A 54,602-nucleotide genomic window follows, 5' to 3' on the forward strand; every position below is an offset into this window, starting at 1 on the left:
TTACTCAAGGATAAAAGGAGACACTTCAAGAAAGGTGGAAAGTCCAAGGGCAATGCTAAAACAAAGCAGGACAAGTCCACATCAAGCTGTCTTTATTGTGATGGAATAGGCCATTACAAAAGAGAATGTCCAAAGCTAAAGGAAGATCAGAAGAACGGAACAGTCGTTCCATGACTGTTCCATCTTCAGGTATTTTCGTTATAGACTGTATACTTGCTAATTCAACTTCTTGGGTATTAGATACAGGTTGTGGCTCACACTTATGTTCCAATCCACAGGGACTAAGAAAAAGTAGAAGGTTAAGCAAGGGTGAAGTCGACCTACGTGTGGGAAATGGAGCAAGGATTGCTGCATTAGCTGTAGGAACTTATTATTTGTCGTTGCCCTCTGGGCTAGTTTTTGAACTGGAAGAGTGTTTCCATGTTCCAAGTCTTACTAAAAACATCATTTCTGTTTCTTGCTTAGATGCTAAGGGATTTTCCTTTTTAGTAAAAGACAATAGTTGTTCGTTTTATTTTAAAGAGATGTTTTATGGATCTGCTAGATTAGTCAATGGACTTTATTTATTAGATCACGACAAACAAGTTTATAACATAAATACCAAAAAGGCCAAAAAGGATGATTCAGATTTCACCTATCTGTGGCATTGTCGATTAGGCCATATTAACTTAAAACGCATAGAAAGACTTCAAAAGGAAGGAATTCTAGAACCATTTGACTTAGAGGATTATGGTAAGTGCGAATCATGTTTACTTGGCAAAATGACAAAGCAACCTTTCTCTAAATTTGGAGAAAGAGCAACTGGACGATTGGGTTTAATCCATACAGATGTATGTGGACCAATGAGTACAAATGCTAGAGGTGGTTTAAGCTACTTTATCACTTTTACTGATGACTTCAGTAGATATGGTTATGTCTACCTAATGAAGCATTAGTCTGAATCCTTTGACAAGGAATTTCAGAGTCAAGTAGAGAATCAATTAGGCAAGAAGATTAAGGCACTGCGGTCTGATAGAGGCGGTGAATATCTGAGCTATGAGTTTGATGACCATCTGAAAGAATGTGGAATTCTATCAGAATTGACTCCTCTTGGAACACCACAATGGAACGGTGTGTCGGAACGGAGGAACAGAACCTTGCTAGACATGGTTAGATCAATGATGGGTCAGGCCGAACTTCCAATAGAATTTAAGGGACATGCACTAAATACAGCTGTACTCACTATAAATAGAACTCCGTCTAAAGTTGTTGAAAAGACTCCATATGAGTTATGGTTTGGAAAGCCACCAAATGTGTCTTTTCTTAAGATTTGGGGATGTGAAGTATACGTCAAACGATTAATTTCAGACAAACTTCATCCAAAATCTGACAAATGTATCCTTGTGGGCTATCCAAAGGAAACAAAGGGGTATTACTTCTACAATACATTTGAGAACAAGGTGTTTGTTGCTCGAGATGGTATCTTTTTGGAAAAGAATCACATTTCCAAAATGACAAGTGGGAGAAAAGTAGACCTCGAAGAAATTCGAGTCGAACAACAAACTCTAGAGAATGCTCAAGATGACATTCAAGATGAAACTCATAGATCTTTAGAAGTATCTGGTGAGAATCGTGGACAATCTAGAGATGCGACCCCGCGTAGATCGCAAAGATATAGATCTCAACCGGAAAGGTACTTGGGTATTTTGACGAACCAGAGCTATGACGTTCTATTACTTGAAAGTGATGAACCTGCGACTTACAAACAAGCTATGACGAGCCCTAGCTCCAAGCAATGGCATGAAGCCATGCAATCTGAATTAGACTCCATGTCTGAAAACCAAGTATGGGATTTGGTCAATTTGCCAGATGGCTACCAAACCATAGGAAGAAAATGGGTTTTCAAACTGAAAAAGGACAAGGATGGGAAACTTGAAGTTTTCAAAGCTAGATTGGTTACAAAAGGTTACAGGCAAGTCCACGGTGTGGATTACGATGAAACCTTTTCACCAGTTGCAATGCTAAAGTCTATTCGGATAATGTTAGCAATCGCTGCATATTACGAATACGAAATATGGCAGATGGATGTCAAAACCGCTTTCTTAAACGACGTTTTAACAGAAACTGTGTTTATGACACAACCTGAGGGTTTTGAGGATCCAAAGAATGCTAAAAAGGTATGCAAGCTAAAGAAATCAATCTACGGATTAAAGTAGGCATCAAGGAGCTGGAATATACATTTTGATGAAGCAGTCAGTGACTTTGGTTTCATCAAGAACGCAGACGAATCTTGTGTATACAAGAAGGTCAGTGGGAGCAAAATTTATTTTCTAGTATTATATGTCGACGACATATTACTTATCGGAAATGACATTCCTATGTTAAACTCTGTCAAGATTTGGCTTGGGAAATGTTTTTCGATGAAGGATCTAGGAGAAGCACAGTACATACTAGGCATCAAGATTTACAGAGATAGATCTAAAAAGATGATTGGACTTAGTCAAAGCACTTATATCAATAAGGTGCTTGATAGGTTCAAGATGGCAGACTCCAAGCGAGGCTACCTACCCATGTCTCAAGGAATGACTCTAAGCAAGACCCAGTGCCCAAAAACACTTGATGAGTGTAGACGAATGATGGGATTCCATATGCATCATTGATTGGTTCAATAATGTATTCTGTGATATGTACATGCCCGAATGTTGCGTATGCACTCAGTGCTACGAGCAGATACCAGTCAGACCCAGGAGAGGCACATTGGACTGCTGCCAAGAACATTCTGAAGTACCTGAAAAGGCACAAAGATGACTTCCTGGTCTATGGTGGAGATGATGAATTAATTGTTAAAGGCTATACGGACGCAAGTTTCCAAACCGACAAAAATGATTTCAGATCACAGTCTGGGTTTGTCTTCTGCCTCAACGGAGGTGCAGTAAGCTGGAAAAGTGCTAAGCAAAGCACCATTGCGGATTCTACAACTGAAGCGGAGTACATTGCTGCACATGAAGCAGCAAAGGAAGCTATATGGCTAAGGAAGTTCATAGGAGAACTTGGTGTAGTCCCCTCCATTAAAGGACCAATAGCCCTATATTGTGATAATAACGGAACTATTGCACAGGCAAAGGAGCCTAGACACCACCAAAGAGTCAAGCATGTACTTTGTAGATTTCATCTTCTACGAGAGTTCGTTGAAAGAAAAGAAGTCGAGATAAGCAAGATTGGAACTGATGACAACATCTCAGATCCATTGACTAAACCTCTGCCGCAGGTGAAGCACAACTCGCACACTGCAGCTATGGGAATCAAGCATATTGGAGAATGGCTTTGATGTCCTTGTTTAATGTTTTAAAGTTTTAGAGTTTAATACTTTGTAAAACATTATTGGTTAATCATTCACAATAAATGAATAGAATTCATTTTTCCATTTAATTTGTGGTTTATTAAATGATGAGTCCCTTCAATTTGACGAAATATTCAAGATAGACTGTCAGGACCAGTCCTGTGACTAAGAAATGTCTATCAAGTGAACTTGAATTTCAAAAGCTGAAAATGGTCCCTGGTCGGAGTTTTCTATAAAAATGGACGCATAGAAAACGTTAGACGACCAGAATGCAAGATGACTAGTAGTTTTGTTTCTTGAACTATGTGGACATGGCAATGTCATAATCATTTGCATAGATACTTTTTTGGGAATACTAGTATCGGACAGACCTATGAAACTTTACTGTAAGAGATGAAAATCTGTCATAAGTAAATTTCATTAAAATTATTAGACACTAATCTTCAATACCTGAGTGATTTGAGATTACTTGTTTGATAACTGCTTACTTTGACGTTGTCAACCGTCGCACCGTAAAAGGAGGCTATGAAGGCAACGCTCAGGTAATCACCTATCAAACGAAGTCTAATCTGAAGATTGCAAGATTGGGATTGTCCTCCCATAAATCGGGATGAGATGCTAAAAGTTGTACAAGGCCACTCGGAGAGCTAGAAACTGTAAAATGCATGGTCGTGCTCAGATGAATCATAGGCTATGATTATCTGTTTATTTGATCAGTTGAACTCTGAAACCGAGAAACACCTCTGGACATAATAAGGATGACAACTCTTACCTTATGTTCAAGAGCAAGCATCGAGCGACAAAGGAATTAGGAAATGCACACTTGTCCCTAAGGACAAGTAGGAGACTGAAGGAAATAATGCCCTTGGTCCAAGTATGCATTTAATGATAAGTCTAATAAATGTGGTTCAGTATTAATTAGGAAATTTTGTGAAACACTACCTTAATGTTTGGACGTTTTGTGAATTACTACCTTATAAAAACTTTTTTATATTTTACTACCTTATAAGTTTGATATGTTTTAGTAACACTACCTTGTAACATAAAACGTTAAATCTCTCCGCTTGTGGGCCTCACCCCCACGATTTTATTCTATTTCTCTTTCCTCTTTCTCAATCTCTGTTCTCCACTTCTCTTTCTCAATCTTTATCCTCTAATTTCTCAATCCCTATTCTCATTCTCATCTGAATTCAATTCTTCTTCCTTCTCCTTCTTCTTCTTCCTTCTCCTTCTTCTTCTTCCTCTTCTTCTTCTTCTTTCCTCTTTTCCATTGCTTTTCAGTATCTTCATAGTTGTGTCAATTCTGTCCGACTTTAGTCGCGACATTATTAATTAATTCTTATTGCAGTATCAACACAAGTATTATTACCGGATGGAGCGTTCTGTTCCAACATTGTTATATTATATGTCAAGATTGACTTGATTTGCATGTCGGAGATCCAACGTTGTTGTAATAAGCATAATTCCAACCTTTTAATATGACCCATGTTGATGGGTTTGCATTATTTAAGATTAGTTGCATTAATTAAAACAAAAAGATGTTGTCAAAATTTGAGTCATAACCTTTTTCGTAAGACAAATTTGATCTCTATTCTGTTTTGGCTCTTCGCATCCTGTTTAAGTGCTTAACTTTTACTACCAAAATACAGTATTATTTTTGATGAATTTTGTTTATCTACTTTTTAATCATTACTTACAATTGTAATACTAGCATAATTTGAAGTCCATTACAGTACAAAACTTAGTTTAATGAAAGACGGTTTTTCATGTCTTTTGTAGGAGATTGGGGAATGTCATTTCTCTGTTCATTTTGGTATAATATAAATCGAAACAAGAGCAAATGCTGCCTCATATATACTTCGCATGTAATTAATCATAACAAATTCGATCAATGTAAGTTTCTCAGAACGTGGCTGCAGAAGAGAAGCACCCAGTATACAGCAGGTTAAAAGCTAGAACAATTACTTGTCAAGGGGAAGAAGAAAGAAGAAGAATTGAATTCGGATGAGAAAGAGAACATAGATTGAGAAATTAGATGACAAAGATTGAGAAAGATAATTAGAGAACAGAGATTGAGAAAGAGGAAAGAGAAATGGAATAAAGTCGTTGGGAGTGGGGACCACAAATGGAGACATTTAACGTTTTCTGTTACAAGGTAGTGTTACTAAACCATATCGAACTTATAAGGTAGGAAAATATAAAAAAGTTTTTATAAGGTAGTAATTCACAAAACGTCCAAACATTAAGGTAGTGTTTCACAAAATTTCCTATTAATTAACAAGTTAATAATTCAGTGAGATCAAGGGAGCTGAATGCCTAGCTAGAGGCCGCTTCAGTTCAAGTGGAATTAATGATATTAATCCACAGCTTACTCTTGACTGAACCCGTAGGGTCACACAAATAGTACGTAAACGGATCAAGTATTTAATGGCATTAAATACTCCATCTATGGATATTCGGAATCGACGGATCTTGGTTTCAGTGGGAGCTGAGATCGTCAAAAGCAAGTAAATGAATACTCCGGAAATGATGATGTTGCCGGAAACGGAAATAGGGATCTTATCGGAAATATAAATATTATCCAAGTCGTAGATGTTGCCGGAAATGGAAACATGGTACGTATCGGAAAATATTATTGGAAACGGAAATATTGCCGGAATCGGAAATATTGCCGGAAACGGAAATATTGTCAGAATCGGAAATATTATCGGAATCGGAAAATAATTCCGGAAACGGAAATATTAAATATTTGTTCGAAATGGAAATTAATTCCGGAATCGGAAATGTTAAATATTGTTCGTGTCGGAAATGAATTCCGGAATCGGGAATTTAATCGGAAAGCGTATCGTACGAATTAGCGTCGGACGAGGCTTGCTAGACGAAGGCCCAGCACGAAGCCAGGCCGTCGCCCAGCAAGCCACACGCATCCAACAACACGCCAAGGCCTCGACCAGCCCCAGCGCAAGGCCAGGCCCAGCCAAGGCTGGCGCGCGCGCTCAGCGATGGGCTGCGAGCAATGGGCCTCAGCGTTGTGCGCTCAGCGTGGGCCGCAAGGCTTGCGCATGGGCGTGCGGTGCTCGTGCGCTACGTGTGTGTGTGCTATACGAATCCTAAAGCTATCGGAATTCGTGCATAGATTAAATCCTAATCCTAAAAGATTAAATTAATTATTTAGAGTTCTAATAGGATTCTAATTAATTAATTAGTATTCTAACAGGATTCGAAATCCTTTCCAAGGTTCTATAAATATATTCCTAGGGTCATAAATTTATATACGAGTTTTTCAACAAGTATTCATACAATAAAACAGTGATTTTTGAGCAGAAAAATCAGTCACATTCTTGCCCTTATTAGCCGAAAATTATAGTACCTTAAGGGCGATTCTAGTTGGTCAATCTTAAGGCGGATCCGGACGTGCTGTGGACTATCTACGGAGGGACGACACATGGAGTCCTAAAGACTTGTTCTTGTTCGGTTCGGGCGCAGCTAGGGAGGGCACGCTACAAAGTGTATACACCTAAATTATGCTAACTGATTATGTGTAAATAATATGTTTCCTGGCATTAAGGTTTTCCGCATGATTTATGTTTTGTCATATGTATCATAACCTAACAAAATTTACCTACTCTAACGGGGACGTCCTCTAAAACACCTAAGGGGTATTTAACAGAACGGTCGGCCATTTGTAGAGTGATATTAGTAACCTTAAACTCACCCATGTTCAATTTAGTACAGATAGACAAAGGCATAACAGACACACTAGCACCTAAATCACATAAAGTCTTATCAATAAAAACGGTGCCAATGTTACGTGGGATGGAAAAACTCCCGGGGTCTTTAAGTTTAGGTGGAGACTTGTTTTGTAAATAAGCACTACATTCCTCAGTAAAAGCTACCGTTTCTACCTCACAAAAAGCACATTTCCTGGTCAAAATATCTTTCATAAATTTAGCATATGCAGGAACCTGTAAAATTAATTCAGTAAAAGGAACCGTTACCTGTAAGTTTTTTACCACTTCCAAGAATTTACCAAACTGTTTGTCTAGCTTATTCTTGAGTTGCCGGTTTGGGAAGGGGAGTACAATAGGTGGTACTTGAATTTCTGTCCCCTTCTTAACCTCAGTTGTATCCTCTTTTTCACATACTACTTTCTCAACTTCCTCATCATCCATGACTACCTTTGGGGTTTCCTCACTAACCAGACCACTAGCAGACACCTCTGAATCAACCTCGACGGTCATAGAAGGACCGTCATAACCTCCACCACTCCTCAATGTAATAGCATTTGCAGTTTCTCTATTCTCATGCTGTGAAGGGAGTTGACCTGGGGGTCTCCCTGCAAGAGTAGTAGCCATCTGTGCCAACTGTATATCAATGATCTTATTATGGGCGGTAAGAGCATCAATTTTAGCATCCTTTTCACTCAGAGACTTCTGCATCTGCAACATCATATTCCTCATCTCTACTAGCATAGGGTCAGACTGTGTGGGTTGAGGTTGTGGTGGTGAAGGTGATGGGTGTTGTCTAGGGAACCCAGGTGGTCCACTAGACTGTTGGTTGTAGTTACCCCGTGGTTGGTATGATTGTTGTGGTGGTGGATGTTGGACTTGATGGGGGTTCTCAATATTAGTACTCATGTATGATAGTAGGGGATTGTTTTTATACCCCTCATTGTAAGAGTTGGAGTACGGGTTATTCTGTTTGTAGGCCTGGAATGCATTACATTGTTCAATAGATCTCCTACATTCTTGTGCATAATGACTAGACATCCCACAACTATCACAGACATTGACAGTTTGAGAATTCATTGCAGCTACACTAACAGGTTGAGCAGATTGAGTATTTGGTGCTTGCATATTATCAAACTTATAATGTAAAGCAGTCAATTGGGCAGTTAATTGTTCTATGGAATTCAAATCATGCTTACCACCCCTATTAGATAGACCTCTAGGATTCCCATACTGGGCATTGTGAATAGCCATCTCCTCAATCACCTCCATAGCTCTAGTCACAGCAAGTTGCATGAATCTCCCACTAGCAGCTGAATCTAGAATAAGTCTAGACTCATTACCCAGGCCATTGTAGAATTGTTGAATCAAGAACCAGTCACCCAAACCATGGTGTGGGCACTCTCTCTGTAGATTCTTGAACCTTTCCCATACCTCGAACAAACTCTCATCTGCTTGTTGACTAATAGAAATGATTTAGCTCCTCAGACGAGCTGTCTTCTCAGGCGGGAAATACTTCACATAGAATGCAAGGGCTAAAGACTCCCTGTTATCAATTTTCATGGCTGCTCGATTCAACCCATTAACCCACAACTTTGCCTTCCCACTCAGAGAGAACGGGAAAAGCATCTCCATAGTCTGCTTTGGAGTCAATCCCTTTTGCTTGATGGTAGAGCAATATTGGATGAAGGATTGAAGGTGAAGATTTGGGTCTTCACCTTCTTCCCCGCCGAACTGGCGTCTCTCAATCATGTTGATCAATGCAGGCTCAATCTTGAAGGTCTCAGCTGCAATAGAAGGCATGATTGCCTTCGGTAGCACAGACAGACTTGGCTTAGAATAGTCTGTAAGCCTTGGCTCAACTGGTGGTGGTGTTTCGTCACCCATCTCTATCTCTGAAACTGAATCTGTATCTGAAGGAAAAAAGACCGCCAATATTATGATCAGAATCAGAGTAATTCCCACACTGTACAATGAAATTTCTTCGTCTATGAAAGGTTCTTTCGGGCTCAGGATCGAATGGAGTAAGATTACTAGTACCTACGGTCCTAGGCATAGACAAAGAAACTACAAACAGGTGTGAGATCCGGTCTCAAGGAACCGGGGTTCCTTGAGAAGTAACAAACAATAATCTAGAATAAACAATTAATAACAGAAAATAAAACCGTTTCCCCGGCAACGGCGCCAAAATTTGACAGGCTAAAGTCGTATCACCTTATCAAAGATAAACCTAAGTCCACTAACAAAATAGTAAGGGAAGTAGGGATCGTATCCATAGGTAAACAAGCGTTCTTTGTACTATTAATCAACTAGTCTAGACTATTGGGAAACAAGAGTTTGGTTGATTTGCGTACTAAAACTACGACAATAATTAAACAAATAAGAATTCAGATATTAAAAGATCTAGGGCATAGGTTCACCAACGAATAACAATCCAGGATGATAAACAATCGACAATAATCAATAAAGCAATTAATTAGACTAGCAAGCTCTCTCGAATCGATACTAATCATAGACTTAGAATTAACGGGCTCTCGCTACGTATTAATCCCAATTCTACCAATTGACACAAGCCTAAACATCAAATTTCATCTCTCGAATCTTAACTTGATATTGCTTGACTAATACAATTAAACCTGCGCAAATCTAATTGCACAGTAAATGAAACCAATCAATAGGAATTAATCACAATACCAACAATCAACAACATTCAATCATCCCTTCATATTAATTCATGGATCCCCGAACCCTAGAAAATGGACTACTCGCACATATTATCAATGAACAAAGTAATTAATATTATTGAGAACATGATTAAAGCAAGATAATGAATCAAAGTAAGAAATAATACCTAAATGAAGAACAATGAAAATTGAAAGCTTGAATTTTGATTGAATTTAAAACTAAGTATTTGGAACAAATTTAGAGAGAAAACTCAATTAAGGGAAATAAACTAAGGGTTTAATACTAGAATAAGAGATGTCACTAAAAATAATAAGGGCTAGTATATATAGTTTTCCCAAAATAAAGCCCAAAATCGGAAACAAGATAAGCGCATAACCGCCCAAGGTTGTCGTCACCCGGTCGGGAAGACATCCGCCCGCCGGGCGAGGAGCTCGAAACCCGCCCGTCGGGCGCAGGTCTGCCCGCTGGACCAAAATAAGACGTCCCACAATCTTCGACTTTCGCCCGTCAGGACGACGTTCGCCCGTCAGGCAGATGAAATTCCTTGATCTCTTTACTTTCGCTGTCTGCCCGCCAGTCACCGGGCAAAGGCCGCCCGCCGGGAGCCCATTGAAAACACAGCAGCTCCTTCTCTCGCCCGGTGGGCGAAAGGAGACCAACCGGGCGATTGTATAAAAGTACCAACCTTCGCCCATAACACCGAGTCTAACTTACGGGGCTCGACCATAAGCATCTAAGGCTCCCGCAAGTCGACGATAGTCGTCCCGAACTCCCTAGGGATCGCGTAGTGGCCTAAATCGCCATGAAACAAGCCTAAAAAGGCCAATTTCTCACCAAGTAATCCTGAAACTCAAGGCACACTTAATAACACATATTAGTACTAAAAACAGCTACTAAGAGCTCATTTGATGCATAAAAGTACTAAGGGACGGGGGTAAAACTCTATATAAAATGAACATATCACTACTCTCCTTATGCGCGCACTCGTTGGGCTGGCTTGCTTCGCTGCGCTGCGAGCTCCCTGGCTCGTTGGGCCTTGCGCGCTTGGCTCGACGAGCCGGCAGCTCCGTTGCGGCTCGTATTCGCGATGAACGCCTTACGGCTATTATTTATCGTATCGTACACGACGAATCACCGTCGTACGAAACGACTATTCGTTTCGCCCAACTTACGAATATTCGCCATACGATATACGATTCCGATGCATGGCCGTATGGTATATTACGTTTTTCAGAACTAATTCCCAAAAAGGTATTAAATGAATTTTCGATTCATTTAATCCGGTGATCTGTTACATGCCATTGGTGTGACCTTATAGGTTCAGTCAAGAGTAAGCTGTGAGCCTAATATAGATTAGAACTCACTGATCGGAAGCATTGCTCCAGCTAGCTGTTCCGTTCACATAATCTCACTGAATTAATTGTTTGTAATTAATCTGAACCTTGGTATTAGACTTAATGCACCTTGGGTGAAGGACACATTTCCTTCACTACCATCTACATCCGTATTAATTAAATTAGGGACAAATTAACCCGTTATGGCACCTAACGAATCTCTTTTTTTTCGCCTGGTGGACCCCGCATATATAAGAGACCTCTTATCTATGTCAGCGGGTCTCTTGTTTATATTTTATTGTCTAGTAAGTGGGCCCATGTTAATATAAGAGACCCATTATTTGTAATATGAGATATTTTTAACTAAAGAGACCCGTTAACTAATTTAATGAGTATGTTTCTAGAGGTCTCTTTGGACATTTTTGTAGTAGTGCCAATAAATATATACTATTATTGTATTGTTATAATCTTGTAGAATTAGATAGTTGTAAACCGGTCTATAATCTCATATAGTTATATACTCTTATATAGTTATATAATTACCATATATACATTGTTATATAGTTGTAAACTTATACATACTCTTATAAAGTTAAATAAATCTAGATAGTTGTAAACTAATAATCTCACAAAGTTATATACGAAGTATTTAAATAATTATGCAATTATATTGTTATAGATTTATATCTTTACACAGTTATAGTTTTATAGTGTTTTAGTTTAAACTAGTTATGATCATCAACTCACAAGTTATAGGCTTATCAAAGTAATCAGTTGTAGATTTTATAGTACTTTATTCTTTACAGTGTTATAAAACTTATGTCATCGTATTATTTTCTTATTCTTGAACTCTTTTATTGACTTGTATTCAACCGATTAGTCAATTATTAAACTAAGTTGGTCTAATTGAATACATTATAAGCTTAATTATAACAAAGAAACTAATCGGAACTACGTTGTTTTAACTAAGTCTACTTAATTCATTAACTGCTGAACTAATTGTTCCGTTGTTAAACTTGTTTGTTTCGTTGTTGTTTAAACGTACCAATGAATATATGGTAGACATTACAAACTCGCAGAGTTATTAGATTGGTTCATCATTATCGATATTTAATTATTACGTTATTAGTTATTAATTCATCAATAAAATGTTTCATTAACTAATACAAATTGATAAATTTTATTAGTTTTTAGTTCATCATTATTGATTATTAAACTAAACTATATATAATATATTCACTAACTTTGTTAATATTTTTTTAATATTTTTAAAGTTAGTCGTTACCCTTATCGATCCGCTAAGAAAGACATCGATATTATAATTTATAAACATATTGAAAATTGTGATGTTAGTAATAATCTTGCGTCGAGTATAATTTTGAACTGGATAATTGACTTAACACGAAGTACAACACACTACGCATTTATCCCGTTACTGATTTATCCACAAGATATGAACTCAAACCGATAAGAACCTGAACCTAATGTAACTCGGCTAATTAATTAACATGTTCAATCCGACCCATTTTAGACCATTAGCATATGAACCACCCGACCCGGTGTGATCCAAGCCTATTACAACCCGTTTACAACCCGACCTAACTTGACCCGATTATAACCCGACCCAATATGTGTTAGAAACTGTTGCAACACAGCTAAACCTGTTTACAACCCGACACGTTCCAACCCAACTATAACCAACATGATATGAATCCGACCCAATATGAACTCGTGCTTACCATCCCGAACTGACCCGATCGGTTAAAATTTTGAACCCGACTCGATAACCAAATAAAGTCGTTTCAACTCGAACCAATTAACCCAACCCAAACCCAAACCCAATCATTTGTCCGAATTAACACCCCTAGTTTCAGATCCATTGACAGAGCCTAAGTGTTTATAGCAAACAGAAATGCATCGTAATAATAATTTGACGTACATTTGGTTATTTTTATAATCTTGACATCGGATATATAATCATGGATCGGGCACTATTAAATAACAGGAAAACGCCATTTTGATTCCACGTATCTATAAAAGGACTGAATAATTAAATATATATATTTAAAAAAAAAGGGCGATATCGAATTATGCATAGTTGGATACGCACACCCAACCATTAATCGCCGTGCATCATTTCCCCAACTGTAAAAAAACCGAACAATGAAGACATATAACCAGCCGAAGTTATTGCACGGCTGCCCCAACCCTCTGCATGCTTGCCAATTCAAAACTCTTTCTTCCAATATAAATTCTCAACCCAATTCTTTAATTTGTTCATTCATCCAATTATATTTCATAAACCATTTTCCCAAATCCCAAATAATAAAATATGAAGATTTCCTTAAAAATATTCCTACAAGCAACATTCTTATGTCTACTCCTATTATCCCAAATTCCTCCTTCCTCAATTATCTCCCTCTCCTTACCTCTTCTTCTCATTTACTTAGTCTACTACTTTTTCTTTAAGCCGTACCCCGTCCTCCTCCTGGACTACTCTTGCTATAAACCTCCCAACAATAGAAAATGTAATTTCGAACTTTGTGAGTATTTCGTCAAGAAAACCGGGTCTTTTACGCATAAGAGTGTAGAGTTTATGCGTTCCATCTATAACAAATCGGGTTTAGGAGAGGAGACTTACGCGCCTCCGTTTATTTTTCAAGGTTATAATAAAGGCTCCTTAGACTTTGCATTGTTAGAAGCTAAGGAAGGTATGTTCACGGCTGTTGATAATTTATTATCGACAGCCAATATGGACCCTAAAGATATTCATATTGTTATTGTCACATGTGGTAGCTTTTCTCCAGAACCTTGTTTTTCCTCCTTATTAATTAATCATTATAAAATGGGTCCCACTGTTAAAGCTTATAATCTCAGTGGAATGGGTTGTGGCAGTGGGATCCTCTCCATTGATATGGCAGCTCATATTTTACGAGGCGCGGGAAGAAATGTCCAAAACGCCCTTATTGTTGTTACGGAGAATATTAGCCTTAATTGGTATTTTGGTGAGGACAGGTCCATGTTGGTGACTAATTGCATTTTCCGAGTTGGTTGTGCGGCAGCGATCGTCACCAACGACCCCAGTCGCCGCCGGGATGCCAAGTTTCAACTCGTTCACTCGTTACGGACTCACCATGGGGCCGATGATAGTTCTTACAAGGCTGCATTTCAAGAAGAGGACAATAAGGGCAATTCCGGTGTTTCACTCACCAAGGACTTAATTAGAGTGGCGGGTCAAAACTTAAAGTCTCATTTAACTACTCTAGCACCAAGAGTCCTCCCACTGAGTCAACTCGTTCAGTACGTAAAATCGGTGGCGCTCACCGTGTTGACTCGGGGCGAGTCTAAAGTAATGGTACCCGATTTTACGACTGCGTTCGAGCATATTTGCATCCACACAGGCGGAAAGGCAGTGATTGAACAAGTAGGGAAGGTGTTGAAGTTAGAGGACACGGTCACGGAGCCGGCTCGAATGACACTCCACCGGTTCGGGAATACGTCGAGTAGCCTAGTGTTCTACGAGTTGGCTTATTTTGAGGCCAAGAAAAGGATTAAAAGAGGGGATAGAGTATGGATGTTGGCATTTGGGACAGGTTTTAAGGTTGGAAGTTTGGTTTGGAAGGCGTTACAAGATTCAAATGATGATCGCAATAATCCATGGAGTGATTGTATTCATAGGTACCCACTCAAGTGTTGGTAATTGGTAAATGATAAATGGTAATTTACATTAAGTAAAAATATGTCAATTAATTTGTTCGTTCAATCTGACAATTAAAAATTTATTGTCAGAGGGTTTTAATAGTGAAAGTTTTACATAGGTGGTAGGTTGTGTAACAAGCAAAATATATTGATTCAAAAAATGTACCATTAAATTATTATGTGAAAATTTCTTTTGTTTCTGTAAATCTATAAACGGTTGGAGCAAAAATCGATTTTGGAAAATGAGCAATCTTTGTGAATCGTGAATTAATCTTTTTCTGCTCTTTTTTTTGGCAGAATCTGCTTTAAAGTTTAGTTTTCACTCCCTCCGTTCATTTTTGTTTGGGTGTTTTAAAATGTTATTTAAATTTCATTTTATATTATCATATAAATGATTTAATATTTTATCAAAATTTGTATCCAGTGATTAGTTTAACCAATTAAATTTATTATTGGATCATTTAATCTCTCACACTTTTCTATTGGGACATTAAAGTTTTTTCATTCTCCCAATATCAGATTTTTGATAAAATTAAAAACATTATAAATAAACATCATTTTCCTTGTTTTAATAAAAAAAATAGAGGAATCTAAATGCACATTAATTAGCCGTTAATAATCGTGCAAAAGGTCAAACGTAAAAAACAAAAAGAAACGGAGGGAGTAGCTTTTACAAGTTTCCTACTCCGTACTTCTCTGTGATACTTCTCTCCCATCAGACCATTTTATATCATCTTTTCATAAGTACGTGAGTAAACTGATCTGAAGATCACTAAATTTTGCCAAAGGAGCAGTTTAGTCCCTCAACTTTGAAAAGGAGCAGTTTAGTCCTTCAAACTGGATGGAATCCGTTGTTTTTTACCTTCTGTTACTAACATCTGCGAAAATGAATTAAAAATATAGGCAAATTAATATAAATGAAGAAAATGACAAAATATCAGTTACTTTTACCTATAAACATTTTAAAAAAATAAAGATAAAATGCCTATTTACTCCTCCCACCATACTCTCAACACTCAAGCTTTTCTCCTCACTTTAATGGCGTCTTCTAAGGAAGTTTCCAGCATGATTAAACAAGACTTTATTTGACCCATCAATTTCTCTCTCCCCTATTAACAACTAGTCTTATATGCACGCGATGCGTGCGGGATTATATAAAAACTTAACATTGTATTACTACCACTAAATATAAATAAAATATTAGATAAAAAATTATTCACAAAGTAAATAGTGAAACAAAGTAATCATGCATGTAATCATAGTGAAACAGAGTAATGAACCCTCTTCTATGAATCTATGCTGAACATAATCATACAAACATTCAATAGAAATTATATAGTTAGGAACGGGGTAGGCCATGACAGATCACAACAAAATTAAAAGAGATTTTGTGTCACTAGATGCATTTGACAAAAAGATTGTAGTTAAAATTCTTCAACAACCTATACTTCGAGAAAGAAGCAAAGATGAAAAAATACATCATCTAGCAATAAAGCTCTCTAGTTCTCAGGTTTCTTGTTATAACGTCTTAAAAGTTGAAGGGTTGTCCCAGTGATCAACTTGGTCGTCATGTATGTCTCCCATGGAATGTCCCTTTTGAGAACCTTGAAAAAAGACTGAGGAAGGAAGAATAAAAATTACAAAATACAACCTTGCTCTTCTCTGTTTTGTAATATTTAAAGCCAGATATGCACGCAATGTGTTTCTGCTGAGTTCAAAGATGAGCTAGATAGAATTTTTGAATCACTACCTATCAGTTTGCTTAATGATACCCTTAATTGAAGTTTAGATTACCAACATAAAGAGATAGGATTGAAACATATTGTCACAAAACCAAGTACTGATATATTCCGTTTTAGTTACCTGTTTAGCCTACTGTTTAGCCTAAATTAAGGATGATCATCAGGTCCAACATTGATGTACAATATTCTCAATGTAAGAAAATGATAGTAAAATTAAGGCTAAACAGTTTACATTATTCAATTTTATTTTTAGGTAGATTGGATTTTATATTAGGCTAAAATCCAAAATTATCATCAGCAAATGATTGAAACAAATATGCAGTAAAAAATTAAATTGAACAGTAAACATCAGAAACAACAGCCTAAGTATTAAGAGTAGGCTTTAAGCAACATATAAATTAAGAATGATCATGTTTGAATTCAACAGCCCAAGTGTTCTGTGACAATATGTTTCAATCCTTAAACATATTGGTTAAGTAAATGAAAACACCAAGAATTTAATTTTGGTAAGAAATGAAAATTAAACCAACCAAAAGTCTTATGTGCACGCGAATATGTATTCCTAATAGTAAGTTTAGTTTGCCTACTGAAAAATCATATATTCAATCATTCATATAAATAGGTTAGCCTTTGGTTTCATCTTAGTATGTTTCAAATGCCTGTTGTTATATCTCCGTATGGTTTTGTGGTTAAAGTTATATCTCCTTACTTTTTTTGGGTTAAAGTTGTATCTCCATATGTTACTGAAGGACCATTGTCTTATTTATGAGGTTCAGAATTTAGACCCTTAGCCTTGCAATTCTAGTCTTTCAGGACTTAATTTCTAAAACTGCATGTATGATGTACGGTTCTTGATGTAACAACTAAACCCCCAGTCTTGTCATCAAACAATGGCTAGCTGATATTTCCATCAAAAGTAGTTGCTTGTGTACCATTATATCCCCACTGCTTAAAGAAACCCAATCAGCTTTGGAATTAAGAAGAAAAGAAAGAGAATATAAACATGAAAAGAAAAGCTGAATACATTGTTTTTTTTGACATGCTTCCTTCACAATGCATATGACATGATAAGATTTGGTGGTGTTTCTGTTAACATTGAGCTTTTTTTGTCTTTGTTTTCCGTTCCACCGTTTATTGTACCAAGCGTGGTGGGTTTTTTTTTTATGTACCACGAAGTTTGATCAGCATTATCTTTGAAAGCACCAAGTCTTTATTGTGAGGCTCGCTTAGATTCGGTTACATTTTAGGGTTAAAATCTATTAGCTTTTTGTTTTGCTTCTACTGGCTAGTAGAGACTGTATGATCTGCTAATTCATATTCGTTTTGTGATCTAAATAAGATGGATTATAATGTAGAAACATATCTATTATATAAGGATTCTAATGTGAAGTAGTAAACCCTTTTCTTTCTATATTTAATCACTCATATAAATAAATTAAACCAATTGAGTTATTATTATTTACTTAACCACATATATTCATAACTATTAATCACCCATTAAAAATTGAAATTGGGAAATTGAACGGCGAAATACAGTCAATAATACTAACCCAACCCTTCTTTCTAATCCAGACTCCACCTTGCCGTCACTTAGTCCTTGAACCCTGCACCGTCGAATCGCCACCATGATTCTGATCTCTATAAGCTTTTGGTCTAGGCTCTTTCACACCCTCTCTTGTTTCCTATTTTAGTAAAACAAATTCAAAAACTTAAAATACTTTCACTAAATCAAGCTCAACTCCAATCAGTTTCTGATGCAGGCTCAAGTCTCAAGTTAAATCATAAATAACAGTAATAACAAAATTAAACAATATAATTAATTGCGCTTAAATACTTGTCCAACTGCACTTAGTAGTATTATATCTGACTTTTATTGCTGCATCTATAACAAAAACAAAAAGAACAAATCATCAATTATATTTCTCAACACAAATGGAAATAAATTCAATTAATTGGAATAATTGGAGAGAGAAAGAAGAGATACATACAATACTCGGTAAATCTTCGACGAATTTTTTTTTCCCTATAAACAAACATTCAATCAGAAACATAAAATTATCAACAATATTGAACATCAGAAGACTAAAACCCTTTTGAATTTCCAGGTCAATTAAACTTCCGCACATCAAAAGCAACCATTTCAAGAGAAACCCAAATCAAGTCGTTTCCAGAAATTTCGTTCACAAACCAATTCAATTAAATTCCATACACAAACCCAAATCGAGGACTTTCCACAAACATAATTAACGTGATACAATGGCATCAAAAATCGTAATTAGTCATCAAAATGAAGTAAATATTGAAGGAAAAACAACTTACGCAAGATTAAACCCCCCAAATCTTACAGATTTGAAATCGATCTTAAATCAATGGAGCTGAAACAAATTAAACCCCCAAATCTTACAAATTTGAAATCGAAAAATTTAAGAAATGAAAGAAATTGAGTGATTTACCTGAGAGAGAGAAAGAGCGTGATTTGGAACTCGATTTCGTCCCCAAATCTTTAAAAATTAAAATCGAAAGAATTGAGAATTGAAAAAACAATTGGAAAAAACACATCAAATCAGCAAAATCTCCAGAATCAATTGAAAAAAAATGAAAATTCGAACAATTTGTTGAAATCTCACCCGGATCTCCAGAAGATCAGACGCTGATGGTGATGGTGATGGCGATGGAGAAGGCGAGAGGCGGAGGAGAGAGAGTTTGCGTGTGCGGTGAAAGAGACACGAAATATTTAGGGTCTAGAATGGAGGATGGGGTTTGGTGGAAGAGGATTAGAGGAAGAAGATCGAAGAAGATGAAGAGGAAGGAGAGAGAAAACGGAAGGGAGCAGGAAGGGTTAGGGACGCCGAAGACCTAGGAGAGAGAAAGAGAGATATGTGTGATGTGTGAGACAGTGAGAGTGAAGCGGCGGAGGCGGAGTTAAGTAAAAGGTTTGAGGGTATTTTGGTATTTTACATGGTGGACACGAAAAGTGATGTTACGAAAAAACCCCTCAGCTCTTAGCATATATAATAGAGATAAATCCACAAATTCCCATTCTTCTCGATCCCCTTCTAAACACAGCTCTCTCTCTCCTACCCCTGTATTTTCCCGACCCACCCTCTTCAATATTATATCGGAAGAACAAATTCGGGAGTCGAAACGATCAAGCAATAAAAATCAAGCAATATGTAAGGACGAAGTTTATGAGGAGGAAGTGGTAAAGCAGCTAAGCAACTTCCTTGCTCGCATTACTACCATGGGGAATGTATAGTTCCAAGTTCCAACTTCCATGGGAATTGAGAATTCGAAATACTTGTCCTTTTTGTGCATGAGTTGGGTCATTGTGGTACAAATTCAAGCAACCATAATTTATAAATCAATATTGTACAGTATAAATCAAATGATACTTTTTATTAACAACAACTAGTGTACGGGGTGTCCTACCGGCACCACCTGGTACCGGCAGAACTCCCCGTATGTAAACTTAACCTGCAGGTAATCTGGTCATCTTAGGTAAATATCCTCTACCAGCACTATTTGCAAGACAACCTACCGGCATTATCATGAAGACAACCAACCAAGGGTCACTATCAACAGGTCGCTATCTAACCACAAGGGACCTACCAGATCGTACCCTTGGATTGGTCTATATAAGGAGCACCTCATTTATTGCTATGAGGTACACAAACACTTAAACACACTTCTTTCTTACTCCCTAATCATCTCTTAATCTCTCAGTAATCTTACTTAAGCATCGGAGGGGGGATCCTCGAACCACCCCCGAGGCTAGTTAATCCATTCTGTTGTGCAGATATCAACCGGCAATCTCGACAGGAATCCAGTATCCCACAGTCAGCTGTTCTCATTCCACACCCGGAACAATTGGCGCTAGAAGGAGGGGACCTTATCCCTTGAAACGGTAGAACAGTCAGCATGGATTTCTCACAGAAAGACGGTAAAAAATCAAAGAAAAGTCAAGAAAAAGCAACAACCCCACAACCGGCGACAACCTCCAAGTTTCAACCCTCACTTCTAAACCCCGTCCATCCGTCACAAGCACAATCAGTTATCAGCCCAATAACAAAAAACACCTCGATACCGGCACAAAGGGAATTCACAGTGGAGGATGATGATGAGTTAGAAATAGAAAGCCCTGCCAGAGAGCAACCGAAAACTCCGCTGGAGCATACGCTGCAGGAGCGCCTGTCTCCCCTGTCGGAAGTATTCACGGGAGAGCAATTGAAAACACTGTCAGCGGTGATGGCCGCTTTGTCAGAGCTACCAGCTTCGCAGCAGCCAGGGTCAGTCGGCAGTCTAAGAAAGACCAGGTCGGCGGTTCCCCAGTTACCTGTTAGGGATCTCCTAACCGCCCTGAATCAAGAAAACACCCCAGAAAAAAGAAAGCGCTCGGATCCGGCGGAAACAGAATGGCCTGAAACAGAGCAAGTCCCCACCGCGAAATATGAACGAAGAGCGCCGGTTCTACAGATAGCTAGACGGCAGACAATCCAGCCAAAGGATTCTCCCCTGTGCCGAGAAATCCTAGAAGAAAGGATGGAAAGGATAAAAATCCCGACAGGAAGATACGATGGGACGACAGATCCGGAGGATCACTGCACCACATTCGAACAGCACATGATGCTGTACACTGATTCTGATGCCATGTGGTGCAAAGTATTCCCATCCACACTCCTAGGAGTGGCAGCGAGCTGGTATAAGGGCATAGAGGCACACTCCATATACAGTTTCCGACAGCTGCAGGCGTCGTTTTTGTCACGATTTGTGAGCAAACAGAAGAGAAAGAAATCATCGGGAGAGTTGATGTCGTTCGCTCAAAGAGATAGAGAGCCGTTAAGGGATTATCTCACCCGCTTTAACAACGAGTCAATCACTATTCCCAATTTGCAGCAGGAGGTTGCTGTTCTGGCTCTTATGAGGGGAATGCAAGAGTGCGAATTCAAGAAATATCTCAGCCGGAAGTCATACACCAATCTGGGTGACGTCCTGCACAAGGCCAACGAGTACATCAGGGGGGATGAAATGATGAAGATCTCCAATGTGGTAGTGGCAACCGGCGGAAATGTCGGGTACAATCCAGGCTATAACCCACAGACGGGAAAGGGAGGAAACAATTTTCATCAGAGCAATAATCAGCAAGGGGCAGGCCAGAGAAACCAGAATAACAGAAATGCCAATCCACAAGGGCAGAGAAGCCGGCAAGACAGAAGGGAGTCCAGAGGACTCTTTGATAACTACACTCCGCTGAACACACCGCGGACGGCAATTTATAACATAAACAACAAGATGGATGGCTGGAGAAGGCCGCCACCAATGCAGAGTAGGGAAAGGAATGTCAAGAAATTCTGTGACTTCCATAATGAGCACGGCCACCTAACAGAGGACTGCAGAGACCTCAAAGACAACATTGAGGATATGGTCAGAAAGGGGTATTTCTCACAGTATAGGGCAAGGCAGGGAAATGGTAACAACAACTCGGTGGGAGGAAACCCTACCAATTCATACCGGCCACAACAGCAAAATCAACAACAATACCCTAGAATCGAGCAACCATATCAGCCGCCTAGAATCGAGCAAAAACAGCCGGAAACCAGTGCCAGAGCAGAACAGAGGGATGGCGGGAAAAAACCACCCGTGTATGTAATTTCTGGCGGCCCAGTCCACGGAGGGACAATAAGCGGCGCCAGTAGAAGCTTGGAGGAACACAGGCACATGGTAAACTTTCATAACACAAGAGTGTGGCCTAACCCACCCAGCATACCAGTGATGACATTCTCGGAATCGGATTGCAGAGGCATCATTTTCCCGCATGATGACCCACTAGTTCTTACAATTGATATAGCAAATGCCGATGTGAACAGAGTACTGGTAGACGGCGGCAGCTCAGCAAACATCATCTTCTGGGAAGCTTTCAAACAATTGCACATACTAGAGGACGAACTTCAAAGGGTAAACTACCCAGTAATCGGTTTCTCAGGATCTACAGTGTACCCAGAGGGTAGTATAAGGCTGCCGGTGAAAATCGGAGAAGGATCCGAAATGCGAGATCTCATGGTGGATTTCCTAATCATTAAAGTGCCAGCGGCCTACAATGTGATCATCGGTCGCCCATTCATACATGACGTGCAGGCGGTAGTCTCCACCTATCACTTGACAATGATATATATGTCGAACCTGGAAAGGCCGGCAAAGATAAGGGGAAGTCAGTTGGCGGCAAGGTCCTGTTACTTGACTGCTTTGAGAACACCGGGAAGAATGGTCCCAGAAGTGAACTTGACTACTGAGCCGGCAAGGCAAGAGATACACTTGACTACTAAGCCGGCAAGACAAGAACAACTGTCAAAAAGGAAGAGCTGCACAAAAAGGGGTCGAACCGACCTAAACATGGAACACTTTGATGAAAGGCCGGTATCAGCACCAAGACCAATGCCAGATGGTCTGACAGAAAATATCGAGCTGGAGGCTGGAAACATGGATAGAACAGTCGTGATCGGTACGGAAATGGGGAGTGACATGAAGGTCAACCTCATAAGCTTGCTGAGAGAGCACGCGGACATCTTCGCATTCTCGGCGGATGAGATGCCTGGTATCGATCCAGAGATAATGGTTCACCGATTAAACGCCGACAGAAATGTTAGGCCTGTACGGCAGAAAAAACGTAATTTCTCCACGGAAAAAATGACAGCAATACAAGAAGAGGTGGATAAACTTCTGGCGGCAGGTTTCATTGAGCCATGTGACTACCCCGAATGGTTGGCAAACGTGGTAATGGTAAAAAAGTCAAGTGGGTCATGGAGAATGTGCGTAGATTTCACCAACCTTAACAGAGCATGTCCGAAAGATTTCTACCCCCTGCCACGGATTGATAGGCTGGTAGACTCCACTAGCGGTCACGCAATGCTCAGTTTCCTAGATGCTTTCTCAGGGTATCATCAGGTCAGCCTGCATAAATCAGACAGGAAGAAGGCGGCCTTTATCACAGATGCAGGAGTTTTCTGTTATAAGGCGATGCCGTTCGGGTTGAAAAATGCAGGGGCAACATATCAAAGGCTGGTTGACAAGGTGTTCGCCGACCAAAAAGGCAGAAACGTGGAGGTCTATGTAGATGACTCTATCGTAAAAAGCCGGAAGGAGGAGGATCATGTTAACGACCTCCGAGAAACTTTTGAAACTTTGAGAAAATACAGGATGAAATTAAACCCAAAAAAAATGCGTCTTCGGAGTAAGGTCGGGAAAATTCCTGGGTTTCTTGGTCAGCGAGCGTGGCATAGACGCCAACCCTGAAAAAGTAGAAGCAATCATCAGTCTGCCGCAACCCAAGAGCGTAAAAGACATACAGCGGCTGACAGGAAAAATGGCCGCCTTAAACAGATTTGTGAGCAAGTCGGCAGATAAGCAAATGCCCTTCTTCACAACCCTGAGGCAACAATTGTCATATATGCCCTTCTTCACAACCCTGAGGCAACAATTGTCAATTGTCAACCCGGAACAACTAGATTAATTTATGTAACAACACCAAATAAAATCATACCAAAATCAATTCAAAGCTTTGATGACGATCCCATGAATATAAAAGCAGAAAGATTGAATTTTAGAGAGAAAACATAATTAAAACACACAAAAAAAAACATACCCTTTTGATCAATCAACAGAATACATAGCACCCCCAGAAAGTTGGAGTAAATTTGAAGCGATCAACCAATTATAAATAGGGAAATTCGTGAAAATTAAAGGGTGATTCGAAGATTGACAAAAAGAAACGATTTGGAACAAAATTTTCCAGACAACGCGAAGAAAAAAGGTGAGGTATTTAATCGTGAACTATGAGAGACAAGCTGGCATTTAAAGATTGCAAAGAGAAAAAATGGGAAGAGGGTAAATCCTAAGTAGCTGAAAGCAATTTAATCTTGTTTGTTTCTACGCAAAAAATGAAGAAGGTGGGGGCTGGAAATTAGAGGAGTGATGTGCGTGTAGTCGTGTACATGGAAAAAAGCCAAATGAGGAAGTTGAAAAAGCTAAGTCATAATCAAAATCAGGTGTTTTAAATTATTTATACACGTGTAAATTAATTTTCTACTTTTTTAAGCAGTTTTATTATTATTTAATTGAATTTAACGGAAAATGAAACGGTGTTAACCAAAGTAGCTGATTCCATTCATTCTGAGGGATTAAACTGCTCCTTTTCAAAGTTGAGGGACTAAACTGCTCCTTTTGGAAAAGTTTAGGGACCTTCAGAACAATTTAGTCTTTCATAAGTTGTTTATTTTTGGAGTGTTTGGTAAATGGATTTTGGTGGCTTTTTCACTAACTTTTAGGACCTTGGCTTTATATGTTGGTCAAACATAAAAAAAAAAGTGTTTGGTAAAGTGATTTTTGGTAAGCTGAAAATCTAGCTTATTCGCCAAAAATAAAAAACTAGTCTTATTAACTTTATTGTATGGCCTTTTCAATCTTCAAATTACTTTTTTATCCTTAAATTTTCACTAATCAATAATTAATAAGTATTAATAAATAATTATTAATTTTCCCATGACAAGTTTTGTTATCTTTCTCAAAATCCCTAGTGGAATTAGAAGGGGCAGCAAGAACAGTAAGGCAATAATCTACCCCAATTTGACCCAAGAAAAACTCCATCATATTAGACCAATATCATATAATTCTTCCCATCGAAAGGATCTAACTTAGACATATCAGGGATAAAAGGGTTTGGAAGCATGACATACGTAAAAGGTGTTAGGTTATGATACATATGAACAACATAACTCATGCGGAAAAACCTTAATGCCAGGATACATATTAATTGCACATAATCATATAATTAGTCTAGGATGCATACACTTTGTAGCGTGCCCTCCCTAACTGCGCCCGAACCAAACAAGAACAAGTTTTTAGGACTCCAAGTTTCGTCCCTCCGTAAAAAGTCCACATAAACTTATGGATGGATACTTACAACAACGTACAAATAAGAGGATTTATACTTCATCCTCTTTATTACATTATGAATTTATGATATGTAACAACCAATCACAGTGCACTACTCCTTAATCTAGAAGCTAACCAATCAAATTGCTGAGGTAAGAAGCTACTTTTGTAATATGGGAATTACTTTGTTGCTTGCATATGCATCATTAAACCTTACACCATCAGTGTTGATGTTGTTTAGTCCAACATTTGTGGTTACTAGTGGCTTAACCGGGCGCAACGCGCGCGGTATTACCGGGAAAATTAATTTTGCGATAAAATTAGTGAAATGTTATACGCGTGTTTGTACTAAAGACATGAGAAGTACCACCACCATCACATTGTAGGGGTGTTTATTTCGATTGGCAAAACCAATCTTGGCCAACCTCTCTTTTGTTTTCAACCACTGTGTTGCAACCCAGGTAATAAAGTAATAAACAATGCCTTATATGGTAATAAACCTGTTCCGCAGATTTTCCAGTTAATAAGCTATCTGGATTGAAAACTTAACTGGATTTTTCAACTGTCCTTGAGTATTTCCTTGAATTCACATACTCTTTTCCAATAAAAACGGCGGTCTTCAGGAGGACTGCAGTTCTCCCATTCCTGTGAGTGTAAATAGATAGAATGTATCCATCTGTTTTATTGCGAGTGCCCATACATGTTTTCCCATAGCAGCTTTGTTCCATTTAATGATAACACCCACACTAAGGCCTCCAAAATTCTTCGGCAAAACAGCACTTCCCCAATAAAACTGCACCAGGAATTAAACTCCCTGCTATTGCTGCTGGTATGTACGCGCGCAACAACAGACATTCCCACTTACCGACTTACGGGCTCTGAAAACAGAACTAAGCAACACATTATCACCTTTCACCAGCAAGCAGGATACCACCACATCGAAAACATTAACCCACTAGAAAAACTAAACCAAAGTCACGCACGCATGACTTGGTCACAATCATTGCTGAAAGCCTGTAACATCACAAGCGATCATATGTAGGTGCACAATCAGTCACTAAAGGGTGGACGAAAGGTGAGGTGTCAGCTGTCAGAAGATTGGTATAGCACCAAATATTCGCCAACGAAAAAAATATGAACAATTATCATACTGTGTTGCTAACCTCAGTTATTTGCTTTCCGTTAGTAAGAGGAGGTTGGCGTAGTCTCTGCTTTTGTTTACTGGACCAAATTCAAGCACGCCCAAACAAACTTATATACTAAAAAGATGACATCAAAACAAGGTAGCACAACTACAACTGTTAGTTTCTTTTCTCTGCAAACTATGATAATATTGCCATAAGCCATTCACAATATGATAACATTCTTAGATCTCATTACATAAATCACTTCTACTATGTAACTACAATGAATCTGACAAGAATCACATGATGCATGTTCATGTCTTATGTTGATTTTGGAGCAGTTGCCTTGTGCACAACATTTCAAACAGCTTATCTCATACTCTCACGCAACATACCAAATCTGTTAATCAATTAAAGGTTGACAGGGAAAACACAATCACCTGTTAAGACATCGAGAAAATAATTTAGCCACTTCCCCCTCTCCCCCAAGCGGAACAAGAACAGAATAGGAAATTTGCATTATGCACTAAGATTGCCGTATCATCTTCCTTGTTTGATCATTTGTCAATTGAAAAGGAACAATGCTCACCTCAATATTTTCATTTTCCATCAATCTATCCACCAGGTGGGAGCCAATGAATCCTTCTCCTCCCCTAACCAAAATTCTCATGTTTGACTGCCACCAAGAGACACAAAAAGTAAAGGATTTAGTAAAAATAATGAAAAGATGGCTCAAATACCCTCTCTTCAACCACAACATCTTGACAAACATCAAAACCCTTCATTCATGACCGAATTGAATTCTACAAAGTAAGCAACATTGCTTCATCATCAGCATTGCACAATGAAAATTAGGCTCATCGGTCATCATACGGTACAATGACGAAGTGAGAGCACCATGGACTTACAATAACAACAAATTGATTGATCATTTAGCAAAAACAAAAACATTTCAGCCCCATTTCACATCTACCCTCTCCTAATGGACACAATTAACATAACACAATAACACATCACATCACAACCAACATTTCCCCTAATGGTCTACATGTTGCATTACTATCCACATCCTGTTTCACAAATTGGAGATCAATCCACTACAAGATCCATAATTTATCATCCAAATCAAAGATACCCATCACAACTTTTTGCACAAATTGTAAATATCAACAAAGCATAATAAAATAAAACCCTTTAAATTAAAAAAGAATCACCTGAAAAAACTTAGAATTTCTCAAAGGAGAAGGGGGAGGGGACTTGATAACTCTATACAAGTATTGATACCATTCGCACGAATAGGAATTGTCGCCGATCTCCTCGAATTGCTATTGTCAATCTGAAGAAATAACACTCAAAGTTAATATATATCTTTATCATGACAATAAAACCCCAAATTAAAAAATAAAAAGCGAAATTAGAAGGAAAACAAGGAACAAACAAGGAATTGATAGGTGCTCATGCTAGCATCAATGGCGTTTTTTCGATTGAAATAGCTCTCGTTAAACCCTGATTTTGATTTTGATTTTTCACAAAAATCATGAACAAAAAATAGAAATTCAGGGTAATTCTATGAAAAGGAAGAGAAAGTAATATCCTTTACTTTAAACCACGTATAAACCGTCTGCCATAGATTATCAAAGGTCGCAATTTCAAACAAAAAGAACAGAAAACCTAGAAATTGACAATTGAGAGCAAAATAGAGAGAAAATTTACCTGAAAATTAATAATTCCATTAAAATGAAGAGAATCCATGCATGAAAGTAGTTTGCCCATGGATGGAGGAAATGAGGGAGGATTTCAGGAGAGAAAAGAATAGTGAGGGTGAAAGAAGCCACTACGAATGAGAGGAGAGAGACGAGTATAGTGTAGTACTGTAATTAAAAGCAACGCGTCGTTTCAATTACTGTAGATAAGCTACAGTAATATTCCTCCCACTTTTAAAAGGTTAAAGATTAATATATCCAAAATCAACTTGTTTAAAGTAAAACCGATGTGAACGAGTTAGCCAGTTTTGGCTGACTAATTTAACAAAAATAAAATTAAATCAAACCCACTTTCTTTTTGACGTTGACACCTTGACAACAACACGTCTTATGTGTGATCAGTCACACCATCAACTTGATGGTGTGGCGCACGTAGTTTATACGGTCCAAGTTATTGACGAGTGTTACTTGACTTTCTATGCTGGTGTTACTTATACATTATCTTAGTTGTTACTTTTCTTGTTTTTCTGCAGTTTCTTGAATTTCATGTTAGATGTTCCTTGTATAGACTGGTATTACTTGATTTTCTATGTTGGTGTTACTTATACATAGTATTCTTTGTTACTTTTCTTGTTTTATTGCAGTTTCATGTTTGAGGTTCCTTGTATATAGATCGATGTTACTTGACTTTCTATGATAATGTTACCTATACGTTGTATTCGTTGTTATTTTCTTGTTTTACTACAATTTCTTGAATTTCATGTTTGAGGTTCCTTATATAGACTGATGGTACTTGACTTTTTATGTTGGTGTTACCTTTTAGTTATTGCAATTTATGTAATTTCATGTTGGAGGCTTCTTGTATAACTGATGTTACTTGACTTTCTATGCTGATGTTACCTTTTAGTTATTGCAGTTTCTTTAATTTCATATTAGAGGTTTCTTGTATAACTGATGTTACTTGACTTTCTATGCTAGTGTTACTTATACATTGTTTTCACTGTTATTTTTCTTGTTTCATAGAATTTTCTTCAATTTCATGTTAGAAGTTCTTTGTATATACTGAGTTACTTTATTTTCTATATTGATGTTACTTTATATTCTTTGTTGATGTTACTTTATTTTCTAAGATTTAAACACGTTGAACTTAATTATAAGTGTGAACATGCTACACCATCAAGTTGATGGTGTGACTGGTCACATATAAGAATTGAGGCCTTGACAACATGTAAATTGGAAACCTTATAAAATTGGTGATTTCGAAAAAATTCAATTATTTTTAGCATTTTAGGCGGAAAACGGCCAAATTAGTAATTGCAACATGAGAGCGGCGTACAGACCACCCACCCAACAACGAGGTGAGAACTCCTCGTACTAAAAAAAAAATTAAAAACATTTTAGCCTGAAATCGGTGGAGTTGCTACCTTGGAGGGCACGCGCGGACCACCCATGCAACAACTAGTAAAATCGAAGAAAAGGAATGGGGTTGTCATAAAAAATGTTTTAAAAAAAAAGGTTGAAGAATCGAAATAGCAAAAGGGCGGCATGGTATTGGTCCTATTGGATACGCACTCTAGCATTAATCGCCGTAGAAATTTCCCCAACCGTAAGAAAAACTTGAAAAATGAAGCCATTCAGGCAGGGGAAGTTATTGCTTGGCTTCCCAACCCTCTAAAGACAGACAATTTCAACGCTCTCACAATATAAAAACTCAACCATTTTCTTCCATTTCTTCACTCATAAATCATAATTTCATCAACAAAATTACCAAATAAACTAAGAAAATGATGAAAATATCCTTAACATACATTCAAATACCCTCATTGTTATTCTCCATCCTCTCCCTCTCTTTGCCTCTCCTCCTTCTCATCCTCCTCTACTACTTGTTCTTTAAGCCTTACCCGATCCTCCTCCTAAGCTACTCTTGTTACAAACCTCCCTTGGATCGTAAATGTAATCTCGAACTTTGCGAGTATTTTGTTCAAAAATCCAATTCTTTTTCTTACAAGAGTTTTCATTTTATGCTTTCAATCTATAAAAAATCGGGTTTAGGAGAGGAGACTTATGCCCCTCCATTTATATTTGAAGGTTGTAATAAGGCATCTTTAGACTCTGCATGGCTAGAGGCTAAAGAGGGTATATTCTCCGCCGTCAATAATTTACTATTGACGGCCAAGATGAACCCTAAGGATATTGATATTGTTATTGTTACATGTGGTAGTTTTTCACCTGAACCTTGTCTAACATCTTTATTGGTTAATCATTATAAAATGGATCCCAATATCAAAACTTATAATCTTAGTGGGATGGGATGTGGAAGTGGGATTCTCTCTATTGATATGGCTGCCCATATTTTACGTGGTTCAGGACGAAATGTCAAAAATGCACTTGTCGTTGTTACAGAGAATATCGGCATTAATTGGTATTTTGGGGAGGACAGGTCAATGCTGGTTACTAATTGCATTTTTCGAGTCGGATGTGCGGCGGCGATCGTGACAAATGATCCAAGTCGTCGCCGGGATGCCAAGTTTCAACTAGCTCACTCGCTTCGGACGCACTATGGGGCGGATGACAGTTCCTATAAAGCAGCGTTTCAAGAGGAAGATGACAAAGGCAATACGGGTGTTTCACTCACCAAGGACTTAATTAGAGTGGCGGGTCAAAACTTGCGGGCTCATTTAACCACTCTTGCACCAAGAGTCCTTCCACTAAGTCAACTCGCTAGGTACGTCAAATCGGTGGCGCTCACCGTGTTGACTCGGGGCGAGTCTAAAGTAATGGTACCCGATTTTACGACTGCGTTCGAGCATATTTGCATCCACACAGGCGGAAAGGCAGTGATTGAACAAGTAGGGAAGGTGTTGAAGTTAGAGGACACGGTCACGGAGCCGGCTCGAATGACACTCCACCGGTTCGGGAACACGTCGAGTAGCCTAGTGTTCTACGAGTTGGCTTATTTTGAAGCAAAAAAAAGGATAAAAAGAGGGGATAGAGTATGGATGTTGGCATTTGGGACAGGTTTCAAGGCTGGGAGTTTGGTTTGGAAAGCGTTACAAGATTCAAATGATGATAAAAATAATCCATGGTATGATTGCATCCATAGGTACCCACTTAAATCTTGGTAGATCGATGGGAGTAATTATATTACTTTTAAATATTATTGGAAATTAATTTGGTAGTTCAATCTGACAATTAAATTCATTGTCAGGAGATTCCCTCAAAAAAAAAAAATAATAATCAATGTCAGGAGTTACTATTAGTCGTATACAAAGTATATAGCAATACATATGTGGTGTAACAAGCAAACTATAGAGTAATTGGTGTATGAATGTATCTTACATACAGTAAATGCGTCAACTTAGGTTGGCTCAAAGCTAGATAAGTGATCATTTTCTTCTTTACTGTAGAAGCATAGAGGTTATCAACTTATCAAGGATGCCCGTCAACCCCTAGCTATTGCCAGGAAAAACGGGTTAAAGATTTTTTATTTTAATTTTTTGATAATAATCACCTTATGCGTTAACCACATTGAGAATAATCACGTTTTACTTCTTTTTATCTCACTTCGATAGGCCGGGTAACCTTTGAAATGTCATCGTAGATTGAATTACGAAGTCGGTGGTGGTGTTTGGTTGTTAGAGGATTGGCAAAAAATTAGAGGATTTTGCCAATTTAGAGGTTTGACCAATTCAATCCTCTAATCTAGGTGTTTGGAAGTAAGAGGATTGAAATAGAGGATTGAGATGAATCATCTAATTTCAAAAAAGTTGCTTCAATGAGCTTTTTCAATTAGAGGATTGTATTAGGTAAGATAAAAAGACAATTTAGTCCTCAAGTTGCAAAAATTGCACCCATATCAATCATGCACATACATTTATCATTGGATTCACCGATTCGCAATACCTTAATCAAATAAATTGAACGGTTTTTCATGAAATACCCCCGAGGTTTGCAAAAACGCACCAAATACCCTCGCGTGTTTCGATTCACATTATATACCCCTATTTTTTTCCAAGTTTGCACCAAATACCCCTAAACCGACCTTCCGTTAGTCCTCCGTTAAGTCGTGTTTATAATTCACAGAATACCCCTATTTATAAACCTATTGCACAATATACACCTATTTTGAAACTAAGTTGCACCAAATACTCAAACTGGTTTTAAACTGCAGAATTTGATTTCCACAAATTGTTCACCTAATTAATCAAATTAATCAACCTAAAAGTTAAACATAAAACAAAAATAGAAGTAATAATCAAAGAAAATTGAAATGATCAAACAACAAATCCAATAAGAAATTGATTGAATTGAATTATATTGTTGGTGTACATATCGATCAGTGCATTAGTCAAGTTTAAAACTCCACCACCAAATCAATGCGATTTTTTGGTGTAGTATTTACAGGTCAGGCGCTTAGAATGAATGATTTACTTCATTCGTATTAACCTTTTAAACTTATAGGAGCTACCTGTCGTCAATCCTAATCTTCTAGCTCTTTCCCAAAACTCCACCAAATCAGTTGCAATGCTACCGATCAAATTCCATGTCAAGTTCCCAATTTTACCACTTCAATATTTATGAAACAAATGGGTCCCAAGTACTATACCAGCAAGTCAGCAACATCTAAGTACACTCTACAGTCTACACCAACAAAATAATGGCAACAACCAATTTTTCAAATGACAGATTAGTTAATTCCTCTGAATCTCTAGTTGTTTGTCACCAAATTTTTTATCAGGACTTGGTGCCATGTATTCCAGTTACGCTTATGAAGGAACAGATTGAAGTGTGGAGAGGACCGTGTTAGGTTATGATACATATGACATTACATAGATCATGCGGAAACAACCATTAACCCAGGACAACATATTATTTACACATAATCATATAGCATAATTTAGATGCATACTCTTTGTTGCGTGCCCTCCCTAGCTGCGCCCGAACCGAACAAGAACAAGTCTTTAGGACTCCAAGTGTCGTCCCTCCGTAGATAGTCCACAGCACGTCCGGATCCGCCTTAAGATTGACCAACTAGAATCGCCCTTAAGGTACTAGAAAATTTCGGCAATTTGAGCAAGATGTGTGTTTGAATTTTCTCTCAAAAACTCACTTTGAATACTTTTAAAACTCGTTATAAATTGTGAGCCCTAGCCTCATATATATAGGGGTATGGAAAGGGAATCGAAATCCTATTCAGATACAAATTAATTAAACCTAGAATCCTACAAGAACTCTAATTTAATTAATTTATCAAATAGAAATAGGAATTTAATCATTAACCGAACTCTGCATGTTTTAGGAAACGTCATTCCGATCGCTTAAGCGACTTCGTTCCTCAAAGCCTAAAAGGAAGCTCACCTTTTGCAAAATGAAAAGCACACTTGCACACACACGCACGGCTGCCACGATGGGCCCCATGCGTGCGCGCGAGCAGCAGCCCACACAGCGCCCGCGCGCGCTGCGCGCTGCGCGCTGCGCGTGCTGTGCGCGCTGTGCGCGCTGTGCAGCCTGCTGGGCCTGGCCTTGCGCTGGGCCTGGCGTGGCTGTTTGTGCGGCGCGCTTGGCTTGCTGGGCGATGGCCTGGCTTCGTGCTGGGCCTCGTCCGGCAGGCCTCGTCCGATGCTTATTCGTACGATGCGCTTCCGATTAAATTTTCCGATTCCGGAATTCATTTCCGATACGAACAATATTTAATATTTCCGATTCCGGAATTAATTTCCGTTTCGAACAAATATTTAATATTTCCGTTTCCAGAATTATTTTCCGATTCCGGTAATATTTCCGATTCTGACAATATTTCCGTTTCCGGCAATATTTCCGATTCTGGCAATATTTCCATTTCCGATAATATTTTCCGATACGTACCATGTTTCCGTTTCCGGCAACATCTACGACTTGGATAATATTTATATTTCCGATACGATCCATATTTCCGTTTCCGGCAATATCATCGTTTCCGGAGTATTCATTTCTTGCCTGTGACGATCTTAGCTCCCACTGAAACCAAGATCCGTCGGTTCCGAATATTCATAGATGGAGTATTTAATGCCATTAAATACTTGATCCGTTTACGTACTATTTGTGTGACCCTACGGGTTCAGTCAAGAGTAAGCTGTGGATTAATATCATTAATTCCACTTGAACTGAAGCGGCCTCTAGCTAGGCATTCAGCTCACTTGATCTCACTGAATTATTAACTTGTTAATTAATACTGAACCGCATTTATTAGACTTAACATAGAATGCATACTTGGACCAAGGGCATTATTTCCTTCAGTCTCCCACTTGTCCTTAGGGACAAGTGTGCATTTCCTAATTCCTTTGTCGCTCGATGCTTGCTCTTGAACATAAGGTAAGAGTTGTCATCCTTATTACGTCCAGAGGTGTTCCTCGGTTTCAGAGTTCAACTGATCAAATAAACAGATAATCATAGCCTATGATTCATCCGAGCACGGCCATGCATTTCACAGTTTCTAGCTCTCCGAGTGGCCTTGTACAACTTTTAAGCATCTCATCCCGATTTATGGGAGGACAATCCCAATCTTGCGATCTTGAGATTAGACTTCGTTTGATAGGTGATTACCTGAGCGTTGCCTTTATAGCCTCCTTTTACGGTGCGACGGTTGGTCAACGTCAAAGCAACCAGTTCTCAAACAAGTAATCTTCAAATCACTCAGGTATTGAGGATTTAGTGTCTAATAATTTAATGAAATTTACTTATGACAGACTTTCATCTCTTACAGTAAAGTTTCATAGGTCTTGTCCGATACTAGTCTTCCCAAAGTAAGTATCTATGCAAATGATTATGACATTGCCATGTCCACATAGTTCAAGAAACAGAACTACTAGTCATCTTGCATTCTAATCGTCTAACGTTTTCTATGCGTCCAATTTTATAGAAAACTCCGATTATGGACCATTTTCAACTTTTGACATTCAAGTTCACTTGATAGACATTTCTTAGTCACAGGACTGGTCCTGACAGTCTATCTTGAATATATCGTCAAATTGAAGGGACTCATCATTTAATAAACCACAAATTAAATGGAAAAATGAATTCTTTTCATTTATTGTGAATGATTAACCAATAATGTTTTACAAAGATTTAAACTCTAAAACTTTAAAACATTAAACAGAGACATCAAAGCCATTCTCCAATATGCTTGATTCCCATAGCTGCAGTGTGCGAGTTGTGCTTCGCTTGCGGCAGAGGTTTAGTTAATGGATCTGATATGTTGTCATCAGTTCCAATTTTGCTTATCTCGACTTCTTTTCTTTCAACGAACTCTCGTAGAAGGTGAAATCTACGAAGTACATGCTTGACTCTCTGGTGGTGTCTAGGCTCTTTTGCCTGTGCAATAGCTCCGTTATTATCACAATACAGGGCTATTGGTCCTTTAATGGAGGGGACTACACCAAGTTCTCCTATGAACTTCCTTAGCCATATAGCTTCCTTTGCTGCTTCATGTGCAGCAATGTACTCCGCTTCAGTTGTAGAATCCGCAATGGTGCTTTGCTTAGCACTTTTCCAGCTTACTGCTCCTCCGTTGAGGCAGAAGACAAACCCAGACTGTGATCTGAAATCATCTTTGTCGGTTTGGAAACTTGCGTCCGTATAGCCTTTAACAATTAATTCATCATCTCCACCATAGACCAGGAAGTCATCTTTGTGCCTTTTCAGGTACTTCAGAATATTCTTGGCAGCAGTCCAATGCGCCTCTCCTGGGTCTGACTGGTATCTGCTCGTAGCACTGAGTGCGTACGCAACATCCGGGCGTGTACATATCATAGCATACATTATTGAACCAATCAATGATGCATATGGAATCCCATTCATTCGTCTACGCTCATCAAGTGTTTTTGGGCACTGAGTCTTGCTTAGAGTCATTCCATGAGACATGGGTAGGTAGCCTCGCTTGGAGTCCGCCATCTTTAACCTATCAAGCACCTTATTGATATAAGTGCTTTGACTAAGTCCAATCATCTTTTTAGATCTATCTCTGTAAATCTTGATGCCCAATATGTACTGTGCTTCTCCTAGATCCTTCATCGAAAAACATTTCCCAAGCCAAATCTTGACAGAGTTCAACATAGGAATGTCATTTCCGATAAGCAATATGTCGTCGACATATAATACTAGGAAAGCAATTTTGCTCCCACTGACCTTCTTGTGTACACAAGATTCGTCCGCGTTCTTGATGAAACCAAAGTCACTGACTGCTTCATCAAAACGTATATTCCAGCTCCTGGATGCCTGCTTCAATCCGTAGATTGACTTCTTTAGCTTGCATACCTTTTTAGCATTCTTTGGATCCTCAAAACCTTCAGGCTGTGTCATAAACACAGTTTCTGTTAAAACGCCGTTTAAGAAAGCAGTTTTGAAATCCATCTGCCATATTTCGTAATCGTAATATGCAGCGATTGCTAACATTATTCGAATAGACTTTAGCATTGCAACTGGTGAAAAGGTTTCATCGTAATCCACACCGTGGACTTGCCTGTAACCTTTTGCAACCAATCTAGCTTTGAAAACTTCAAGTTTCCCATCCTTGTCCTTTTTCAGTTTGAAAACCCATTTGCTTCCAATGGCTTGGTAGCCATCTGGCAAATCGACCAAATCCCATACTTGGTTTTCAGACATGGAGTCTAATTCAGATTGCATGGCTTCTTGCCATTGCTTGGAGCTAGGGCTCGTCATAGCTTGCTTGTAAGTCGCAGGTTCATCACTTTCAAGTAATAGAACGTCATAGCTCTCGTTCGTCAAAATACCTAAGTACCTTTCCGGTTGAGATCTATATCTTTGCGATCTACGCGGGGTAACATTTCTAGATTGACCATGATTCTCACCAGATTCTTCTAAAGATCTCTGAGTTTCATCCTGAATGTCATCTTGAGCATTCTCTAGAGTTTCTTGTTCGACTCGAATTTCTTCGAGGTCTACTTTTCTCCCACTTGTCATTTTGGAAATGTGATCCTTCTCCAAAAAGACACCATCTCGAGCAACAAACACTTTGTTCTCAGATGTATTGTAGAAGTAATACCCCTTTGTTTCCTTTGGATAGCCCACAAGGATACATTTGTCAGATTTTGGATGAAGTTTGTCTGAAATTAATCGTTTGACGTATACTTCACATCCCCAAATCTTAAGAAAAGACACATTTGGAGGCTTTCCAAACCATAATTCGTATGGAGTCTTTTCGACAGCTTTAGACGGAGCTCTATTTATAGTGAGTGCAGCTGTATTTAGTGCATGTCCCCAAAATTCTAATGGAAGTTCGGCCTGACCCATCATTGACCTGACCATGTCTAGCAAGGTTCTGTTCCTCCGTTCTGACACACCGTTCCATTGTGGTGTTCCAGGAGGAGTCAATTCTGATAGAATTCCACATTCTTTCAGATGGTCATCAAATTCATAGCTCAGATATTCACCGCCTCTATCAGACCGCAGTGCCTTAATCTTCTTGCCTAATTGATTCTCTACTTCACTCTGAAATTCCTTGAATTTGTCAAAGGATTCAGACTTATGCTTCATTAGGTAGACGTAACCATACCTACTGAAGTCATCAGTGAAAGTGATAAAGTAGCTGAAACCACCTCTAGCATTTGTACTCATTGGTCCACATACATCTGTATGGATTAAACCCAATAGTTCATTTGCTCTTTCTCCAACTTTAGAGAAAGGTTGCTTTGTCATTTTGCCAAGTAAACATGATTCGCATTTACCATAATCCTCTAAGTCAAATGGTTCTAGAATTCCTTCCCTTTGAAGTCTTTCTAAGCGTTTCAAGTTTATATGGCCTAATCGACAATGCCACAGATAGGTGAGATCTGAATCATCCTTTTTGGCCTTTTTGGTATTTATGTTATATACTTGTTTGTCGTGATCTAATAAATAAAGTCCATTGACTAATCTAGCAGATCCATAAAACATCTCTTTAAAATAAAACGAACAACTATTGTCTTTTATTATAAAGGAAAATCCCTTAGCATCTAAGCAAGAAACTGAAATGATGTTTTTAGTAAGACTTGGAACATGGAAACATTCTTCCAGTTCCAAAACTAGCCCGGAGGGCAACGACAAATAGTAAGTTCCTACAGCTAATGCAGCAATCCGTGCTCCATTTCCCACTCGTAGGTCGACTTCACCCTTGCTTAACTTTCTACTTCTTCTTAGTCCCTGTGGATTGGAACATAAGTGTGAGCCACAACCTGTATCTAATACCCAAGAAGTTGAATTAGCAAGTATACAGTCTATAACGAAAATACCTGAAGATGGAACGACTGTTCCGTTCTTCTGATCTTCCTTTAGCTTCAAGCAATCTCTCTTCCAATGCCCCTTCTTCTTGCAGTAGAAGCATTCGGATTCAGAAGTGGGTTAACTGACCTTTCTCTTTGCAGATTTGGCGCCAGTTTGCTTAGTTGGGCTGGCTTTGTTGCCACCTTTCTTAGCATTCCTCTTCTTTCCAGATTTCTTGAACTTGCCCCCACGCACCATAAGCACATCCTGCTTATCACTTTTGAGCGTCTTTTCAGCGGTCTTCATCATACCGTGAAGCTCAGTGAGCGTTTTGTCCAGACTATTCATACTGTAGTTCAGTTTGAACTGATCATACCCGCTATGAAGAGAATGGAGGATGGTGTCTATAGCCATTTCATGAGAAAATTGCTGATCCAGCCGACTCATATTCTCAATGAGTCCAATCATTTTGAGAACATGTGGACTTACGGGCTCGCCTTTCTTAAGCTTGGTCTCAAGAATTTGCCTATGAGTCTCGAATCTTTCGACTCGAGCCAGATCTTGGAACATGTTCTTCAACTCACTGATGATTGTGAAAGCATCTGAGTTGATGAACGTTTTCTGCAGATCCGCACTCATGGTGGCGAGCATTAGACATTTCACATCCTTGTTGGCATCAATCCAACGATTGAGGGCTGCCTGAGTGACCCCGTCGCCTGCAGCTTCGGGCATCGCCTCATCTAGGACATACTCCTTTTCTTCCTGCATAAGAACTATTTGCAAGTTCCTTTGCCAGTCAAGGAAGTTTTTCCCGTTCAACTTCTCCTTTTCGAGAATTGATCGAATGTTGAATGAATTGTTGTTTGCCATATTAAAAACTACAATTGAAAAGAATAAACAAATAAATAACCATTCACAGTTTCTCTTAATAAACTTAAATTCTAGCATACATGCATAATTCAATGTTTATTAAGCATTTTATTCAATTTATGTGTTCCGGCAGGTGTGAATAAAATGATTCCAAGATCCTAAAATCATTGAAGAACTAAGCACAGTTTGTCGACTTAATCCTAGAACATCTTAGGTAAGCAAAAACCTTTTGCTAATAGTCTAGAAACTATTCTTGGTTGATAGGTACGTCTAAGAACTTATTAGGTAAACCTATCGAATTTGCCACGACATAAAAGGACTCCTTACTTATATCGTTGAGTTTCACCAAAACTAACATGTACTCACAATTATTTGTGTACCTTGCCCCTTTAGGACCAATAAGTAACACCTCGCTGAGCGAAAACTATTACTAGATTGATGTAAAGGATATCCAAGCAAGTGTATATTTTGGCATGGCACCTTTTAACTCAATTTTTTTTAAGTTTGGAACTTAAGGCTCTTACTATGTTGGTTAGATTTTAAGTGAACTAAAATCCTTAATCATGCAACATAATCAAGCTTTTGATCTCATGCATTTTAAGACATATTTAAAACAATAAATAACTTAAAACATGCATAAGATATTTGTGATCTAGTATGGCCCGACTTCATCTTGAAGCTTTGACTTCAAAGTCCGTCTTGAAAATCTCCGTGGGAGGCACCATTTTCTTCAAATAGGATAAGCTATAACTAATTACAACTATTTGATGGTTCGCAGACCATATTTGAATTGAAAAATAACTTTGGTACTTTAGACCAATTACATTCAAATTAATGGTACGCAGACCATATTTTCTATCCTATTTGGGCCATACTAGTCACTTCATAACCTGCAAAACAGTACATATACAATATATACCATTCACCCATTCATTATCATGAATGGCCCACATAGCTGGTTAGTAAAACACATTATGCATCACGTAAACATTTGCAGCAATTAATCAAGGGCACCAATAATCTACCAATTATTCAGTCCTTATTAATTCTAATCAAGTTGTTTTAACCTTAAGGATTTGTAGACCTAATCAAGAGTTTATGACTAAAAAGCGCTCCCACTTAAACCAATAAATTCATATGCTTTACCAATTTTAAACATAAAAATGTATTTCTAGTCTAACCGGAAACATACAAATTTAATTAAAATTTAAAGCTCATATAAATTTATAATTGAATCCAAAAAGTTTAATTTAATTTCAGTCGCATTTAAATAAATTCATGATTTTAATTTTAGTAAAATAATTAGAATAAATAACATTTATTATAATTATATTATTCAAAATTAAAATCCAAGAAAATAATTTAAATTATTAATTTTAAAATTAATTAAAATTACGTGAACTGAAATTTTCAAATTAAACATTCAAAACGATCTAATCGTAACGCAAACACCCTACGCGTAGCACGCCCATGGGCCGCACGCACACAGCCATTGCTGGCCATGTGCGCGCAGCCCATGCGCTCGTCGCATAGCTGCTGCATCCCCATCGCAAGCCTCCGCACGCATTGGTGCTCGCTGCGCGCGCCAGCGCTCATCGCACGCGGGCTATCGCTCGCAGTGCGCGCGCGACATCGCTCGCTGGGCGCGCGACATCGCTCGCTGGGCGCGCGAGCCATCGCTCGCTGGGCGCGCGACATCGCTCGCTGGGCGCGCGAGCCATCGCTCGCTGGGCGCGCGAGCCATCGCTCGCTGGGCGCGCGACATCGCTCGCTGGGCGCGCGACATCGCTCGCTGGGCGCGCGACATCGCTCGCTGGGCGGGCGACATCGCTCGCTGTGCGCGCGAGCAATGCTAGGCGCAGCGCTCGTGGCACGCGAGCTTGCGCTCGCTGCGCGCGAGGCTGCGCGCTCTTGTGCGAGGCAGCGCGCGTTGTGGCGCAGCTCGCTTGCTGCCCACACGCGGCTGCCTTGGCTCGCCCTACGCCCATGCCCATTCGTCCATTGGTCGTGGCACACGACACAAGGCAGGGCTGCTGCCTTGTGCTCGTGCACTACGCCCTTGCTCATTGCATTCGTGCCGCACGGGCGACGAGCTCCCTTGCTCGTCGTCGCATGCCCGCATTATACAACACCCCTTAAGGGTAACACGAAGCTTCCATTGCTTCGTGCGTGCAAGTTATATGAACGAATCGCATAAAAATTTAAAATTTATATTTAAAATTAATGACAAATTAATAAATAATATTAATTTCATAATTTTAGGGCGAAAAAATCGAAAATTTATTATCCAATTGATTTCCGATTGTTATGGATTCAAGTCTAGGTCATAAAAATTTAAAATTTATCGTAAATTTACAATTTTTATGGTGGTTTTTAATCATAGGTTTCTAATTAAATTACAATTAATTATGAAAATCAAATTAATTCTAAATTATTCTAATTTTCAACAAATTAATCATAATTAATAATTAGATTGCATAATTAACAAGACTAGGCATTCAAACTTGTTAAACATATGCAGTAGGTCAATCAAAAATTCAAGATTTATCAACAAGAATCGCAAATATTTAATTTAACATCTTAAATTTACGAAATTTTGCATTTGAAAAACTAAAACCTTCGAAAAGTCATAGTTAGGCTTCGAATTTGAGAATTCTGGGTTCGGCAGAAAATTACTATTTTTGTCAAAATTTTAGAATGCCTTTTACATGCGGAATTGACACAAAAATCACTCAATTCGGATGAGTAACGAAGAAACTGCCGAAAAACTGCGTACGTATAATTAAATAAACGCAATTTGCAATTAATTAACAATTACGAAAATTAATCACCCCTTTTAATTCTTGCAAATTTGTAATATTTAACCATGTTCATGCAATTTAGATTATGAAAATAATAAGGGGCTCGTGATACCACTGTTAGGTTATGATACATATGACATTACATAGATCATGCGGAAACAACCATTAACCCAGGACAACATATTATTTACACATAATCATATAGCATAATTTAGATGCATACTCTTTGTTGCGTGCCCTCCCTAGCTGCGCCCGAACCGAACAAGAACAAGTCTTTAGGACTCCAAGTGTCGTCCCTCCGTAGATAGTCCACAGCACGTCCGGATCCGCCTTAAGATTGACCAACTAGAATCGCCCTTAAGGTACTAGAAAATTTCGGCAATTTGAGCAAGATGTGTGTTTGAATTTTCTCTCAAAAACTCACTTTGAATACTTTTAAAACTCGTTATAAATTGTGAGCCCTAGCCTCATATTTATAGGGGTATGGAAAGGGAATCGAAATCCTATTCAGATACAAATTAATTAAACCTAGAATCCTACAAGAACTCTAATTTAATTAATTTATCAAATAGAAATAGGAATTTAATCATTAACCGAACTCTGCATGTTTTAGGAAACGTGCACGAACACAAACACTTGCACACACACGCACGGCTGCCACGATGGGCCCCATGCGTGCGCGCGAGCAGCAGCCCACACAGCGCCCGCGCGCGCTGCGCGCTGCGCGTGCTGTGCGCGCTGTGCGCGCTGTGCAGCCTGCTGGGCCTGGCCTTGCGCTGGGCCTGGCGTGGCTGTTTGTGCGGCGCGCTTGGCTTGCTGGGCGATGGCCTGGCTTCGTGCTGGGCCTCGTCCGGCAGGCCTCGTCCGATGCTTATTCGTACGATGCGCTTCCGATTAAATTTTCCGATTCCGGAATTCATTTCCGATACGAACAATATTTAATATTTCCAATTCCGGAATTAATTTCCGTTTCGAACAAATATTTAATATTTCCGTTTCCGGAATTATTTTCCGATTCCGGTAATATTTCCGATTCTGACAATATTTCCGTTTCCGGCAATATTTCCGATTCTGGCAATATTTCCATTTCCGATAATATTTTCCGATACGTACCATGTTTCCGTTTCCGGCAACATCTACGACTTGGATAATATTTATATTTCCGATACGATCCATATTTCCGTTTCCGGCAATATCATCGTTTCCGGAGTATTCATTTCTTGCCTGTGACGATCTTAGCTCCCACTGAAACCAAGATCCGTCGGTTCCGAATATTCATAGATGGAGTATTTAATGCCATTAAATACTTGATCCGTTTACGTACTATTTGTGTGACCCTACGGGTTCAGTCAAGAGTAAGCTGTGGATTAATATCATTAATTCCACTTGAACTGAAGCGGCCTCTAGCTAGGCATTCAGCTCACTTGATCTCACTGAATTATTAACTTGTTAATTAATACTGAACCGCATTTATTAGACTTAACATAGAATGCATACTTGGACCAAGGGCATTATTTCCTTCAGACCGAACCATGAACCTGTGGGGAATGGAACTTTTCTTTCAGCGCGGGAGTCCGTTGAGAATTCCATCAAAAATTTGGTTTGGGATTCTTGAGGACACGAGCTTGTGTACGGAGTTGCTACAAGTTCAAGGGAGATCTGGGAGCAGTTTAGTATTTGCTTAATGTCACAGAAACTCAAGTGGTGGATCGAGCTGGGCTAAAATACCCGACCCAGCCAACACAAGAGCAACCACCCGCGCCAGCAAACCTATCCGTGGATGCGAAAGACCACCCAGATTCCACCACTCCCGTCGCATCCATCAGCAACCACCACCCTACTGTCGCAGCCATCAACAACCCCCTCCCAGCCAACACACCGCCGCGAAACTTCCGCGCCACCGGAGAATCGACAACCTTCCCAATGCGGCCACCGGAAAACGACCACCCTCCGCGAAGCCAAGTCGACCACCATCAGCATCTGATTTAAGTGATCCTCCGGATCACTGCCGGCGACCAGAGATCGGCCTCCGCCGGCGAGGAGAGAGAAATAAAAAAATATGAGATCCGACGGATCTACCCAGAATTACTGGGTTTCGAGTAGGTTGAAGCTTGAAGAACATGGGAGAGGAGAGAGAAATAGAAGAATATGAGATTTTTTTTTTTTGAGTTTCTGCCAAAGGGAAGGTAAGTAAATGGGGGTCATAACACAATTAAGGGCAAAATAGTAAAACTCCACTAACGGTAGACTAACGCCGTTAACTGTTAGGTGCATCTCATGAACAGTACGGATAAATAGGGGTATATTATGTGAATCGAAACACGCGAGGGTATTTGGTGCGTTTTTGTAAAGCTCGGGGGTATTTCATGAAAAAACCGTAAATTGAAGGTAACAACCCTTGCAACAACATAGAAGATGAAGCTAGAACAATGCAAAATGTCAAAAATATTTGAGATCGACTCGAACCTTTAAACATCTTGATCGTCCAATGAACCTTCTATTACCGCTTAATAAGTCTTTATATTTGTTAAACTTATCTTATTTGAGTTTAACAACCTTGTTAGATGAATCATGAATGATTTATAGTCCTCAACTTATTTTGACTATTATAGCCAAAATATTAATGTGAAGATAAATTCAAATAAGTTCAGATATATTAGACAAAAAGTGTGACTTTGGAGAAATTAAATAAGTGATTTTAGAAAGGAAAAAAAATTGCACAAAATTATAACACGGTGCTTACCTTTTCTTTATTCACTTTAATACTTAAATTTATTACTTTGCTTACCTTTTATTTTAATATTATTTAACTAGACATTTATTTCTTAAATAGATGATCTATAATATAATAATGAATTTTTTTTTGAGTTCATAGAAGAGTGTAATGTAAACCTTTTTTTTTCCTCTTAGTTATTCCTATTTTGCAAATTATACATTTAATGATTTATTTTCGTAAAAATTGTTAGGGGAATTAACAAATTTTCAATTTTATATAAATGTTGTTTAATTATTTTCATGTTAGTACATTTATTCCGATAAAAATCTAACCATACATATCCATATATTTAGCAATTACTAATTCTCTATAATCAAATAAGCTAATGTCCTTATTAGTAATCTTACACAATCAAACAGCTATTATATATCATCTATTTACCAAACACTTTTACATAACCAGCTAATATAATCAGCTAGTCAAACAAGCTAATACTAACAGCTAGTCAAAACCGCTAATACAATCAGTTACAGCTAACTACTAAACGCTATTTGCCAAGCAGGGCCGATATATGAATTTGTCCGCTCTTAATTGCAGATATAATGTTGATCCCTGAGTTTTGATGATGACAAGCTTATTTGTGCTTACGTTCTACATTCTAGAATGACAGGTCTATAAGTGAAAGAGCTACTCTCAATTTGTATTGATAAGAATGAAGCAGTCTTGAAGGAAAGAGAACAAGTCAGATTAATCCGTGAAGCAGCAATAGAATAAGATGACAAAGTCAAGGCATACAAATGAAGCTGCAAGAATTAAGCTTCTAGGAAGCATTAGGAAAGTATATGGTAAATACGAAAAGGTACAAGGTTATTATATCAAACATACTGCTGAGTCTGGGAACAAAGTTTTTAAAAGAGTCATGTTATCACCTGAGTTCTTAAGAGTTAGCAGAATACACTAGGTTTAAGTCCAAATAGTTATCCGTATTAAAAAGAATATAATTTGCCTAAATTAATGGTTAATGATAATCTTTGGCAGAGTTCGAGGAGAAGTTGAAATCTGTAGGTATATGGAAAGTAGAATCCAAATTGGTGTAAAACTCGTTTAAAGATTAATTTGTTTCCTAACAGAAATCTATCTTTAGAAGAGTCCTAAATTGATTAGAATTAGAAGTCTAGGATTCTAGGGTAAATCACAGAATCACTATAAATATACCAAAAGATCTCCTCGTAACTTTTATTAGACTCATAAGCATTAACCGGAGCTTTCAGGTATCACCTTTAAAGTCTTTATTTTTACGAGTCTGTTCCTGTTCCCAGTTAGAGCAGTATTGGTTGGTAGGTCTTGTATCTTCGTATTTACTTTAGTTTTATTTATTCTGTTTTTCATTAAAGTTGAATTGATGTATGTTAAGCCTGAGTCAGGCTTACTAGAGCAAGAGTGAAAGATCTCAAGAGAGATCAGTGAGTTGGAACAATTGAGGGATTGTTTCATAGGGAGAAGGGAACAACGTGGGGTTGTTCCTAGTCATCTGTAATCTGAGGTGATTTACAGATTGTGACCCGAGTAGATTAGGCTTGTAAAGAAACTGAGTTGTTTTGCCTAATTAGTAGAAGTGTTTAAGTCCCCAAAGGGGCCGTGGTTTTTTCCTCTATGTTGGGCCTAGAGAGTTTTCCACGCTAAATTGTGCTTGCTCTATTTTGCTGTTTCTGTTCCTTATCGCATATAATTTATAAAACTGCAAAAAATCAATTCACCCCCCCTCTTGTGGAACTCCACGAAACTAACATTTGGTATCAGAGCCAGAACCCTTTACTGTAGGTAACTCTGACGGGAAAAACGATTCTGGAACAATGAATACTACGGAGAAACTGGAAGAGGGGTACTCTACCCAAAGACCACCCATGTTCAGTGGAAAGTACTACTCCTACTGGAGGAATAGGATGGAAATTTTCATCAAGGCTGAAAACTACCAAGTTTGGAGAGTCATTGAAGTAGGAGACTTCCAAGTCACCAAACTGACCACCTTTGGAGAAACTGTTCCTAAACCTATAACAGAATTTGACAAAGCAGACTACAAGAAACTTGAGCTTAATGCCATGGCTGTAAAGATCCTTCACTGTGGGCTTGGTCCAAACGAGCATAATCGAGTAATGGGTTGCAAAAATGCAAAACAAATTTGGGATCTGCTCCAAGTTACCCATGAAGGAACAAACGAAGTCAAAAGATCAAAAATTGATCTCCTGATGCACCAATATGAATTATTCTCAATGAAGACTTCTGTATCAATTCAGGACATGATAACTCGATTCACAAATATCATCAATAAACTGAATTCTCTGGGAAAAATCATAACTCCTGAGGAACAAGTAAGAAAGGTACTAAGAAGTCTTCCTCAAGATCCTTGGATGGCCAAGGTTACTGCCCTACAGGAAACTAAGGACTTTACAAAGTTCAACCTGGAACAACTGGCTGGATCTCTCTTAACCCATGAGCTACAACTAAATGCTTGAACCTCTGAGAACCCAAGAAACAAAGCACTGGCTCTAAAAACTGAAAATGATGAAAACTCAGAGGAAGATGAGGAAACTGCTCTATTTGCCAGAAGGTTCAGAAGGATGTTTAGGAACTACAAAGAGGGAGATCATCGAGGCAAACCAAATAGGAAATTCTCCAAAACTGACAGTGGATGTCACAAGTGTGGGAACTTGGAACACCGTATTAGGGACTGTCCACTATGGGAACAAGAAAAAGGAAAAGGAAAAGAAACTCCCAAAGAAAGATTCCGAGACAACAGAAACTCCTTTTCAAAAACGGACGTGAGGAAAGCTATGATTGCTGCATGGGGTGACTCTTCCTCAGATGAAGAACAGGAACAACCCAATGAGGAAATTGCTCACCTTGGCCTTGTAGCTGATCATGAAGAAGATGGTTCAGATTCTGAGTCAGAAAAATTCCAGGTCGAAGTGAGGGGGAACAACACATGGTACCTAGACAGTGGTTGTTCCAAGCACATGACAGGAGATAGAAACAAATTTCTCTCACTCACGACCTATGAAGGTGGAACTGTGACTTTTGGCGATAATAAGAAAGGTAACATTATTGGCATTGGCAAGGTCGGTAAGTCAAAGTCTCACTCCATCGATAATGTATTTTTGGTTGAAGGTCTAGGACATAGTCTGTTAAGCATTTCTCAATTCTGTGACAAAGGAAATTATGCAAAGTTCTCTTCAAATAAATGTAAAATTATCAACAGTAACACTGAAGCAGTAATCTTAGAGGGACAAAGAAAAGGGAACACATATGTGGTCAACCGTAACTCTGTTCCTCACTCCAATCTGACCTGTCTTAGTGTTATTGAAGATGATCCATTGTTATGGCATAAAAGATTTGGTCATGCTAGTTTTTCTCTAATGAACAAGCTAAGTTCAAAAAATCTAGTCACAGGTCTTCCAAATACAAAGTTTGCAAAACTGTCAGCCTGTGATGCCTGTATCAAAGGAAAGCAGGTTAGAACATCTTTCAAATCTAAGGGAGTAATCAGCACAACAAGACCACTGGAGCTGATCCACATGGATTTATGTGGACCAATGAGAACTCAAAGCAGAAGTGGAAAGAAGTATGTGCTAGTGATTGTGGATGACTTCTCAAGATACACATGGGTAATTTTCCTAGCCAACAAGGAAGAAACATTTGAAGAATTCTTGGCCTTCGCCTCTAAAGTCCAACAACAAAGCAATCATATGAAGGAAATAATGCCCTTGGTCCAAGTATGCATTCAATGTTAAGTCTAATAAATGCGGTTCAGTATTAATTAACAAGTTAATAATTCAGTGAGATCAAGTGAGCTGAATGTCTAGCTAGAGGCCGCTTCAGTTCAAGTGGAATTAATGATATTAATCCACAGCTTACTCTTGACTGGACCCGTAGGGTCACACAAATAGTACGTAAACGGATCAAGTATTTAATGGCATTAAATACTCCATCTATGGATATTCGGAATCGACGGATCTTGGTTTCAGTGGGAGCTAAGATCGTCACAGGCAAGAAAAGAATACTCCGGAAACGATGATATTGTCGGAAACGGAAATATGGATCGTATCGGAAATATAAATATTATCCAAGTCGTATATGTTGCCGGAAACGGAAACATGGTACGTATCGGAAAATATTATCGGAAATGGAAATATTGCCGGAATCGGAAATATTGCCGGAAACGGAAATATTGTCAGAATCGGAAATATTATCGGAATCGGAAAATAATTCCGTAAACGGAAATATTAAATATTTGTTCGAAACGGAAATTAATTCCGGAATCGGAAATATTAAATATTGTTCGTATCGGAAATGAATTCCGGAATCGAGAATTTAATCGGAAGCGTATCGTACGAATTAGCATCGGACGAGGCCTGCCAGACGAAGGCCCAGCACGAAGCCGGGCCATCGCCCAGCAAGCCAAGCGCAACAACCACACGCCAAGCATACGACCAGGCCCAGCGCAAAATCCAGGCCCAGCCGTAGCTTGGGCGCGCGCGCGGACAAGGCTGCGACAGTGGGCCTTGCGCTGTGCGCTCGGCGTGGGCCGTTGATATTTATGTTTTATGTAGAGTTTTTACCCCCGTCCCTTAGTACTTTTTGATCTCAAATGAGCTCTTCGGAGTGATTTTTAGTACTAATGTGCTCCTTGTAGTGTGTTTGTAGTTTCAGGTTCATCATTGTAGGAATTAGTATATTTTTGTGCATTTCCTACTCATTTGAATAAATAAAAGAGATTATGTACTTTCGAGAGCACAAACATTAAGTTTGAAGAGTTTTGAAGCAAAGCGAATAACGAAGAAAGTACAAAAATGACTATAGTACACTATTTTAAGCATAACTCAAGTTCTACAACACCAAATGATGTAATTCTAATTGGGTTGGATTATAGACTTCAATATCTTTCCAACAAGTGGTCACTCGCCTAATTCCGACGAATAACGAAGGAGATATGACGTTTTGAAGATAGAGGATCGTGCAGTTTCAACACGCGCCTGATCGGGCGGGCTTCGCCCGATCCGGATCGGGCGGTCATTCCGGGCGCTGTTCTGGGCATTTTGCAACCGCCCGATCGGGCGGAATTTCGCCCGATCGGGCCAACTATCGAGCACATCGCCCGATCGGGCGAAGCGTCGCCCGATCGGGCCACGCCAACCTCCAGCGTATTTCGCGGGATTTTATTTCCGATTTTTGGCTCTATTTTGGGAAAACTATAAATACTAGCCCCTTATATTTTTAGTTACATCTTTTATTCTAGTTTTCTAATTACTTAGTCTATTTTAGTTCTCTCTATTTTCTCCAAACACTTAGTTTTAATTTTAATCAAAGATTCAAGCTTTATTATTCCATTGTTCTTCAAGTCGGTATTGTTTCTTGCTTTAATTTATCTTATTGCTTGATCATGTTTTCTATTATGTTAATTGCTTTGTTATTTATTATCATGAGTGTGTAGTTTAATTTCTAGGGTTTAGGGGATCCATGAATGCATGATTGAGATTATATGTGGACTTGATTAATTGATTGATTGATTATAATTTCTATAGCTTATTATTATTGCTCGTCAATTCTGTTCGGCCGGACTACTTTGATTTGAGTTTGATTAACCTTAGATTATGCGCCGAGAGGTATAAATATGATATTTTTTGGTCTGTGGCTATTAGATAGGAATTATTTCTAGTACGTAGCGAGAGCCCGCTAGTTGTTCTATCCTAAGGAATTCATAAGATTCGAGAGATGCATGTTTTCCTAATTATGATTGTTCATTGATTGTTATTGTCCGTTGTCCAATCCCGCTCTGCATTTATGGTGAACCGTTGCCCTAGATTCCTTTAATATTTTTATTTTCCGATTTGATTATTTGCTTTAGTTTAATATACAAACCAATCCAACTCTTTGTTACCAGTAGTCTAGATTAGTTAATTAATAGTAGAAAGAACATTGTTTCCCTGTGGATACGATTCCTGCTTCCCTTGCTATATTTTTAGTTGGTGAACGTTAGGTTTATCTTTGATAGGAGTGCGATTTAGCCTGTCATCCGTAAGGCCTGCGTGCGGGCGTGCGGTGCTTGTGCGCCACTCGTGTGTGTTACTCGGAATCCTAAGGCTACCGGGATTCGTAATATGATTAAATCTAATCCTAATAGATAAACTTTGTTTAATTAGAATCCTAGTAGGGTTATAATTAAATAGATTTGTATTCTAATAGGATTATAATTCCTTTCCATAAACTCTATAAATAAGTGCCTAGGGTTACATATTTACAACGAGTTTTTCAAGTATTAAAAGTGAGTTTTTGAGAGAAAAATTCAGTCACACATCTTGCCTAAAAGTGCCGAAAATTAATAGTACTTTAAGGGCGATTCTAGTTGGTCAATCTTAAGGCGGATCCGGACGTGCTGTGGACTATCTACGGAGGGACGACACTTGGAGTCCTAAAGACTTGTTCTTGTTCGGTTCGGGCGCAGCTAGGGAAGGCACGCAACAAAGAGTATGCATCTAAACTATGCTAAATGATTATGTGTAAATAATATGTATTTCTGGCTTAATGGTTGTTTCCGCATGATTTATGAATTGTCATATGTATCATAACCTAACAGTGGTATCACGAGCCTCTTATTATTTTCATAATCTAAATTGCATGAACATGGTTAAATATTACAAATTTGCAAGAATTAAAAGGGGTGATTAATTTTCGTAATTGTTAATTAATTGCAAATTGCGTTTATTTAATTATACGTACGCAGTTTTTCGGCAGTTTCTTCGTTACTCATCCAAATCGAGTGATTTTTGTGTCAATTCCGCATGTAAAAGGCATTCTAAAATGTTGACAAAAATAGTGTTTTTCGGCCGAACCCAGAATTCTCAAATTCGAAGCCTAACTATGACTTTTCGAAGTTTTAGTTTTTCGAATGCAAAATTTCATAAATTTAAGATGTTAAATTAAATATTTGCGATTCTTGTTGATAAATCTTGAATTTTTGATTGACCTACTGTATATGTTTAACAAGTTTGAATGCCTAGCCTTGTTAATTATGCAATCTAATTTGTAATTATGATTAATTTGTTGAAAATTAGAATAATTTAGAATTAATTTGATTTTCATAATTAATTATAATTTAATTAGATACCTATGATTAAAAACCACCATAAAACTTGTAAATTTAGATAAATTTTAAATTTTTATGACCTAGACTTGAATCCATGTTAATCGGAAATCAATTGAATAATAAATTTTCGATTTTTCGCCCTAAAATTATGAAATTAATATTACTTATTAATTTGTCATTAATTTTAAATATAAATTTTTAAATTTTATGCGATTCGCTCATATAACTTGCACGCACAAAGCAATGGGCGCTACGTGTTACCCTTAAGGGGTGTTGTATAGTGTGGGCATGTGACGACGAGCAAGGGAGCTCATCGCCCATGCGGCACGAATGCAATGAGCAAGGCCATGGTGCACGAGCACAAGGCAGAAGCCCTGCCTTGTGTCGTGGGCTATGAGCAAAGGACGAATGGGCATGGGCGAAGGCAAGGCACGGCAGTCGCGTGTGGGCAGCAAGCGAGCTGCGCCACAACGCGCACTGCCTCGCGCAAGCGCGCGCAGCCTCGCGCGCAGCGAGCGCAAGCTCGCGTGCCACGAGTGCTGCGCCCAGCGTCGATGCCTCGCGCAGCGAGCGCTGGCTCGCACAAAGCAAGCGCTGGCGAGCGCGCGCTGGCTCGCGCACAGCGAGCGCGCACAGCGAGCGCTGGCGAGCGCGCGCAGCGAGCGCTAGCTCGCGTGCATCGAGCGCTGGCGCGCGCGCAGCTAGCACCAGCTCGCGCGATGGCTTGCGAAGGATAGCAGCAGCAGCTATGCGACGCAGCGCATGGGCTGCGCGCACATGGCCAGCGATGGCTGTGTGCGTGTGGCCCATAGGCGTGTGATGCGTGAGGTGTTTGCGTTGCGATTAGATCGTTTTGAAATTTTAATTTGAAATTTTCAGTTTACGTAATTTTAATTAATTTTAAAATTAATAATTTAAATTATTTTCTTGGATTTTAATTTTGAATATTGTAATTATAATAAATTTTATTTATTCTAATTATTTTACTAAAATTAAAATCATGAATTAATTTAAATACGACTGAAATTAAATTAAACTTTTTGGATTCAATTATAAATTTATATGAACTTTAAATTTTAATTAAATTTGTATGTTTCCGGTTAGACTTGAAATACATTTTTATGTTTAAAATTAGTAAAGCATATGAATTTATTGGTTTAAGTGGGAGCGCTTTTAGTCATAAACTCTTGATTAGGTCTACAAATCCTTAAGGTTAAAACAACTTGATTAGAATTAATAAGGACTGAATAATTGGTAGATTATTGGTGCCCTTGATTAATTGCTGCAAATGTTTACGTGATGCATAATGTGTTTTACTAACCAGCTATGTGGGCCATTCATGATAATGAATGGGTGAATGGTATATATTGTATATGTACTGTTTTGCAGGTTATGAAGTGACTAGTATGGCCCAAATAGGATAGAAAATATGGTCTGCGTACCATTAATTTGAATGTAATTGGTCTAAAGTACCAAAGTTGTTTTTCAATTCAAATATGGTCTGCGTACAATCAAATAGTTGTAATTAGTTTTAATTATAGCTTATTCTATTTGAAGAAAATGGTGCCTCCCACAGAGATTTTCAAGACGGACTTTGAAGTTAAAGCTTCAAGATGAAGTCGGGCCATACTAGATCACATTTATCTTATGCATGTTTTAAGTTATTTATTGCTTTTAAATATGTCTTAAAATGCATGAGATCAAAAGCTTGATTATGTTGCATGATTAAGGATTTTAGTTCACTTAAAATCTAACCAACATAGTAAGAGCCTTAAGTTCCAAACTTAAAAATTGAGTTAAAAGGTGCCATGCCAAAATATACACTTGCTTGGATATCCTTTACATCAATCTAGTAATAGTTTTCGCTCAGCGAGGTGTTACTTATTGGTCCTAAAGGGGCAAGGTACACAAATAATTGTGAGTACATGTTAGTTTTGGTGAAACTCAACGATATAAGTAAGGAGTCCTTTTATGTCGTGGCAAAATCGATAGGTTTACCTAATAAGTTCTTAGACGTACCTATCAACCAAGAATAGTTTCTAGACTATTAGCAAAAGGATTTTGCTTACCTAAGGTGTTTTAGGATTAAGTCGACAAACTGTGCTTAGTTCTTCAATGATTTTAGGATCTTGGAATCATTTTATTCACACCTGCCGGAACACATAACTTGAATAAAATGCTTAATAAACATTGAATTATGCATGTATGCTAGAATTTAAGTTTATTAAGAGAAACTGTGAATGGTTATTTATTTGTTTATTCTTTTCAATTGTAGTTTTAAATATGGCAAACAACAATTCATTCAACATTCGATCAATTCTCGAAAAGGAGAAGTTGAACGGGAAAAACTTCCTTGACTGGCAAAGGAACTTGCAAATAGTTCTTATGCAGGAAGAAAAGGAGTATGTCCTAGAAGAGGCAATGCCCGAAGCCGCAGGCGACGGGGTCACTCAGGCAGCCCTCAATCGTTGGATTGATGCCAACAAGGATGTGAAATGTCTAATGCTCGCCACCATGAGTGCGGATCTGCAGAAAACGTTCATCAACTCAGATGCTTTCACAATCATCAGTGAGTTGAA

At 38.6% G+C, this 54,602-nt stretch overlaps 3 protein-coding genes, 2 long non-coding RNA genes and 1 other non-coding gene across 10 annotated transcripts; 4 read left to right on the forward strand and 2 right to left on the reverse strand.

The window, feature by feature from the left end:
• Positions 1 to 8,431: 8,431 nt before the first annotated feature.
• On the forward strand, positions 8,432 to 8,538 carry LOC130464628 (small nucleolar RNA R71). Its single transcript, XR_008925003.1, has one exon. It is a non-coding gene; the product is annotated as a small nucleolar RNA R71 (small nucleolar RNA).
• Positions 8,539 to 13,251: 4,713 nt separating this feature from the next.
• On the forward strand, positions 13,252 to 14,971 carry LOC110778765 (3-ketoacyl-CoA synthase 4-like). The gene has a single exon (XM_021983327.2). It carries the CDS (start codon positions 13,399 to 13,401, stop codon positions 14,764 to 14,766), a length of 1,368 nt encoding a protein of 455 aa, XP_021839019.1. The 5' UTR covers positions 13,252 to 13,398; the 3' UTR covers positions 14,767 to 14,971.
• Positions 14,972 to 15,699: 728 nt separating this feature from the next.
• LOC110778767 (uncharacterized) lies at positions 15,700 to 20,661 on the reverse strand. Of its 2 annotated transcripts, XR_008924132.1 has the most exons (4): positions 19,135 to 20,661; positions 18,961 to 19,008; positions 18,058 to 18,530; positions 15,700 to 16,369 (listed from the first exon to the last, which is right to left on the reverse strand). It is a non-coding gene; the product is annotated as an uncharacterized lncRNA (long non-coding RNA). The 2 variants fall into 2 exon arrangements; XR_008924131.1 differs by having other exon boundaries at positions 15,702 to 16,369; positions 18,961 to 20,661.
• Positions 20,662 to 20,752: 91 nt separating this feature from the next.
• On the forward strand, positions 20,753 to 23,794 carry LOC130463331 (uncharacterized). The gene has a single exon (XM_056832428.1). It carries the CDS (start codon positions 20,753 to 20,755, stop codon positions 23,792 to 23,794), a length of 3,042 nt encoding a protein of 1,013 aa, XP_056688406.1.
• A 1,812-nt stretch (positions 23,795 to 25,606) lies between these two features.
• Positions 25,607 to 28,503, reverse strand: LOC110778896 (uncharacterized). Of its 4 annotated transcripts, none has more exons than XR_008924206.1 (3): positions 28,270 to 28,503; positions 27,771 to 27,892; positions 25,607 to 27,232 (listed from the first exon to the last, which is right to left on the reverse strand). It is a non-coding gene; the product is annotated as an uncharacterized lncRNA (long non-coding RNA). The 4 variants fall into 4 exon arrangements; XR_008924208.1 differs by having other exon boundaries at positions 25,607 to 26,996; positions 27,146 to 27,232; positions 27,771 to 28,503; XR_008924209.1 differs by having other exon boundaries at positions 25,607 to 26,446; positions 26,596 to 27,232; positions 27,771 to 28,503.
• A 1,435-nt stretch (positions 28,504 to 29,938) lies between these two features.
• Positions 29,939 to 31,660, forward strand: LOC110778766 (3-ketoacyl-CoA synthase 4-like). Its single transcript, XM_021983328.2, has one exon. It carries the CDS (start codon positions 30,044 to 30,046, stop codon positions 31,382 to 31,384), a length of 1,341 nt encoding a protein of 446 aa, XP_021839020.1. The 5' UTR covers positions 29,939 to 30,043; the 3' UTR covers positions 31,385 to 31,660.
• The last annotated feature ends 22,942 nt before the right edge of the window (positions 31,661 to 54,602 follow it).

This window comes from Spinacia oleracea, chromosome 6 (genome assembly GCF_020520425.1).
Source record: "Spinacia oleracea cultivar Varoflay chromosome 6, BTI_SOV_V1, whole genome shotgun sequence".
In the NCBI taxonomy this organism is placed as follows: domain Eukaryota; kingdom Viridiplantae; phylum Streptophyta; class Magnoliopsida; order Caryophyllales; family Amaranthaceae; genus Spinacia; species Spinacia oleracea.

Coding starts and splice junctions, on each gene's coding strand:
- LOC110778766 (XM_021983328.2), top strand. CDS start 30,044: ATGATGAAAATATCCTTAACATACATTCAAATACCCTCATTGTTATTC.
- LOC110778765 (XM_021983327.2), top strand. CDS start 13,399: ATGAAGATTTCCTTAAAAATATTCCTACAAGCAACATTCTTATGTCTA.
- LOC130463331 (XM_056832428.1), top strand. CDS start 20,753: ATGGCCGCTTTGTCAGAGCTACCAGCTTCGCAGCAGCCAGGGTCAGTC.